At 41.3% G+C, this 62,482-nt stretch overlaps 2 protein-coding genes and 1 long non-coding RNA gene across 6 annotated transcripts; all 3 read right to left on the bottom strand.

The window, feature by feature from the left end:
• Positions 1-21,643: 21,643 nt before the first annotated feature.
• Positions 21,644-33,169, bottom strand: LOC103712631 (uncharacterized). The gene is made up of 6 exons (XM_008799202.6): positions 32,813-33,169; positions 31,783-32,671; positions 31,398-31,585; positions 23,860-23,896; positions 23,646-23,713; positions 21,644-22,672 (listed from the first exon to the last, which is right to left on the bottom strand). The coding sequence occupies exons 1-6, from the start codon at positions 32,914-32,916 to the stop codon at positions 22,207-22,209; spliced, it is 1,752 nt and encodes a 583-aa protein (XP_008797424.3). The 5' UTR covers positions 32,917-33,169; the 3' UTR covers positions 21,644-22,206.
• Positions 33,170-35,870: 2,701 nt separating this feature from the next.
• On the bottom strand, positions 35,871-40,285 carry LOC103712632 (chitin-inducible gibberellin-responsive protein 1-like). 2 transcript variants are annotated; one of them, XM_008799204.6, is made up of 3 exons: positions 39,954-40,071; positions 37,623-37,963; positions 35,871-37,484 (listed from the first exon to the last, which is right to left on the bottom strand). In XM_008799204.6, exons 2-3 carry the CDS (start codon positions 37,926-37,928, stop codon positions 36,204-36,206), a joined length of 1,587 nt encoding a protein of 528 aa, XP_008797426.3. In that variant the 5' UTR covers positions 37,929-37,963; positions 39,954-40,071; the 3' UTR covers positions 35,871-36,203. The 2 variants fall into 2 exon arrangements, with proteins under 2 accessions (XP_008797426.3, XP_008797425.3); XM_008799203.6 differs by having other exon boundaries at positions 35,871-37,963; positions 39,954-40,285.
• Positions 40,286-54,118: 13,833 nt separating this feature from the next.
• Positions 54,119-54,614, bottom strand: LOC149752887 (uncharacterized). Of its 3 annotated transcripts, none has more exons than XR_016396468.1 (2): positions 54,481-54,614; positions 54,119-54,449 (listed from the first exon to the last, which is right to left on the bottom strand). It is a non-coding gene; the product is annotated as an uncharacterized LOC149752887 (long non-coding RNA). The 3 variants fall into 3 exon arrangements; XR_016396467.1 differs by having other exon boundaries at positions 54,119-54,407; XR_016396469.1 differs by having other exon boundaries at positions 54,119-54,407; positions 54,450-54,570.
• Positions 54,615-62,482: the final 7,868 nt, after the last annotated feature.

The raw sequence follows: 62,482 nt of genomic DNA, 5'->3' as shown, positions 1-62,482 counted from the left end.
CCATCACTCTCCTCCACCTAGCCACATGAACATCCCTGATATTCGCTCCAGCTCAGCTGGACCTTCCACATCCATGCCACCACCTCCTCCAGTCAGTGGGCCCTCCTTCCTATCAGAGGATCAGATGCACACCTTAGCATCTGCCATTTGCCAGCAGATAAGGGAGGAGATGAGATCCATGATCTCCACAGAGTTGGCCCCCATCAGAGCTTCACATGAAGGGCTTCTACAAGAGATGAAGGATATTAGAAGTCAAATTGAAGCTACAACACAAGAAATAATTGGTATGGGTGCCACCCAAACCATCAGATCATTAGAGCTCAAGGACAGCTTGAAGAGCATTTCCAAGAGTCTTAAAGAGCTAACAAAGCCAGATGGCAATGTGAGCACCTTAGTTGCCCAACTCAGAGGAAGAATTGAAATGGCAACTATAGAGTTTGAGGCACTTGTGGCAGGTTTCCACAAGTCACAGGGAGATCAATTTAAGACCCTCATCGATTCTATCAATGCATTCATAGATGCAGCTTGTAAGGCTTATGCACAAAGTACAATTAGTAGGCCCCATAAGCAACGTCGCCGATGATGGATATCTTGTAGGATCTTCTTTTTGTAAATCCTAGGCTATTTTGAAACACCTTTTGTATTAGAAATCAATACTTGTAATGATTTCTTCTTTTGACTATGTACTGACTTCAAAGGTTTATGATGACATATGAATGAATACAATCTCTTTTGAACACTTTGTGTACATTGCCAATTCTGCGTATGTGTTTCTGTGATTGTGTATGTGATTGTATGATATGCCATAAAAATCTTACCACATACCTTGAGTGTTCAAATTTGATACAAAGAAACAATGCACATAAAACAGGGGGAGCACATCTTGTGATAACTATGTTAAACTAAAAGATAAGTCTGAAATGAATTCCAAAACAAAGGGGGAGTGATATGAATACATTAATAGAAATGACTTGGACAGGGGGAGCACAACTTGAATATCCTTGAGTAAAATGAATGCTGAATTCCACTATAAATTGAGTCTTAAGCACCTAAGGATAATTTGTCCCCTTCATGTTGCTGACAAAAAGGGGGAGTAGATAGTATATGGAATGCAAAATTTATAATAGATATTGAATATGGAGATATTGAAAGGGGGAGTATGAAAGGGGGAGTAGACATGGATATTGAATATGGAATGCAAAATTTTTAATCTTACTCCAAAGTTGAATTAGGAAAGATAAAATTGAAGAATATTGATTTTAAGATAATTGCCCTTCTGGAAAAGAAAGGGGGAGTCAAAAAGAATCTAGCTTTCAATTATCTTCAGCATCAATATTTCATTTTAACTTGATTCAAACTCAGTTCATATGCCAAAATCATTTAAGAACTATAAAGATCAATCTTATGCACAAGGAAAGAACTGAATTGAGTGATGCACATTATATCTAGGCCAAAATATTATACTTGTACATCCGATCAAATACTGTGTATATGTTTAAATTTCAAATTTTGCATATACTCAGTGTTTTGTCATCATCAAAAAGGGGGAGATTGTTGACCCCCTAATGGATTTTGATGAATACAAAACACTAGAGCATAATTCCATTATATCTTAACAATTTAATTAAGGAATTCATGTGTTTTATCTAGAATATTGTTGAGAAATGTCTAGGCAAGTTCCCATAATTTTTATGAATTCATTGAAGAACATTTTGAGTTAATGAAAAAGTTCAGGGACAGCCGAGACGTCTCCTAATAGTTTCAGAGACTTCTCTGGCACAAACAGGAAGAACTGGCACACTTGGAGACGTCCCCGGCACCTGCCGAGTCGTCCCCGCGTTAGCGGAGTCGACTCTCTCAGTAGCGGAGTCGACTCTCTCAGTGGCGGCAGAAAGGCAGTTTTCAAGAGATATGCGCGAGACGTCCCCACTGTACGCCGAGTCGTCCCCGCAGGTAAAAAGGAGAGTTCCCGAGTCGTCCCCAAGATAGCCGAGATGGCTCTCTCAGGGTTTTCCAGAGAATGTTTTTTTTTTCGGTGATAAGGCAGCGGAGTCGACCCTGAGACAGCGGAGCCGTCCCCATGCATAAAGTGCAGACGAGCCGAGACGTCCCCTGAAAGAGCGGAGTCGACTCTCTCAGGGAATTCCAGAGGACATGTCTTTCGGAGATAAAGAAGCGGAGTCGTCCCCAAGGCAGTGGAGTCGTCCCCACTCAAAAAGTGCAGACAAGCCGAGACGTCCCCGTAAAGTGCCGAGTCGACCCCAGACAACATAAAAAGTAAAATCCTGTAGGCGAGACGTCCCTCGTTGTAGCGGAGACGTCCCCGGAGCGCCTGGGACGCGACTGACAGCTTTTCAGGTTTGGTTTGAATTTCAAATCCTTCTCTTTTTGTTTCTAACGGCTATATTTGCTTTTTGGGCTATAAAAAGGGACCTCTTAAGTGGTTCTCAACAACTCTTCACCAACCAAAAAGCTAGATCATTCAAGAGAGAAGTTAGAAAGAAAAGCTCAAGGGAGTGAGTGCATTCAAGGAAGAAAATCAAGTATTCTCAAGTCTCCCAAGCGATTTCAAGCTCAACCACTCTCGTGCGCTCGGGATTCGAAGCTCACACTCAACCCTACGCGCTCCACCTCGGAAGAATCAACATCTCCCACGCTTCCAACGGCAAAAGGATTCTTCCGGGTTACATTATTCATAATTGTTATATTTGCTTCTTAGAGCTTTTATTTCCTTTTGTAAACTCTTTTATTGTGGTGCTTGTTCCAGTCAAGGGACTTGGAACAAGGGAAAGGCGTCCCAAGCCTAAGAGAAATTGGAGGTTTTAGGGTTTGTTGTGAGCCCGGTGTAAAACAACGAGTTGGGTAGTGAACTCGCAAAACTACCGTACTGTAATCTTGGATTATAGTGGAAATTCCCAAAGGCACTTTGGGGAGTGGATGTAGGAGCGGTGAAGGCTCCGAACCACTATAAAACCGTGTGTTTGTGGTTGTCTCTTCTTATCTCTTTATCCTTATTTTAGTTCATATATTTGTGTGTTTTATTTTTAATTAGGCAAAAAGTTTTTAAAACACCCAATTCACCCCCCTCTTGGGTGACCATCTCTGGGCAACAGGTACCAAAACTTCTTGTATCCTTGGCACCTATCTTCCTAGGCACCATGTAGTGTATGCTGTGGGAGAGCAAGTGGAACATATAAATCAAAATACCTAAACTAGCAGACGAAGATGTGGGTTTGGATCCACTCCATAGGTCATATTAAGGGTGGCAATCTAAAGGTTAAGTTCATGGATCAAGGCCTATAGGACTTGATCAAACCCGACCTAACTAGCCAGTACATCATGAATGCCTAACCCAAACCTAACCCACAGCCAACAGGCTAACTCTTTGACTTGGTCTGATCTCATTTTGGATGGTTAGACTAATTATTTTCAAAGGTTTTGGACGAAATTATCCTACCTCCATCTAAGTCTAGGCAATTGGACCTCTTGTGGGAACTTTTTTTGCCCATACGACCTTCGAGGAATCCAGTTGTGTTGGTGTGGAAACTTAGCAAAAGTGTAATATTCTCTGTAGAGCTCTCTCTATATTCATCCACAATGGTGGTACCTTTTGTCCATTCTACAAGGCTATCTGGAAAGCGACAGTATCAGAAAAGACAGATGGTTGTGGTTAGCTTTAAAGAACAAATCGCATAATATGTTGGCCAAGAAGGATTGGGCAGTTAGTTTAGGATGCCCTTTATGCAAATCGAGATCAAAGAACAGAACTCATCATTTTACCAAATGCTCTTTCATTAAAAGCATTTAGTGCTCTCTCAAAATCTATCTCAATTTGAAAGGTTGGCCTCCAAGTCTTGAAATCCTTTGCACTTCATGGAAAACCAAGAAAATTCACTCCTACATCAGAAGAGCATGGGATCAACATGTAATCGCTCTTTATTGGCAGATTTGGGGCGAAAAAAACTCCTACGTATTTCTTAGAAGGAGATCTTCAGTTCATACAGTGTTATGTAGAATTTTACACACCTTCAAGCTTTGGGAGTCCATCTGCCCAGCCGAGTAGCTCGATGATCACAATAAAATCTTGTCCACCATATCTCCCTTATTACTAACCCCACAATATACCCCTTTTGTGCTCCTTCTCTGTGGTCTCCCTTTCTTTTGATTTTGTACCTAATCTTTTCCATCAATAAATGTGGCAAAAGTACTTTACTTCCTTTGTTTCTTATCAAAATTTTAAAAAAATTAAAAAAAATAAAATAACAATATAAATCATAAATTTCTAAATAAATACATCACATATGTATACATCTCTAACTCAATAAGTTAAGGGGTCCTAACCTAAAGTTCGAGACCTGACCCATTGGCAGTTTATGATTGGTTAAACTGTATCCCGCAAACCCAATGTGCCAAGTAAGGCAACTTGGGTCCACATTGGATAAAAGAGGTTGGTCAAAAATTGCCACCCCTAGGTCGGCCAACCTAGCATCAACCATTGTCAATTGACACATAGTTACCTTGATAATAGGTTGTATCCTCTTTCACTTTCAGAAGGAAAGAGAATAAATAAAAAAACTATTGAAGTATTTCTTAAAATCAATTTTCCTCCGCACATCATACAATTGAACTTTTAGGGTTGTATTACGTTACCAAGCTGTCTGTCTTCCCTCCATGAAACAAAATAGGGTTGTAGAAACTTTCTTCCAGAGGAAGACGATTTTTTGTTTGCTCCTTCATTACTCATGGTAGTTGGTACTATAAATAGTGTAGACCGTACACGGTATTCATGTCTTGCCGCCCCCATCCTTTCTCATGTCTAAATGTGAGAATTAGGGCCCCCTGCGGTTTGAACGAATGGAACATCAATGGTGGGCGACAATAATTGATAATTGATGGAGGCATCTAAAACTTGGAGAATGAATTAAACATTGTTAAATAGCTTGTGATTCATCAAATTGCAATAATGTCCATTAGTGCATATGAAAAGTTTCTTGTATTGCTGGCCTAGCAACTCACCATTTCTACTCTAATTGAAGCTAAGGCTGTTGGCTGGCCATTAGTCTATACTATATATTAAGATAAGCATGCTGTATATTAAGATAAGCATCAATGGACACGCCCAAATGAAGAATACAAGAATGAAGAGGAAATAACACACCACCTCTGTGAGAGAAAAAACAACCGATAAACATAGTAATAAAGCGTTTATTTGGATGGCGTCGCTCCTTGCCACTGGGACAGAGATGAGCCTTCGACTTCAAGTGGAGCCAACCCTCAGATAGATGGGATAGGCATACATTAGAAAGATGAGGATTAGTCCTTTCAGAAGGAGGAGAAGAGTATGGTAATAGAGATGCCTTACCAATCACAGTATAAGGAGGATATAATCAGAGCCGGCTCGAGCCTTAGGCGACTGAGGCGGTTGCCTAAGGCCCCCGGTTCAAGGAAGGCCCCTCTTTGCTGCCTTGCGCCTGCTTCATGCCTTCAAATCTGAAAGCTAGCCAGCTAGGAGCCTAGGAGTAGGATTGTAGCCTGTAGGAGGAATGGAGCCATGGAGGATGTTTGTCTGCCTGCCGCCTGGCTACGCCGCTAGGCCCGCTACAGTGGGTTCTCGTCGACAAACAGCAACTCAGCGAGAAGAGCTATGGCTATAGGTGACACCGTGACTGGTGAGCTACGAGCCTACGATAAGGACAACCAACGGCAACAGACATTTTCTGATTTCCTCCCTCCTCTTCTCTGAGTTCTCTCCCTCCTCTTCTCTCCCAGTGCTTTTTTTTTTCTGAACCTTCTCGGCCAGGCCCCAGACTCCAGTTCTTCTCCAGTTTCTCAACGACTCGACTGTCGACGGCTTCTTCAGTTCTTGGGCTGCCAGCCGCCCCTGCTCCGGAGTCCGGACCTCCTCTATCCTCTCTAGCTCTCCTTGGCTCCTCCGACCTCCGGCCTCCGCAGCTCCGCTCTAATCCTCCTCGGCTCCTCGGCTCCTCGGCTCCTCCGGCCTCCGCTCCTCGCCGACTCGCCGACGTCGCCGTCCTCGGCTCCTCCATCCTCTGCTTCTCGCCGTCCTCGGCTCCTCCGCTCCTCGCAGTCGCCAACTCGCCGTCCTCGGCTCCTCCGTCCTCTGCTTCTCGCCGTCCTCGGCTCCTCCGTCCACGGTCCACCGACACCACCTGAGTCCTGAGGCACCGTCACCACCGTGGCACCATCCTCCGGCTCCAACTTCCGGGAGGCAAGAACTTAAGGTTCGTTTGCCAAATGCCAAAGTCCCCAAGTCCATCGTCCATACTCCACGGCCTTAGAGTTAGAGTTTAGACATGTTAAATAGCTTTGGGGAGACATCAGACATGTTAGCATGGTTATTCCTGAATTAGATGGTGCTCTGTAGACTGTAGTTATCTTTCATTATTTTTCATCAAATGTACTTCATCAAAAAAGAAAACCATGATTAATGTACTTCATCAAATGGTATATACTGATTAGTGGTTACTGATTACTGAACAAAGGGATTTTTGGTCCAATTATAGGTTCGTGCAGTTCGGCCTCTTCTCGATACAATTAAGTTCGGCACTATTTGTCGGGACCTAAGTTTGTTTTTCTTGACACAATCAAATTTTATCATTTTTAACTTTTTTATATTTTGATTTGTTTGTGGTGTTTTTTTTAATTGCTTTGTTTGATAATATTATTATCAAATGAATAGGTGAATTAATTTAGAAGTGAAAATAGTATTTTAATGGATCTTGAGTATAAAAATTTGATTAGTAATTTTGCATCTCAAAAAGCTAGACGAATTATTTTTAAATAAAATTTTAAAGTATTTTATAATTATTAAAAAAATTTCATTATTTGAAAAAAAAAGGTCCCTCCTAGTGAGTTCGCCTTAGGCCCCCAAATATTTTGGGCTACCCCTGGATATAATCCCATCTGTTAGTAGGAACTAGTAATGCTACAGGGCCCAAATGTTCAGCCACAGACTTTCAGCACTGGCTGCTGCATGGAATTAGGAGTCATGGGGTAGAAAATCTTCTGTTCAGAGGGTTGGATCTTGCAGCATTTCTGCTCAGAAGGAGCACCACACAGTTGATGCTGTGCGGGAAAATTTAAAGATGAACAGTGCTTGTGTAACGCGTGCGTTGACTGCTATTTTGAAAGTGCTCCTAATGCTCCCTATGTCTAAACTTCAACAGGTTGTGGACCAAGATGAGATGCATGTAGATGTGAAATTTTAATTGTCATTTATTAAGTGTGTCATGAATTTAATGATCTGCCTCGTTCAATGATTCGGTTCAATATATTTGAAGAAAAAAATTAGAAATTTTGTATAAAGTTTGTGGTGGAAGCAGAAATTTTGTTTCGTTTTAGAAAAGTATAATAGAGATGATATATTGGGACTAGAATTTTGTTGAGAGACGATGATATTTCTTATACTCTAATTTTTTTTTTAATTATAATGGAATCTCTACTCTATTTTCACCTATGGATATAGGTTAGAACTATGTGAATATATGCGTAATGTATTTTTTCTTTCTTTTTATCTTTTTGGACATCTTTAGTTTTCTTTGTTTTCATCTAGATCGTTCCAACATTAGTTTCGTATAATTGTTTTTTCTTTTTTTGAAAAAAAAATGTAACATGTTTTCTTTTCTTAAAGGGAATATATTTTTTTTTTCATAGAGAAGTAACATGCCCATGCCAATGCCTCTAGTGCAGCGTTTTAATAATGCTGTAAGTGGTATTCCCAAATAACCGGCCTCTTGTGGAGCTCCCTGTCAACTTTCATCATTACAGAAATAACCCCCATTATTTGTCATTTCAGAATAGCTTCGTTTCTTTGGAAATAAAAAAATAGCCATTATTACATCCAACCTTATTTGTTGTTCTAGTAAAAAAGTGTCCACTGGATCAAAATAATTTTTTAGCTGATATAGAAACTTCAATTTTAACTTAATTTGCCACAGAGTTGAACAGTGAAAATAACAATTATTATTTTTCTTATATATTGATTAAGTTGATAGTGAAATAACAACTTATATAATTAAATCACTTGTCCAGAAGCATCTCTCGGATTGGATTTCAACGAGAAAATGATCTGGACTGAACCCAAATTTGCACCAACAGCTCTAGTTGAGGTCAAATAATTCAAGTTCATAGCATCTGCCTTGAAAAATAGGTCATAAGATCCTTAGAAGCACATACAGACCCTTAACAAGCAAATCCCTAAGAACTGCCGATTGGACTTGTTTTACCCATTTTCACCTCTAGTCAATGCTTGCAATTTATTTTTTTTTAAGAAAAAGTGATGCGACAAGCACCATCATGTAACTAAGAAAATGAGATGCTGCAAGGCTTAGAAGGCCAAAGAGAAGGAATAAAAAGAATATATAAAAAAAAAAGAAAGAGGAAGAAAGGGGAAACGGAGGAAATGGGAAGGAACAATGAAGTACAGAAAAGGGCTTGCCCCAGCCACAACCTAGCAATCTGGCCCAAATTTGACCTTATGGAAAGGCCCAAACCTAAAATCCCCGCTACCCATTGCCAGGTCCAAGCTTTCGTTTCCTTTTTTTTTTTTTTTTTTTGGCGAAACGGTGATTCATATAGTTTTAGTACGAATACATCCAAAAAATTAAAGAACAACAAGTCACGGAGCGCTCTAGACAACTCCCTCTCCCCAACCTACAGAGTTCTTTTGAAGTGATCGGCCACATACGAGGCCACTCAATCTGCAGCCTCATTAGTCTCTCTATAAATATGTTTGGCCTGAAACGCCGTGCTGCCATTAACCATAGTCCTGATATCTTGAAGCAAGGGATAGCACCCACCCATGCCGCCCGATGCCCCTGCTTTTGTTGCTTCTTCTCCGGCAACGTCTCATGTGGACCGTCTCATGGACTCAGGAAAGAGAGCTTTTATTTTCCAAATTATAGGAATATGGTCATCATCCATAGAACAATCCCGCCTCATTCTTTGGTTGAAGACTTCACTCACTATAATCCTCTACTTAAATCCTGGACTCCAGCAGCATAAGATATCATCTCCCCTGTCCGACCAATGGAGTTCGCTCAATTTGAACGGCAATCGGGGGCGGGAAGCATTGATGGACTAAATCGTTATTCCACCCACCCTCTCTTGCTATGAAGTTAACACTTGGCTTGGATTCAGGCAAATCAATATTACAACATGAGGGCATCTGATAGAATGTCCTACAAGAGAACCAAGGTTCAGTTTCATAATTAATTTAATTGCCTTGACCAATAGACCAAATAAAACCATCACAAATCAATTTTGAAGCCGTGCAAATCTCCTTCCAAACTATTGACGCACCCTTGGGCATTACATTAGATCTCCAATCTCCTTTAAAATAGTATTATGTGAGGACTCATGTGGATATGTGTTTAATCCCATATTGGCTATGCATTGGATAGATCTTGGATACGTGTGCAAAGCCAAAAAATCCAAATAATATCTTCTAACTAGCTTTTTTGGATGAAGACATACAGCATATTTCTATTAGAACTAACTATGGGCTAATCTCAGTGCTTATGATTATATTCAAAAAGATTTGAACCTTTAGCCTGACGAAGATTTTAGAGCTTAAATCGGAGAAGTATGTGAGGACCCATATAAGTATATATTTAATTCTATATCGACTATATACTTAGTAGATTTTGGATACTTATATAGGACGAAAAAGCAAACAGGTTCCATCAATTATACCCTCCAGCTAGCTTTTTTTTTTTTTTTTTTTTTTTTTTTTTTATAAACTTGGGCCAAAGGCAAACAGGTTCCATGACTATTCTTCCAGCTATCTTACTTAACAAAGCCTCCCACCATTTCTCCGTACGTGGTATTCCTAAACACTACAGGCCCTTGGGTTTACAACTATCCTCCAAGGCCAGCGTATGTAAGGTCCTATTGGCATCATGATTGTTCTCGGCCAGCTGAAGGAGAAGAGTTGGTCCAACGTTATTACAAGACCAAGGCTTGCGCTGTTAATTAGTTGGTTCTTCGTTTCTGAGCCTTTGAGACTGAAAGGAGCTGGCTCCTTGTCATGCCTACACACATCATGAAAGAGCAAAGACTTGGTTCTCTTGCTCCATGCTAGTCCAACATAAAGGACAGTTGGAGTTCTCTTTAAAGAGCATGTCACTCTTTGATTATTGGTAAGCGTAAGTGGAGTGACCAAAATGATGACTATGATTAACCTGGATATCTTAAGGTAATGAGACTGTTTTGTTGGGTTTTGTGCACTTGGAACCTCTCATTTGAATGGTCAAAAATCATTCATGCTTCAATATGAAGGGCAAACAGCCATTATGATAAAACCTCTCATTACTTTGGCCTAAAATCAAAAAGAAAGAAGAAAAGTAAAAAAGAAAATTACTACAAGTTATTTATTGTTACACTGGACAATACCGAGACATGGTAATCAATTAGAGGCGCTTGAATGCCTCGTTATGGCCATACAAAATTGCCTTGTTACCGGTTCCTAATTCTTACTAGTTTATAAGCTTCTTTTGTCAAATATTCTTGAGTCATGTCAAAATGTGGTACCAAAAGAGGCAGGCAAACAACATAAGTCATTGCATTGCATTATGTAATGTTGGATACTTTCTTCTCATTTAATTCTTTCTGCATAATATTAACCAAGCCTTTTTCATTTGATCTAGTACCGAAGAGATTGCTAGAATCCTATACCTTCACAGATAGTTTAAGAACATGGAGACAACATCACACACCACCACATGAAACAATGGAGTATCCAAATTATATATGCATGGTTATTCCCACCGGAGATCGGTGTTATCTTATATCATTGAGGGATGCCAATTAACAGATCCAAGTCCTCTTGGCCTTCCAGAGATGTGCCAGTAGGCTAAATTTGTTTTGTATAAGCTTAAATTTTCCTGTCCAGACCTCGCATGTTGTATTAACCAAGCTGTTCGAATTTGGCCTGACCGAACTGTGCTTGATGCCTAGGTGGAACACTGGGAATGTTGAGCTACCAACACTGCCATGACTTTGGAGAAGCCACCGCCGTTTCTCTCAAAAAAGAGGACAAGTTCGCATGGTGGTGCAATTGGTGTGCTGCATGACATGCAGCATGAGAAATGAACACACTACATGAATGAATATATCGGAGTTCGAAGCTACTTGTCATGCCTTTGTCGCTTGGTAGTAGCTAAGGCAACATTGCACCTTGACCATATTCAAAATTCTCAATAGGTCCTGTTAAAACAAGGGGGGAGGAAGAAATTTATGTATATTGTATTTCCCCGTTACAACAACGATATGTACGTCAATATATAGCCTAGCAATGCGGCCAATAAGAAAAGTATATCGGGACTAATAAGGTAATTTTAATCATATTTGGACTAATAGAGTAACAGACCCCAAGCAATGACTCAACCCGAAAATAATTTAAATTAGGATTTAATCTAAGATTGGCCTGTTGGCATTCCCTGTATCTTTGTTTGAGCTAACCTTGGAGCAAACTTAAAAAGGGTGTGCCCCTTGAGGTTGTCATAGGCTCAATTGCCTGTACTCCGGCCCAAACTTTGCCCATTTACCTAGCAACACACAAGTGTATGCTATTAGTCCCAAGTTTTGGCCCAGCCTATTTAAATGTTAGAATTAAAAGTTACAAACAGGGGGTCGCTTGGATTGTAGGAGACTTTTCATGGCATCCGCCACTGGCTAAGATATCATAGAAACGGTGTTGAAGAACATATGGGGGAAACGTAATAGTTTTGAGCCATTCCCATGCGATCCCTCTTAAGAGGGACTAGGTATAAGAATTTTTTATTTTTTTCCCTGAGGAACATGAGTGGAACAGTCGTTTGCATCAGGAGCTGCTAATAACCAAGTTTGCTTGATCTAGAGCTGAAATGGCCGAAAAATGGGCCTAAGTTTGTGGATCAGCTCAATTAAAACCTATCGTTCTATATAAATAGGCCTAAGCTTTTTAATCTAGGGTGCAAATGAGTCAAACAGCTCACGAGCTCTTTGACCGCGACTCGGACCCAAACTCGACCTGACTTGACTACTACCAAGCTCGAGTTGTTTGAATTGTTTTTTGAGTTAAGCTCGAGTAGCAAAATACTCGACTCAAAGCTTGCGGGCTTAGTCGAGTATATTTATTTTTAATAGCATTATATTTTATTCATAATATATTATTAATTTAATAGTCTAAAATATATTATTACATTATATTTTATTTTAACTATATTTTTTTAATTAAGATCAAGGTTTGAATTCAACTTGAGTAGCAAAATACTCGACTCAAAGCTTGCAAGCTTAGTCGAGTATATTTATTTTTAATAGCATTATATTTTATTCATAATATATTATTAATTTAATAGTTTAAAATATATTATTATGTTATATTTTATTTTAACTATATTTTTTTAAATTAAGATCAAGGTTTGAATTCAACTTGAGTAGCAAAATACTCGACTCAAAGCTTGCAAGCTTAGTCGAGTATATTTATTTTTAATAGCATTATATTTTATTCAAAATATATTATTAATTTAATAGTTTAAACTATAATATTATGTTATATTTTATTTTCACTATTTTTTTTAATTAAGATCAAGGTTTGAATTCAAGCTCGAGTACAGCTTAGTTTATATTTGAGTTAAACCAAGTCAATCTCAAGTATTGTTTTTTTTTTTTTTTTTGATTAAGTTGAATTCGAGCTTGGATTTAAGACTCAATCAATCTTGAGTCGAGTTTTGAGCCTGAGCACTTTAAGTTGAGTTGATTTCAAGCCTCTAGCTATTCAACTTAGCTATATATGCTCAATTGCACCCCTAGTTTAGCCATCACACATACACATATAGGAACATGTGCACTCAAATTATATTTCCTCACCGGTTACCAGGCGGCATCAGGTAGAGTGGTATCTGATCTTGGCCCTCATCTTGGGCCTACTGGTTCGGTTAAGTGACGCAGGCTCAATTAAGGTTTGTAGCCATAAAGAAAGCTCTCTCCTTTCTTTCTTCTCGGCAGTGTCTAGTGTTTGAAGCACATTCTTTTTAGGAAAAGAGGTAACATAAGTTATTGCTTCATCTTTCTTTTCAAAAAATAAAGTAAGATATGTCCACCGACTCTATCAAGGTGCCGATCTAATTTCCACTTGCAATCCATCTTCTTCCAAACAAATTTTATTAAGGAAGTGGGCAGAGAAGGTTGGTGTGAAAACCTCCAAACTGTAAAGCATCTTGCACGTCTTCTCTTTCCGTCTTACATTATTGGCTTGACTTACCCCCCATCAGCTAACAAAAAGGTTCATGAGAGGGCCATCAAGCTCCTCCACTCTTTGTTGCATCTATAATTAAAGAGGCTGCCAATAAAGAGGGAAGGTTCATGAAGAGTGTTGCATTCCTAGAAAGAAGGTTAGCAGATGCTGGCGTTGCATCCATGACCTCTAAAAGTTTCTTATGTGATTGTGTGAAGCTATATATGCTTTGAGATGAATGGAACTGCCCTCAGGTTGATGGGATAGACACAGCATTAGTTTCCAAGCACTTGATCAATCACTTTTCTGAGTCATGACAATGTTAATGGAACATTTAGCACATGTAGATGCTCTTATGATGGCATCCTCATCAGCTATCTAGCCAATTAGGCTTATGATCAGAAGTAAAGCAGAGAGAATGCATGGAGCTTTAAAAGTTCTTGACTTGAGTGGCGTTCATTCAGTAAGAGAAGTCTCCTAAAAGTCGCAACCTTGAGCACATGCCCTTGCCGTGAGAAAATGGACGAACATCATATATATTATCATTGGGTAAAAAGATTGTTTCAGAATTTCACATCCAACTACTATGCCACCACTTTGCCAAAGATGGCTCCTGGCCATAATATAATGGGCAACTTGTGTTTACGTGATAATGACCACAACGACCTTTACAATTCCTGTACAAAACTAAGTTGTGTAAGACCAGCAATGCCACTTACACAAAGCCTTTTTTTTTTTTTTTTTATTCCAGTGAACAAATATATCTTCGCAGGCAGGCACCAGTGTCCTACCAGGAGCTTGCTCATGGCTTCATCTTATGCATGTATGCTTGATGCTTCCCCGTTCTATATATGGATGAGAAAAATATATATTGGAGGTGCTAGTAGAAGAAATTGCACGATAAGGGCAAAATCTATGTAGATCTTAGGAAGTGCTTACTGCACAAAGATCGATGCTCTGGGCAAGTAAGCAGCTATGATGAGTAGTCTAAGGTAGAAGCATCCCTTAACTATGTATTAGAAAATAAGCAAAAGAGACATCACCTTTTTAGAACGATGGTGGCAATGCTCCCTCATATCATGAAAATGATGGAAGAACTACTCATGTTAAACACTTTCAGTCATTAAACCAGAGAGATTGGAGCTTCATGTTGGAAAGAATAGATAAGAAGCTAGCTGGTTGGAAGAGGAAGACACTCACACTAGCAGGAAGATTAACTCTTATAAACTCAGTGCTTCATGCTACCCCAATTTTCTCTGGGGTAGTCAAGGAAACCAATCCAAGATTAAACATCTGGCCAACTGGGAATTTGTGTGCCGCCCAAAAAACTTGGAGTTAACTTTGATTTCTGGAGAACTTTGTTTCTTTTCAAGGCAAGGTTTCCACAATTTCCACTCCACTATCAACACATCTGGACCTTATGGAGAACAGGACTCAAAAGGAGATGTAAACATGAAGGTTCACCGGAGTTTAGCGCAATTTCAGATCTCAAGAGTCACCATTAATTGTAGCTAATGGTAGACCTACGTTTTGCATAAGGTTTTGTCATGGCTTCTGACTTGGTCTCCCAGGTCCCCCATTCCTTGTCTTTTTCATTGGATGGTAAGCGATCGTGGGACCCACGGTCATTAACCTCAGCCCGTACTATACTACAAAGCTGTGAAGCTCTTTCACGTAGTCATGTCATCTTAATTTAATAAAATTTTGGGGGAAGTGCTCCTTCCCTCAAAAAAAAAAAAAACGGAACGTCCCGAGACCAAAGGAGGAGGCCCCTCTCTCGGCTCACCAGTCGCAACTCACATATTTCATGTTCTAAATCAAAAAAGAAAAAGAAAAGAAAAACTGGGGAACGTCACAACAAATGTAATCATGCGTAGCCTCTTTGTGACAGCCTCATTGTGCTACAATTTTATGAGAACCCATGCACATATATATTTAGTACTATATTTATTATTTGCTGAAGAGATCTTAAATACTTATACACGACTAAGAAGCTCAAATAATACTTTCTGTTTAGCTATTTTGGGTAAGGTCCTGTGTTGTTACAAATGATATCAAAACAAACTCAGTTCATAGTCTACCTGGACTAGGAGACACTGCACCACGGTTAATGGAGGTTAACTACGGATTTATAGTGATACATGTGATTAGATTTAAATAGATTTAAACTCTTAGCCTGACGAGAACGTCAGGACTTAAACAGAAAAAGTATGTGAGGATCCGTACGGGCGTGTGTTTAGTCCCACATCAGTTATTCGCTAAGGAGATCTTGTGTACTTATATAGGACTAAGGAGCCTAAATAATACCTTCTAGCTAGCTATTTCGAGTGAGATCCTGAGTTGTTACAAGTTTTAGGACTTGATTGGTTCCAGTGGCTTGGTTAAATGTGATCTCTTATGGTTTGATGGATTAAAATTCTAGAAACACGCAGACACCACTTTATAGACTTAGAAGCAAAGATTTTGTACATGTGGCTGACCATCTTATTGGAGATTATGATCAGCTCCTTTTCCCTGGAACCTTCTCCATTTCTGTCCGCCACTTGTACCCTCCCACTAACCCAAACTATTACCAAAATCCACTGGTAGTGGCATTGCAATGTCTCTGATGGCTACCCAGACCTTGTCCAGAATTTCCTAGAAAATTGGAAGATCAACTGGGTCACATTACTACTTGTCCTCAAACCCATCTTTAAACATGATATGAGCTTACCGGATTCTCGGATAAGCATCTAAGAGCCATCTAGTCAACTAGAAGCAATAATATAAGCTAGCATCTGCGGATGTGCTAAATTCTTCTTAAGGTTTCTTATGGTCAACTATGTCCCTAACCAAGCTTCCATAGCTTACAAGGTTTGTGCTATTTAATAATGTTTTGATTATAGTTAGTGGCACTAATTCTTTTTAAGATGATACACTGAAGTGTTCCTACCTGTCAACTGTCATAGGATGAGATCGAGGCAAAAACCATGGAGCTTGTGACACTCGTAGCCATTTGATGAGGCTTGATGAATAAAAGCAATACTCAGCTAGCGTACCCAAGGGAAAGGGTCACTTACATAACCCTCATTTTCAGGGAGTGACAGTTTTTAATTAATATTAAAGCTCCAATAATTTAGATGAAATGATGAAGGCAATTACACCGGAAGCTATGGCCAATCAATGAAAAGTTTGTTTGGCCATGTTACTTGGTTTAATTAATTGAGTGCGATGAACGTGGGCTGCTCTTAATAAAGACAGGATAAATAATAGGCCACAAAGTTTGTCTGATTATGGTGAAAGGCATAGCAAATCCATACTGATATCCATGAGGTCCTTTTCGATATCAGATGCAATTGTTTTTTACTTTGAATGTCATCTTCTAATCTCCAACTGTGTGGTGCGAGCACAATCACACACTGCAATCCATGAACCTAAGAATCTCCATGGCCACTGCTAGGTTTGACTATTTGCACAGTTAAACTCACGATTCAGTACTGCTTCCATGTTCGTATATAGGTTGATGTGCCTGGGAGCCGGCCACAGCTCATATAAAAAGCTGGCCAACCAAAGCTCTCCACGAAGCCTCTTAACTGACACTAGGGTTTGCCACATGGTAAGCTTAGAAGTACACAAACGAATCTTCAAATATCCAAAGTTCCACGGTTGGCAACACCTTAGCCATGATCCTTGGCGGTTTCCAACACCACACCAGCAAAACATGTGGGAGGTGATACGTGTGTGAAACGCTCGTGCCTAATTGTCAAAACATGCGGTGGCCTGCTAATCACAACCGACCCATGTGTCCGAATTTTTTAGCACCGGACACTGGCCCTTGTCTATACAATCCACTCTCTAGGGGACCTTCCAGGTAAGTACTTTTGTGCCCTAACAGACCATCATATTGATTATCCCGAAAATCTTTTTTGTTTCCTAAACATCATCCTGCCTTAGGTATTAGAAGATTCTCTGTCGGATACTCTCCAGCAAAAAACTTCTTTGTGTTTGTTGTTTTAGATTAGAGCTCGATCACAAACTAGGACCCCAGATGTAACCATCAATCCTAAGGCAGGCCTCGAATAGACTGCAACTTTTTACAACTCGAATACCTCACTGTCGAGTCCTCCAACATCTTCCTCCGCTCGGTGCCTAGGCCAAGCCAGTCCTCAGTAGCAACATAGGTGGACTTCTTTCAAAAAATTGTTTATTGGTGGACCTACAATCTGCCAAATGCTTAGCCATAGGAGTAGTTAAAATGTCTGAACATGAAAATTCCTACTACAAAAATCCTTAGAAGATACCGGTTTTGATAAATAAGCTTTATATAACCCATCATATGTGTTATCATTTTTTTTTCTCAAAGAGATGCATAACCTAGTTGGCTGTTGATCGATTAGGTAAAACTTGATTCGTAATTTTCATATGCAACTATCTTACAAAATTCGCCAATCATGCATATTTTGAGGCCTACAAGAGGACGTCTCTCCCCGGTGATAGGAGCATAGAGGTTATCGATGTGGCCTTTGGCAAAGGACGTCTCTGACTTCCTGTTGTCGATCTAGAGGTTCATGACCTCTAGAAGGCAGCCGAGCACCTCGATGGCCATGGCGATGTTGAGCTCCACATCTCCTCACTGTGCATCGATTGCTTTGCCCATTGTTCTGGTGGTGCGCATAGGCCAGAGTCACCAAAGATGGTGAACCGATGGCAAGGATCATCCTGAGGGCCTCAGAGACCAGTTCATGGAAGGACAAACTTTCTCATAGCAAATCAACAGCATGACTTCTAGAGGAGCACACATGGACATGGAGCTCGTAAGGAGGATCAAGAGCTCTCACGTTTCTTATAAGATTACGTAGAAGGTCTTATTTAGATTTTTTGTATAAATATCCAAGATCTACTCAATCATATCCGATGTAGAACTAATTAAATGTTTGTATAGATCCATTAGTTATTACAGATGGTATTGGATTACTTGAGCTGATCACGTGTTAATTATGGTGCCTGTAATTGGATTTATGATACTTGTTACTAAATTTGAATAAATTTAGAACCTTAGCCTGAATGCTAGGGCTTAAAATGTCAGTAGCATATGAGAATCCATGCATACATGTGGTTAGTCCTATATCTGCTATACAGTGAGTAGTTCTTAAATGCTTATATCGGACCAAAAAATTCAAATAATACTATCCACCTAACCTATTTGGGTGAGCTCCATGGTTGTTATATTTTCAAGTTGTTATCACTCAAAAAAAACAAACTCATATATACGTTGTTATCCTAGAGTTCAAGCACTTTCATCCGAGGAGGTATGGAGATCGTCGGTGGATCCGCCCTATCCCGAGGGCCGGTTTGGTGCGGCTTGGCTAGTGCAGCCTGCATTTGCCTTCTAAGTATGCGGTATATCCCAATCTGCTCATGAGCAACCCCATTAAAATATGCACATCATCCCAAGGTCTCCGGGATAATTTAGGAACAACAGCATAAACATGGGCATATCGTACGCTGACTTAACAATAATGGACGGCGGGGTAACAGTGATTCAAACTAAAAAGAACTAATTAAGATGTAATTTTCTCAATAGTGTATTATTTAAATGCAATTAATCCTACAGAGTGGATGCCGGCGAAGGTAGGCACGTCTTTAAATTTCCGAAATACCCTGGCCAGGCGCATTACGAGCGAGGGCATTTTGGTCAAACACATGGTCAACGAGGAGTCGAGGGATTCTCCATATAAGAGAGCACTCGGGAAACAAAATTCCGAGCTTCGTTCCGGGAGGCGGTGTCTTGCTCTACCCGGCCAGGGCCAACAATGGCAAATCTGTAAATATGCAGTAAACTCCTGTCACTGCGAGAAAACAAGAAAAAGGAGAGTGATGAGGCTTCTGGAGTTCGTCCCCTGTGGCCGTCCCGCGGCTCTGCCGGAGGACTCTCCGCCGAGCCCGAGGCTGACGGAGGAGGCGCCGCCGCCGAGCCCACGGCTGACGGAGGAGGCAGCGGCACCGCCGCTTTCCCCGACGACTTGCGCTTATGCTGAGAAGCCCCGGCGGAGACCCTCACACGGGTCGGCGTCGCCGTGGAGGCCGTCGCTCGTCGCTATCTCCGAGGACGGCACGACGGTGGCGACGGCGGGGGTCGCCGCGAAGGGTGCGGGTCGGGGCGGTGGAACGCGGATGTCGAGGGCCAAATCGACGGGGAGGGTTTTTGCTCGCAAGGAACGAGACGACTTCCGGTATATATCTCTCTCTCTTTCTCTCTGTAACCGGATAAGGAAGCCGGCGAGTAGAACAGCGGGCCGCGCGCCCGTGTGCTAGTAGTGCCCGCCACGTGGCCGCACGGCATGGTCGTGGCGTACGAGATCGGATGACGTGGAGCTACCAGGGCCGATGCCGCCTCGTCGGTGTTCCGGCCAGGGTAAGCCAAAAGCGTACCATAGAAATTCCATGTGGACATCCGAAGGGAGGAGGAGATCTCCTTTCCCTTCGTGGCCCGCTTTGAGATTCCCATTTCACACTATTTTTTGGCTTTCGGAGATATCGATAGAATGAATCAAGTTCTTTTGTTTTTTTGTTCCTTGTTTTTTTCGCGTGGCGATTCTCCAAGCCGAGAGTGGGTTGCATTGGGCATCCATCTGTTCAACGGAGTCATCTCTCTCTCTCTCGGTCTCTTTTATTAAATTTTTAAACCGGTGGAGGTTGCGACCAACCAGATGGTCACACCCACAGAGAGGAAAGAACTGGTCGAAACAACTTGCTTACTTTTGCCGTGCCAGCGTCTTTATTGTACAAAACAGCACACAGCCTTATATCAGTCGGGAAAACCAAATGGATGAGAGGGAGAGAGGGTGCGTTGGGTGGTATGGATGTGGCTTTATGTGGTATTTCTATCCACACCAAATGCTGTTTTCTAGCCTCTTAACCTTGCCAATTTCTCCTTAGGCATTTTTAGCTATGCACCAAGCCAATTATTTTGTTTTCTATGTGCCAACCACCAAGAAGAGTACATCTTAAATAAGGTCCGCGAAAAGAAGACAAGATGATTAATATGGTACATATGGTACAGGATATAATTTCTTCTAATTTAACGTAGCCTGTTAGACTTATAATCTGCCGATTTTATAACACTCCTCTGACTTTAGCATGCATGAGCAGTAGGTGACTTCATAATTGCAATACCGATGGCTGATTCCAGAGTCCATGCTGAAATTTATATTCAACGTGAAGTGCTAGCGGCACTGGCGTATTTTATTCTTTATTCATTCACTTCTCACCAGGGCATGAGTAGGCCTACTTCTAGGCTGAGAATAGTCAAAATTTTTATAGGTTTGGCCTGAGAATCCTGGTTAGACGATAAACTCTGGCTTGCACGCTAATCCATATGCATGATTACGTCCAAGTGGGGCTTCCACTTCGATTTGTTGGCAATCGAGTCCAAAGGGTAGCTTTGGACCCGATGCGTTGCATGTTTTTGACCCGGCCATGCCCAATAATTTGATGTGTGAGGGTAGACCTCGTCTTCCAGTGCTTCTTGTGAGCTGTAATTCGGCTGGCCACCCTCCATCTTTTATTGACAAGACGTTTGGCCTGTTCCTCTAGAGTTCGCCGGATTGGTCTAAAAATTCTCTTTCAAGTGAATAGAAGAACTTAGATAAAAATTTTTGGTTTTGCAGGCACTATGGAGTTCCCACGGTCATGCCTTCGTTTTCTCCCGCTGCCTTCTTGTTCTGAAGCTCTCCGTTTGAAGAACTAGAAGCAAAATGTCTTGTGCTTTCTTGACGTAAATGGAAAATTGTGACTTATGTGTTGTTTCTTAATAATGCAAATTTGTAGTGCTTCTGTGCATAATTCAATTGTTTTATAAGTCTACTTTTTGCTTATTTGCTTGCTGTGCAATATTGAAAGTTAGCTGCTTGGAATTCCCTGAGGGCATAAAGCCACAATATATAATAAATGGTTGCAAGCCCTTCAGTTCGGAAGACATGTCACTAAGGTCTTGGAGACTGTTGTCAGTTTAAGATTTAATTGTTTTCCATCTCTTCTATAGAATTCTAAATCTGCCAAAATATATATAATTTCTGTTAATGGATTAACAGAACTGCCTTCGGCCCTCATATTACCAGAAAATGCTGGTATGAATAACAGGCTTGAAGAAGCGGAAATCATATGTTTAAGGTCAAAATAATGGCTTAAAGCTTTCCCCTTTTCCACATCTTTAAGGAAACAAACCCCTGCCATGTTTTGAACGAATGCATTACCCTACTCTATAAATGCCATAGCAGCCTCAGAGGAAATAATCAGCTGATCAAAAGAGGTAAAGGAAAAACGCAACTTGCAGGCTTCGATTCCAAGTTGCAAACACCAATATAGAAGAAAGAGACATCAAAAAAACAAAAAAAAATATATCAACGTATGAAAATATGTCGAGAATTATCCCCAATAAAGAAATGTTTATGTAAAGCAGCTTGCAAGTCCTGGGCCCAAGAAGAAACTAGGACCCCCAGTTAGGAAGGAGGAAACCAAGAAGTAAAGAAACAACAATTCTAAGCATATCAGGTGACATGTTTTTTGGACCATCATCGTCAATGTAAACGGCTGAAATACCTCGTACACATTCTGGGCCAAATCTTTTAGGATTTTGATTAATGTCAGCAATGCACAATAATCTTCAAATTTCTCAGTTCAGCATCAGTTTCTATAAGACACAACTCTGTCATCAAAAAGATCAAAGCAACAGATTGAAAGATTTCTTCATTATCCATCTCCCTTGGTGAGAATGATGATGTAAAAACAGATTCTCTGGGGTCAAATAAAATCTGCAGCTTGGATCTTGCCTCTCAGAAGGCAACCCACCTAACCTCCCAGGGTTAATGAAAGAGAGAAGAACAAACAAGACCCATAATATCTGAAGATAGAATACCAGCAGCAGGTTGCCAGTGTTTTGCAGTAGGAATGAATTCCCGTGGACCACCCATTCTCTGATTCAAAAGAGATCAATAGCCATTCAACTGTCTTTGGGGGGGCCCGGAGTAATCTGTCAAACGGGAAAAGGGCACCTGAGTCCGGCTGGGAAGGTTCCTCTGGCCAGTGAAGCGGTTCTCAGGCCTGCAATCAGACACTGGCTTTGTGAAAGCTTGAGCAAGCTCCAACGCAGAGGCTGCTTTCCCAAAACGAGGCCCTGCGACATCAGGCTCCGGTTCCTCAACAGGCTTGCGCCAGCTGCCAGGATCTGGGCGTGGTTGTTCCAGTGGCTTTTCAATCTCTCTAGTTGTCCTCCAGCTGTTGTTCCTCCATGAACTCCTCTGCACATCCACTTTCTCGACATCAGGCCGATGGTCTTTTCTCTCAAGATCCCTTCCGGCCCTTTGTACAAGGGTAAAGGTCTCAGACCTTCCACCAGGCCGGGTGGTAGGACCGGGCTCCAGCTTTGGGTCAGTCTTCAGAAGGTCATTTTTAACCCTAAAAGACACCAGTAGACAAAGTCAGTTAGGATGCATTTAAACAATGTGATAAGATAAAAACTTCACGAAGGTGGCTAACTTGATACACTCCTAATTTAGCAACAACATTTAACTTTCGGACTATAACATGTTAGGAAAATACAAAAAGAACAGAAAAGTAGGCATTTTTCAGGTAACCAAAAACATTAACATTCTTTAAGGATAGAATACGCAAAGCAATTATTTCAATTTCAATCATAGAAAGTCCCCCAATGAAAGGAAAGAAAGCTAATAACAGATAGAGAATATTGACAGAATTTAACAAACTTATTTAAGCATACAAACATGAACCCGCATCTCAAACATGGCCATACTAGTTAAAGAAATAATAGACTTAAAAATAGACTATTTACATTAAAAATTCTAAAACTACAATTTTCTAAATGTCATTTACCATTCCTACTCCAAATTTAGAGTAAATAGGTATTTCCCTCTCCGGCAAAGTAGGTTGTACAATATAAATTGCACTTATATGCATCTAGGAATGCAGGTTAATTACTGATTTACAACCCATCAGTGCAGCAACATTTAATTGGAATTATCTCATATTAACTTTCTAGACAAGGTTCACCGTACCAGTCCACGCCATTTTATATAACATACTGATACCCAACCAACACTTGGTGCAAAGGTATATCGAGTCTACATACACCGAACCAACCCTCATACCAGACTAACGACATTATACCAGCATGGTACCAGTACGAGATCTGGTACCGAGACGATTAACCTTGTTCTAAACTCTAGAACAATAACTACAAAGACTATTACAGATTATAAAAGTACATAGCAAGTAAGATGCTTTTGTCAACGATTCCATAAAAGCACTTCCTGTGTTCTTTGAGCTAATAAGGCATAGGTTATTCAAACCAATTGGAAAAAAAAAAATCGCATGTCATAACCAGCATTTAGCCATTGAAAACACTCAATACCTGTTAGCTGGTACAGTCATGTCAAGATCATTAGCAGCAAAAGCATTGACCCCGCGCTCCTTCAAAACCTGCAATAGATTCACCACCACAAATATATTCAGAAAAAAAAGCAAACATTAAAAACAAGGCATTTAGTGGGTGTGTGTCAATGCTGGGACAAAGAAGAAGCTCTCTTTTCACCATTTTAAATATGTTGGGGAGGGCAGAAACTTACAATTTCTCGCGGGCGAGCACCACCAAACACAGTTTGCCTACAGCAAGAAATAGACTACAAAATCGTTAAGCAGATGAATAACATTCCACATTTTCAAACAGTCATCATAAGTCATTTGGTTCACACTCCATAAGCCATTGAGCATTCTACATGGAATAACATGTGCTTGTGTGTGGGGGATGGGGGGAGGGGGGGAGAGAAATTTATGGCCTATTCTTCTAAGTTCTTCTTTTTTGATGGACCTATTCTTGGTAGGTTCAAAGTTGCAATAGGACATCTATCACAAGTTTTAATATGTCACAACTTGCAGCATATTAGAGCACATTGATTACAAAAGATTGTTAGCGGAAAACCTTTGAGTTGAATGGCTATAGGGACATGAAAATTTTTCATTTTCTGTATATAGCAGAGTCACTAAAATTTAGGATTTCAGCACATATGCACACAAATGCGTGCAAAAATAATCAGCATACACTCTTTTGGGAACTTCAGAGCACATGGATCAACTTACATATACATGCATGTGCAAACGCAGATACCAGCATAGTTACTGGTAATGAACACAAACAAAGACACAGCAGAAGTGAGAAGACATTAGAATGAATGCATGAATGAATAGATATGAACAAATGAATAAATGCATTTGGAACAGCAGATAATTGCCATGTTATTAACCCCTAATACATTAAAATAAAGTTAGCCGATCTTCAAGTGACAGATCAATTTTATAATTAAAAGAAACTGAAGATAACATCTGAAAGACCGGGACCTGCATATGAAACAAGAAGAAAGCATCATACATCCAAATTCATGTTTTATCACTTGGTATGTCCTTAGACCTGGCTTTGAAAGGTTACTTCCAAATTGAATCAAATAAAAGGAGGGGAAATTCAGATTAGCTATTTCCAGCATCTCCTTATTGTTTGAATTTGAAACCACCATAATCCACTTCAAGGATTGAGTGCTTTTCCTCTCCCATTCAAGAACTTAATGTGGTCAAGCCAGTGATACCAAGATCAGATAAATTAAGTGATCAATATTCCAACAAATGAATGATTCTCAAGTTCTTCAATCTCAAGTTAGTCAATCAATGGAAATAAGCAGGTTGAAGCATCAACCTCCATTCTCAATGGTCAATACCGCTTCCACCTAGTCCACAATGAATCCACACAAAAGATTTAAGGACTCGGCATGGGAACATAGACTCTAACTGCCTAAACAGACGCGCTACAAATCAGACAAAAAAGATGTATTAGAAACTTCCAACATACACAGAGATGGATAACTTATTTATACGATATATTCTTGAAAACTTGCAAAGTTAAGGCCCTTGCAAATTGACATGACTACATCATAATCTCAATTAACATATTATCATTGGTGCTTTGAAAGAATTTTATTTTCCATCACGGACTTGTTCCTTGTCAAACTTAGAATTTTAAGTGACAACCTCTTCTTCAAATGAGACACATTTATAAAAGATCTCTCTCATATCAATTAAAGAATCTTTGGGAGAATATATTGTCCTTCTAATATATGAAAACACACCGAGACACATGTAATGGTAAAAACCAGTAAGGGCGCATATCAAATTTTAGTTTATCAAAATTTATACTGCAGCACATCAAAGATCTTCAAATCCTCAACCATCTCATTCTTCCTACTCCAATTCTTTGATAAATATGTTACCCTTCAATTCCAATCCATAATATACATGACTACAAACTTCAGCGTGAACATGACTTACCTTGTATCTTACAAAACATTGTTAGAATGTAAGAGGACCTGGAAATCCTGTGAGAAAAATGGTTAAAAACTTCTTGGCTTCTAATGTTGTTGTGCTGGGGGGATCCAGGAATCAAAATTTGACAATCCTTCATCCTTTATTCTGAGATCAAATTCCGGAAGTGGGGGGGGGGGGGGGGGGGGATCAACTCTTGGTTCAGTTGCAATTCAGTTGGTTCTGCTGGGGGTTGTTTGACATTGAAAAGAAGGGGATTCCGAGGTTCTCTGCTACCATGCAGTGGTTTGATAGAATGCTTAATCTTAGTTGGATTTTCACAGCATATGGACCTGCTGCTCATGGCCTCAAGAAATTATTCTGGAGAGAATTAAGGCAAATAAGATCCACCTCTTGTGGGCCCTGGATTGTGGCTGGTGACTTTAATGCTATATACAAGATGCAGGAAAGAAATGGACTAACACAAGCCAAAAAGATCTCAAAAGCCTTCCTCTCCTTTATCAGATTGAATCAGATGCTGGACCTTCCACTTAAGGGACACGATTTCACCTCGTGTAAGCATAGAGAGTCCCCGATCATGGAAAAGTTAGATTCTAGATCTCCACTAAATGGGATGACATATGTCCGCATACCTTTGAGGTCGCCCTTCCTAATCCCTGCTCTGATCATGTTCTCACCAAGCTATCTTTTGCAGTCCTGTTCAAAACCAAAAGTCTCTATTTTACAGAAGTTGGTTAACACATTATGAGATTTCAGATGTGGTCTCTCGGGCTTGGAACTCTTCTGGCTTCTTTGAGCATGCAGCTGTTAACCTAGTTCTTAAATTCAAGGCCAATGCTGTCTATTAAAGAGGGCATGGGATTGTCTTCTGACACCGACAAACTGGAGCATGTAGAGAGAAAGAACAACCGAGCGTTCAAATTCAAGGCCAATGCTGTCAACGAAGTGAGAAAGCAATGCCTTTTCTTGCTTCCAAGATGGATGTCATGCCATGAAGGAGGCTATCAAATACCTGTACAAGAGTCATGTCCATGATAAATATCAAAGGCCTGGTCTGGATCCCAAAGAGTTAAGACTTCAACCGAAACACTGCATTAACTTCGAGCCCCTATAACTTGTTGGATAAATAGGATCACCCAATTAACTTAGTTCTCCTTCTGGGGCACCAGGTTGCCTCACAAAAACTCTACATACTAAAACAGCTGTATAAATATGTAGATATTTAAACAACTCAATAAAAGAAAGATGAAAATTCTCCCATTTTATATTAAAAAAAATACAACAGCCCATATCCAAAGGAAATTTGATTCGATCACCTCTACTGATTGGAATGGAGCTGAGATCGTTGGTAAAAATGAAATTAAGAAGGTCCTCATAGAATTCTTCAAAAATATTTTCTATGTGCTCATGGTCCCTCCCCTTGACTCGGACTGAAATTGCGTCTATCCCCAGCCCCAATTGGTTCTCAGCAAGCTTGAATAGCCTCTCTCATTGGAGGAAATAAAACAAGCAGTTTTCAGCTTCAAAGATGACAAAAACCCAGGTCCAGATGGCTTCTCCATATGCTTTTTCCAGCATTTTTGAGATCTAATCAAGGATGACAGTTTCCACCTCTTCCAGCAAAGTTTTGATCATAACATTGATCTTGCAAGAATCAACTACACTATCCTCACCTTAGTTCCTAAAAAGGAGGCGGCAAAAACTCCATCTAACTTCAGGCCAATCAGTCTTATTCATAGCTACGCAAAACTAATATCAAAAGTACTTGCTTACCGGCTTCAACCCTTCTTGAAGGAGCTAATGGACGCTACTCGATCAGCCTACATCAAAGGAAGGTCAATTATGGACAATATTCTTTGTGCTAATGAAATCCTTCATCATACTAGGAGAGCAGAACGGGGTTATCTGCAAGCTAGACTTCTCAAAAGCCTTTGACAAAGTTGCTCCCAGTTATCTTCTTAGATTGCTTTAGCATAAAAATTTTCCACCAAGATGGAATTGTTGGTTGGAGAACCTCCTTTGGAACAAGGTTGCAATCAATGTAGATGGTGAGACAGGGGATTGGATCTTTTGCAGAAGGTGACTACGGCAAGATGACCCTCTCTCATTTCCTATTTATTCTATCAGTTGACCCTCTTTGCAGAATGCTTAATGCCGCAGCCTCAGCTAAGATTTTTGAAGGTTTGGGGAATTCTTGAATTTGTGGCGGGACAAAAATTCTTCAGTATGTAGATGATACATTAGTCTTTGCTTGGGCAAGAAAAGATTATATGGGTGTGTTGAAGACCATCCTCTACTGTTTTAAGCAAATCTCGGTGCTATCTATCGATTATCAAAAGAGTTCAATTTTTACTATTGCTCATAGCTCATCCCTCGGGGGTGGACTGTGCTTGCTGGCTTAACTGTCCATTGTGCCTCTCCTACTCAAATACCTTGCTCTACCACTGAGCAGAGGAGAACCTTCGAAAGAAGATTGGATGATTTGGTGTAGAGGATTGAGAACAGGCTCGCATCTTGGAAGAGTAAATATCTTTCTTCTAGGGAGCATCTCACCTTAATCAACTTGGTGCTCAATTTTATCCCTCTGTACTTCATGTCCCTGTTTAAGGTACCTGCTTAGGTCATCTAGAAGATCGATTGCTACAGAAGATCTTTCCTTTGGAGAGGCTCCTCTTCCTTAGGTTCTCTTGTAAAATTAACTAGAAAACTGTTTGTCAAAAAGGACTTGGTGTTAAGGGCATTGGCCACATGAACCCTTCACTACTTGCTAAATGGGGCTGGAGATTCCTTTCAAATGACCCAAGCTTATGGAGAAGGTAGATACCATTTGCATATCATAAGAAGGTTAGACTTTCTATGTGTTGGAAGCCTTTTCAGAAGATGCTCTAGCCTTTGGCATGACATTGTTACTGACCATCCGGCGTTTTGGAAGAGAACTAAATTCCAGATTGAAAATGGTCAAGGCACCCGTTTTGGAAAGAGAGCTAGATTTGCAACACACCATTACAAACTATCTTCTTCTTGTACAAAAACAGCTGCAGGAAGAATGGCACAGTTGCACACACTCTCAACTCAAGGTCAGGTATCTGGAGGATCAGGTTACCAATCTGCCCCACATTTGAGGTACACACATAATTTTGTTAGCTATCCTCTTTATTGCCTTTGGTTACATTGAATTCGGATGATGATCAATTGCTGTGGAAAATGAATGTTAAAGGAGTCTTCTCCACTGCATCTCTTTACCAATTCTTACTTACCAGAGAAATCAAATGCAGTTTCGCTTCATCTCTGTAGAGTTTACACGTGCCTCAAAAAATTAAATGGTTTCTTTGGCTTAGCTAGAAGAAAAGATCAATAACAAGAGTTTGCTTCAAAGGAAGCCAGGACAAAGCCTTGGGGGCTATGTACTCTGTCAACATGCATCTGAAACAGATGATTGTCTTTTTCGTAGCTGAGATTTCTTTGCTACTATTTGGAAGGCCATATGTCATTTGCTCCGTGTGCTGCATCCACAATCCTCCTTTGAAAATCTTTGCCTCATTTGAAGACAAAAAAAAAAAAAAAAATCTAAACCTATTCAACCTGTTATTCTTATGCTACTTGCAGCTTTCGCCTGAGTTTGCTGGAGAGAAAGAAATGCGAGAATTTTATAAACAATTGATCTCTGTAGCTTCTGATGACCTCCAATGCTTCAATGATTGGTCAGCTCTTTGTAATCCTAATCAGATGCCTGCCTTTGGAGAGGTTTGGTCAAAAATGAACAACTTGCCGAATATGCTGTCTTAAATTGGCATGATCAAAGCTTCAGCCATGGCCAAAGAAAAACTTGTCTTCACAGTCCTCCATCTGTAAACCTTTTCTTCAGTTTGCTGATTTTTTCTATGTTGTAAATATTTACACTTTTGCTAATACAGGCCGGCTGAAGTTTTTTCCACCTCCCTTTCAATCAAAAAGAGTACCTAAAAATTACAAGTACAAGCAATATGTGCTAGGTGAGCTATGGAGGATGATCTAGCAGCCACTGTGAATCACACCCCTTGGTACATGATACTTGGGGCATGATGACTTGTACTGGCTGTTGAATCTATTGGGACCCATGTGGGCATCATTGATACATGTGAATGCAGGCATCTTCAAGAATCAAAAAGAAAAAAGATTCATCATTAAGATCCTTATGCTTCTATCTTTCCAAAATGCCTAGCAACAAAGGCAAATAGGTTTAGCGAGTTTTTTCCAAACACTTACAAATCTCAAAGAATATATTAACAGCCCAATCTTTAAGCTTCAGGTGATATTCAAAATGATGCAGCCATGAGGCTTTGTCAAGAGGTAAAGGGAAGCCTTGCTGCCTCAAGTTGTAAACAGCTAAACCACATTATTTCTTCTACCCTTGTATATCTTTAAACAAAAAAAGAAAAGAAAAAAGAACTGTCCAACATTAATTACCTGAGCAACTAAATATAAACCAAACATTTTACAAAGATTGAGCTAACTATTAGGATATCAAATCTAAATCCATTAAGAATTCATTTGAACAAGTCTCATATCAGCCACACAGCCACATATGACATTATGTTTTAGTATTCGGAAAAGCTTATCGACATCATCAAGTTGCAGCTTTATGCAATTACTTTTATCTTTTAAGACACCCAAAGCATCTCTCCCATATTTATAAAATGTGTGACATGTTCTTACTCCATGGTTTTCTTCCTAAAATAGGGGGCAATAAATCATAAATTGAATTGACATCCCCTAGACAATTTAATCCATATTCCAAAGTTAATAACAGGAAATAATTAAACTATAACTCTTCAAATTGAATATGTTTGAGGACTTATCCAAGTAGATCCCAAGGAGACTTCCTTATGAAACAATGATATCTACTTAAGTCATAAACCCTCACAAAGAAAGCAGCCCGCATATCCATTTTCTAAGCAAAGCTTTACTCATAGTTCTCAGTTTTAGGATTCTCCTCCAAACTCCTCAGGTGCATAATCTTTCCTTGTTCTGAGATATTTCCATACTGAAATACTGCATCGAAGTCTCCACAATTGATGAAAGCATCTAGAAAGGAGACATCTAGTAGCAAAATGCTATGGAGCAAAGCCATCAGTCAGTAGCAACTTACCGCATAAAGAGAAGATTACCTATCCAACCTTCAAGTCTCATCTTAACTTTAGCCCAACAGTTCAGCTTAGCAAGTATAAAGGGAAGCCCCAAATAGGTGATGGAAGAATTCCGCAATATAGCATATCGGTTGAAAACCTATATAATTCTGTTCAAGGCTGATTCACAATGGAAATTCAATGTATTTTGCATTCAGAATAGATGAACTTAAGAGTACTAGAATAATATTTTAATGCAACTTCAATCATCGCTGGCTTAATAATAGATCAACATATCTTCAGCCTTCAACAAATTGAATGTTAGTCGCTCTTTCTTCCATTTATCCTTCCTGTCTATGGATCCTTAGCCACCAGCATGAAGCCGACTTAATCATCAATTTGAGAATTTTGGAGGACATAAGAAGCAGATTAATGAAAATCAATTTCTATGTTTTACTTCCATTATATTCAAGATGCCATCAGCTTTTCATGTGTGTCATAAGATAGACATTGACCAATTAAGCCTACTAGCAGAATTGGCCCAAGTTTTTACCTCATCTCCAATGCTAAGATCATTGTGCATCAAATAGCAAAGAAATCTCAGTAACCAGAGCAGACACCATCCATGACTGCAAAAACTAGTAAGCAAAGAGAACAACTTAAGCAGACACGAGTAAAGCAAGATTTTTAACCTTGTTCGTTCAGCACTTTCATCTGACTGCTCAACAGGCAGGAAGCGGGGTTTCGGATTCAATCTTGGACGTTCAACTGCTTTACTCCCATCATCAGCCCCAGCAGAGGCCGCTTTCAGTGGATTTGTAGTTGGATGCATTTCATGAACGCTTTCAATCTGCACTGAGCTCACAGGTGGCTGATATCCCTGCATGATTGACCAGATAATAAGCAACACCCGTAATCAAACAAGACTATATTTAAACTACTTGAAAAAGAACCAATCTATTGAATGATTTGAGGAAGTGGGTAACTCAAATTTTAATGAGATCCAATCCGAAAGGGCACCAGGAGTAGGTAACTTTACCAAGTTACTATTATTAAAGAATTCAAACAACAGAATACCTGATTGTCAGCAATTCCCAGTGTCTCAGAGGAAGGCTCCGAAGGCTTCGTCCTGGGGAGTAGCTTCAGCTTCGGACGCTCCGATACTTCCACCAATCCTTGCTGATGCAACTGCGACCCACTGAATCTCCCCTCGCGGGACGTTGAACGAGCCCCTTCATCGTATAAGTTAGCTGCATTCCTCTCCACCTCTGGATAAACTGGAGATCTCACCCGCTCCTGGTCCCTCGCCCCATCAGTACAATATCCCATTAAAGCTCTTTCCTTGGCTTCAGGGTATTCCGTGGACCTCATCCTCTCTTTCTCGTAGTCCCGATCTCCAACACCAACGATTCGGACGCTCTCACCAAACCTCCGGTCGAAAACTTCCGTCTCCTGCAATCTGATGGCCTCACCCTCAGGCGGCTTCGACTGCCACCGTCCCGAAGACATCTTCTCGACCGCACTTGCCTGCGCGAGTCTCGAGGCGGGCCACATCGTGGTGGTGGAATGGGTGGGCAGCGGCTCGCTCACAGGTTCCTTCCTCGCAGCCCAAGCATTCGGAGGGGGACCAACGTTGCTGCCGGAAGACGGGGGGAACCCAGAGACAGGGGCGGCGGCATCCGGGCTCGAGATCGGGCGCTTCTGGTCCGCTGTGGCGGTGGGCCGGATGGGGTCGACGGCTGCGGGGCGGCGGGGGGCGGAGGAGGCGTCGAAGGGCTTGCGTTCGTCCTCGTCGAAGTGGCGGCCGATGTTAGCGGGATGGGAAAGAAACACGGGCGGCCGCTCGTCGAAGGCTCGGGTGCCACCGCCGGCGGATCCGGGTCGGGAGCGTTGGTGGTCGGACTTCCCGGCGGCGCCGACCGCGGCAGGGCCCCAGGGGGCAAGCCGATCCGGAGGCCTCACGGAGCTGCAAGAAAAGAAGATAAGAAAAGGATCAGAGAATTAGGTTTTGGGGAATTGGGAATGCAGGGTTGGGAAGTAAGAGGGTGTTCCCGAGAAGGGCTCGAGGTGGGGAGGGGAATTATGAGGAGGAGGAAGAGAAGAGTACACGCCGGGGGCGGACGGCAGTGGGAGGTTGGAAGGGATGGATCCGCCATGGAAGTCTTTGAGCGTCATCGTCGTCGATCCGCTGAAAGATTTCTTCTTGGACATTTTCTTTCTTTTTTGTTTGCCTTCTTTTCCCCTCTCTCCTTGTTTTTTGTTTTCGTTAATCTTTTTTCCCTTCTTTCTTCCTCTTCTTCTCGCCTCTTGGCAGGAGGAGGAGGTGAGGAAGGGGACTCGGAGGCGGCGGGGATGAGTTCTCGAGCTTTGTGATGGAGATGGCTCTGAGACGCGCCGAGAAAAGAAAAATTAGCGGGTTACAAGCGTTGCAATTTATCGTCCAAACCATCGATCCGATCGAACTATCTATTTTAAACAGATTTAGGTTTGATATAAATAAATTTAGATCAATCAAACTATCTAAATTTATTTATTAACTAGCTTGAATTCAGATTTAAACTTTCGGCTATTTAATTTATTTTTTATTTATTTAATAATTATCTAATCTATTTAAAATTTATCTAATTTGTTTGAAATCTATTTAATCCGATTTTCTTAATCTCTTTAAATCTATTTAACCCGTTAAAAATCTAGCTAATCAGTTTAATCTGTTTAATTGTTTGATAAATGGGTTGCATAAGTTAGGGTGTATTAACTATAGATTAGTTTTATGGTAGAAAAAATAAATAAATTTAATGCCATGTAAAGATTTTTATATAAGTATCCGAGACATAGTATTATTTCAGTGTATTTTATCCTTTATAAAATATTTCTGAAATAGTTGAGTTGAAAAAGAACTGTGAGAGAAATGAATTTATTGTATGAATTTTTTTCCGCTTGAATGAATCTCATTAAATTATGCTGTCATGGACATGGCAAATGCGTGTGGTTTCTTACAACACGTTACCTATAGGCCGCCATTCTCATGTTGCAACACTTTCTTCTCTTCTAAACTATTGATATCTTGTTATTTGTTTTATCATAGCTTTCACCATTGAAAAGGGATATGAAAACTTGTTCTTATGATGACTGGAAGAAAGCATATGATAAACTAATAAACTGCGATGAGAGGTAATTTGATGACTCTAAGAAATTAAGAATGAAAGGTGTAGATAAGCAACGATTTGTTGAAGTTGTAAATGCATAAAGGATACTCTGAATTGTCATGGAAATGTGCACTGGACAAATCATAAATATCAGGATTATTTGCAGTGCAACAGTCGAATTTCCCATCATGGTGGCCCTAAATCAGGGTTTGGCACTTAAATTTCTGTCACTTTATTTGCTATAGGTATTCTATAAGTTTACCGTACTTTTTTGCGATTTGCACATGATTTAGTGTTAATCTATTAGATAAGGTTAAATGGTAAATAGAAACTCCACATAAAAAGCCTTAAAGGATGAGGACCTAAAAGCACTAAAATGAAGAGAGAAAGAGAGAAATGAAGATGATGCTCGATCATTGATAGGCTCATGGTGTTACGTGAAATTTTTAACATAATGACCATACCCACAATGTCGAGCTGATGTGTGCTAAAATTAGGAATGTAGGAATTTATATCAGGGGAAGGTGGGAAAGTTGCACCAGTTCAGGACGATGTGACAACCGAGTATTGAGAAGGCCATGGCAAGTAAGAGGTGCTTGAATTTGTAAAGGATGGTCTAAGTACAACCTATTGTAATGTTATTGGTGGTAGTGAGAGCTAAATAGCTCATAGCAGACAAAACTCGCAAATTAAGTTCATCAAGCTATCTCCGAAGGGTTGGAACAAGAGTTGATGGTTAAGATTGAACTCATCATCTTGTTTAATAGTGTTGGTGGAAAAATGGACTACCCCACAAATGCAATTATAGCACCCAAATCCGTCCGCCCTCGAGCTCATCAAGTGATCGGGCTCTTCCGCCCTCGAGCTCATCCAAGTGCTCGGGCTCTTCCGCTCTCGAGCTCATCTAAGTGATCGAGCTTATAGGCCGAGCCGAGCACAGAAGGCCGAGACCAGAAGGCCGAGACCAGAGAGCCGAGACCAGAAGGCCGAGACCAGAAGGCCGAGACCAGAGAGCGCCGACCAAAAAGGCAACCCCGCCGAGCCCATGCCTTAGCCAAATATCCAATCTCCGCCTAACCCTCCAAAGGATCTGACAACTAAATACATGACTCCACTTCAATCTGCCACCATCCCCAAGCCATCAAGGCATAAGATCTCTGCAGGTATTCGGCACGACCTGCCATTAATGCATGAGACTCCCTCAAGTCTCCGATGCACCCAGTCATTTAATGAGCACGGCCCAAGACGATCTCCGGATCACTGAACCATCAGAGCGTATGGCTCTCCCTGACCGCCGGTTCATTCGGTAATAAATGCACTTACCATCCACGGACCCCAGGCCCACCACAGCCGGCGGTTCAACCACTCCAACAGGTCCGATCGACCGTGACAACTCCCTGATTCCGGTCCGATTCGGTCTCGTTCTCCACTACACCATTAATGGGCCAAATCGTGCCCAATTATTACAAAAGAGGACAAACCTCCTGTCACCTCCCAGGTAACAAAAATCCTTCTATAAAAGGAAACCTGGGGGGAAAAGGAGGGGGGGCCCCCGGACAGAACCCTCCTGGACCAGGTGAAAAGAAGCAAACAGCACAGACACAATAGAGGATATCACCCTCTTCATCTTCTTCATCTTATCCAAATATTCCTGCTGTCTTCTCCATATACTCTCTTCCTTGCTCTCTCCACATATCTACCCCCTCTGACTTAAGCATCGGAGGGCCGGCGCCGGGGAGCCCGGCCACCGGCTTTTTGCAGGACTTACACCCCTCCAGGAGGACGTCACCAGTCGGCGCGCCGCCGACCACCATCCCTGCAGCGAAGCTCCTCCTTCCCCGGCTTCGCGGTAGCCCCCGGGTCTAATTTCCAGCAACAAATAGTTTACCTAAATTACATCTTTGTTCAGTGTTAAATGACTCTCAACTACATCATTGACATGATGTGCTTAATTTTTTTTTTTTTTTAGATTATACATGAGAACAATTTTAAAAATAAATAAATAAATCAGTAATCTAGTGAACAAAGCAAAGGATGCCAATTGGCTGGGCTGAGTTGGTAGCCTCACTTTAATCATCAACCAGGCTTGTCCAGATCCTAGTTCAAAAAAATTAAATAAATAAAAACAAGAACAGAGAACAGAAAAAAACTAAAGTCATCCTTCTAAGAAGACTGTCCTGGCCTATGCAAGGACTACAACATCAGATGCAGCATTCCAATGTACATACATACAACGAAATAAATGACCCAGCAATACGTAGATACAACACTTTAGGATCACACAAAACTTGATGGGAATATCCGTTATTTGCTGACCTGTTTTCCTAAGCTCATCTGCCTAAAGTTCTGCAATCAGTGCCATGCAGAGGCTGAGATCAGGTTTCTATCCTTCCAACCCAATAACATTGCTCCATCTTTCTCCACCAATGTATACTTATCAGAGTAACATCCAAGCAGACTCTTTATCACCGAATTCACATAAGAGCTAAGTGGGAGAGGCTTGAATCCTGCCATGGTCAGCCTGGATCTCCACTTCCCGAGCAGCTCATGTCTCTCCACCCTCTCCTTCCCTTCGCATGCGATGATATTAACTATGTCCTTTGCCAGGCAGTGCTGCTCCACATTTATCCTCTGTTTGCTATCCCTTGGCAGCGTCACATCAATTGATTCGAACATTGCGTAGTAGTAATCCAATGTCTCCAAGAATCTCATCAAGAATGGGGTTGTGTTGGTGTTGGACTCCTGCTCCACCAAAGTAGTCACTTTTGGTGACAACCCCTTCACCATCCTCAGCAACCCATCCCTGGGGTTGTTCACATCAACGCTTTCATCGGGGGTGTGGTGGAGCTGAAGGGTAAAATTCACGGCAAGCGCTTCACCTGGTCGAATGTCTAGCATTTCTCTTGTGACATCTGGCCCAAAGACGGGAAGGCCATTGAACTCCAAAGGAATGTTGAACTTCTTGGACATATCAGATAGCATCTTCCCCACAAGCTGCAAACCATCTCCTCGGGCATATTCTGACTCTGCATCATCGATCCCCGTGATCCGAACATGTGGAGGACCCCCAGGCCTAGCAGCTAATGCTTGTATTAGGGTGACCCACTGAGTCCCTTGAGCAATTTGAAAGTCTATAATGTGGATTCTGTCCTCATGCCTCAGCGCTTCAGCAATTGCTCCATTGGCTGCCATGTAGCCAAATTTGAAGTAAGGGCAGATGTCATATAAGATCCGCATGTAAGAAAGAAGTTCCTTGCTTGCTGGTTTCTGGCACCTCAGGGCACGGTAGATGTTGGTGCCAGAAGACTCCTTCCTCGCCACCAGGCCTTCTAGCATGTAAGCACCCAGACGCTGGATAGGTTCTCCAATGATGGAGACAGAAGCACGGGCTTCTTGGACTAGCATTTCAAATTCATTTATCTTGTCCTCGGACAAAGCTTCAGCACATCTGATCAACATCTGTTTCACATCACTCTCTGGAAATTCCTTCATCTCTCTCAGACGTTTCTCAGGATGGACTTCATGGCTTGCTTTTGGAAATCTGCCAGAAGTGTACTGGGGCTGGATGACAGCAGGTGGTTCCATGCGAGACTCATGGCTCCAAGTCCTTGATCGCTGCTTTGTGAGCTGAGGCTGTTTGTTTTCGTCAGACTCCACATTAGTACTAGTAGTTGCCTCATCAGTATCAGGGGCCATTAGAACAGACTCAATTTTTTGTAGAGCGCGCCTCATGCATTGATTGGAAACTGCATAAGATGAATTAGATGGTACCTGGATACTCTCTGCAGGATGAATGTGGGTTTGCTCGGATGAGCTGTTGATTTCTAGTGGCGAGTACTGAGAAGGGCTAACCCCTGAGATGGTCTCTGTGGAGCTATACTGCTCCTGGCTGTTGCTTAGTATAGACAAAGTATCGCAATCGAACTGGCTGGAAAGAGGAGAGTTGGGTGAGTTGCCTAAACCAAGTTTAATGGAACCCGATGCCCGTTCACTGTATGCTAGAGTTCTTGGAGAAGGGAATTTGCGGGACGCATCTGCACCAGTCAATTCACATCTGAAAAGCTGATGCGAGTCCATGCTAGAAGGATGGGCATCAGTTATTCATGAGATTTCTGCATGGAAGAATGAGAACACAGTCACAGTCATGGAAGAATAAGAATGACACACATCTTAAATTTCAAGTGCGTATATTGTAAACAGCACATGGAGATGCTATGAATCAAATCAAGGGTCTAATCTACCATGCCAAACTTGGAAAATTAAGAACAACAAACAAACATATTAGCAGAACTGCAAAATCCACTTCTCCTATCAATTGATGACTCAGAAGTCAATTTAAAATGTTTAATATGCTTCATCATTAATTTCATAATTAGAACACAATGTCTATCATTCCATCTAGCATAATGTAAAGATTTCATTATTTTCTTAAGTTTAATTTCTTCCAAGCTGTGCATAACCTAATAATAAGATGCAAGTACATTATAATACTCTGATATAAGAAAATAAGGTCTTTCTCCTTATGAACACACAAGTAGTCTCTGTTCTTAACGTAAGCAACTCATTCCATGTCAATAAAGGGTCTCCTCTCTCCAGCTGTCTGACTGAATGGTATGCACTCCTTCCATCCATTTCTCAATTTCTCTTTACATCTTTTTTCTTCCCCATTCTCTCAGAATTTTTCTCCTGTAAGTTTCATCTTTTTCGACCATTGAAACCAAAACATCTGCCATTCCCCTCTTTTTCTTCTGTCCTTTCATTGTTGCTCATGATTTTTTTTTTTCTTCTTCTTACATCTCAAATCAACAATAATATTATGTCAATTTTGATTAAAAGTAGATTTCGGCATAATGAATTTTAAGTAGCTTATATCTAGGAATATGTATAAGACCAAGGGTCTGTTCAGATGTCTGGCTTGAGAAGGTGGCAGCCACTGGCAACAGCTAATCCCTATTTTTTCAGATTCCTCCCAAAAAATGATTAGTCTTATCCCTGGAAAGTAGGGATTACTTGTCACTTGGCTTACCATCTCTTCAAAGCACCCCATATCCTCTGTGTTTTTAAAACAACAGCTCCCCAGCATGCAAACAGCCCCTAAACATATGTACTATGGGCTATCTCTTAGCCATAAATACATCGTAGCCTTGATCGGAATTTATATTTCTGCTACAATCTCATTGTGTAGGGATTTTGGTTCAGTTTGTAATTAACTCCTAGATTACCTTTGTTTGGGTTCAAAAAGTCCCCTCTGATGCTTAAAGATTCCAACATAACTAGAAATTTTGATATTGCCCCAGTAACTAGAGATCACCCAACCGCACCAACAAAACTTCTCCCACTTTTTCTTACTTCCAAAATAAATGCCATGTAAAAACACATAACAATTAGGGAAACAGAAAATTTTGATGGATTTAAGTACAAGCAGCTAAACAATCAACACAAAACAAGAAGTAATATGCATACATACATACATATATAGGCATTCTTCTTCTAACAGCCAATTTTCTTTCTTGCGGTAACTAGAAATTTGTTTCTAATAAAAAATAACTCGTAAGATGTTGGACTGGAACTCAAAAAAAGTCAAAAAATAGCACACATACTGTTCCCACACATATTTCTTGTATTTTCCCCTTCATCGGCAACCCTTAGAATCAAAAGATTTATAAATTTCATAATCTTTAGCCTAGAAGCCAATAAATATATAGATAAAAAGATAGATAGATAGATAGATAAAACTATTATCTCAAATAACTCGGACAATTTCTAACCACTAAAAAAGTAGATATCTTTCTCCTCCAGATAAATTCCGGAAACGTTTCCGAACCATCAAAACTCCAAAGAAACTCCATCAAGAAGCAATTCTAGTCCAAAACCCTAAGTCCATCTCGCAAACAGAACCATTTCCTTAAGTAGTTATCGAATTCCAGCAAAATAACAAAATCTGCATACAACTTCAAATTTAACCAAACTTCCCCACCCCGCGCCCCCCAAACAACCCCCCCACAACAACAAAACACACAAAAAAAGGAAAAAAAGAGAGGAAATGACCAATCTTAGAATGAAAATTGCTAAAACATCCATCAAAATTGCGTGAAATCTCACCTGTAAGAACCCGATATCGATCCAAACGCTGATTCTCCTCTTGTTTTTTGTGCCGAAGTGACTCTCCTCTTCTTAATCCTCTCTCTACGTATAGATTCCTTCTCTCCTCTGGGAATTAGAGCTCAAGGACTTCCGAGCTGCCGCTTTATAGGCACCCCGGGGAGCGACCGTACGACTAACGGCGTCACTCCCAGGCGCCGAATGGGTCCGCGTTACCGCGTCTAGACGGGCCCTGACATAACGGCACAGTGACGGCCCGACCGCCGACCATCCACCCCGTGCGCACGCGCCACGCGGCCAGCAAACTGCAGCCGTCCGATCGCCCCTCCCCCGCGCTCCCCTTATCCACGTGTGCAATGCAACGGGTTTATCGAGCATCCGCAAGGGAGCTGCCGCGCGTGCTCACGACACGCATGACGCCCGCTAGACGTTGCTTTGACACGCGGGTTGGCGACGCCCCCTCCAGGACTGTAGACTTTGACCTGACGTGGCAACCCCGCGTCGCACTCCTTACCGTCGGATCTCGATCGGACAGTCTGTGATCCCACGTATTAGCACGGTCCGTTTTGACTGTGTAGACCCCGTCTGGGCCGTCCGTTCGGTTGTCCCTGGATGGATAAGCTCGCGACGTCGACGTGGTTCGGGGGTTACACCCAAGAAAACGACAAATGGGAACGCGGAGATGTACCTCTAGGTTTCTGGAAGGACGCAATATGGATGCCTTTTCTATTTGTTTTTTAAATTTTTAACTTTTTTTATACAATAAATTCTCCTTCTCTCCTGGCTGTTTTAATTGTGGGTCACAGGAGGAAATGCCGTTTTATGAATGTTAATTAAGCATGGGACCTAAACTTGGATTGCTATAGTTTTATATTAAAAGCTAAGAAGTTGGTAAGAATGCTCGTTTGCTTGTCGAATAAAAATTAAAAAAAATAGAAAAGGAGTAGAAATTTGTAATAAAAAAATATAAAGGTTTACAGTGGATGGTAGCTGCACTAGAAAAGTGAAGCAGCGTGCATGGAAATGAATCCTTGCAAAATATATGTACTTTATTGGATTCAAATAGTAGGATTTGGTGTTTGATCACTATACGTCCACTTGAAACTTGCACACAGTAACGAGACTTCGCGAGTTGTTGCTTCAAGAGCTGCATGCCAGACTTTGGACTTCATACGAGTTAGTTGAGATTTAGAAAGATCTAGGGGTTCGTATATGTAGTTTCTGAATCCAATTTGATTTATTTTACTCGAGAACCTCCACCTTCTAATTTCATCAAAATCAAATTTGATGGCCGCATAAGGAACAAGGATCAAATTGGTGGAGCAGATTTTATTATTGGTAATTCCAAGTAATTTTTGTTGCAGCAGGAGGCTCTCATCTTCTTAATCCACTGAATTAAGGACCGCATGAAAAGGGCCGGTTATGCTATTATCGTCCTAAAACAGTTATATTCTAGATTAAGGCAGGAGGACTTCGGCAAGGATCTACTTATCCATTATTGTTGGATATTTGAAGATTAAAATCAAGTTTTACATCTTATGTAGCCAAGTATTTACTCAGAGGTTAATAAAGCAGTTGACAGGGTGGCTTCTTTTGTTAATGTCACGCCCCGAACCCCGCACCCGGGTCCGGTACGCGACCGGCCGCATGAGCCCTAGAGCAGTGCCCTAAAGATCATGCAATGCCTAAGATGAACAAAAATCTAATAATTCTACAGTTAATCACTTAATTCAAATAGACAAATCCGACATGTCCAGATAAACAAATTAGTTCAATTACAAGATCTTCAAATGTTCATCGACATCAAAGAAGGATAAACAAACTAACTAGCTAATGACTCTGGTACTCACACTCTGCGCCCATCCCATCCAATTCTATGCATCCTGCAACTCTGATAAAAAAAAAAAGAAGAAGAGAGGGTGAGCTTTACAGCCCAGTAAGAATTCCTACACATCCATATCAACACAATAATAATATGAATTTGAAAAACCACGACAAATCGATGCACATTTCATGAAATCATAAACAGTTTCTAAAAGACTCAAATAATCAATATAATTATATACATCAAACATCAATGAAAGTCCATAATTATACATCAAACATCAATGAAAGTCCAGCCACATAAGAATGATATAGTATATAATAGCTTATAAATCTTCGTTACTGTTTTCAATGCTTTTTCTTTCCATTCTATGTTAACTTGATCCGGATCAATTATCTTTCCGACTTTGGGCTACATCTCGGTCACGTTTCCGGCCCGTGATGGGGCAATCGATAGTATCACATTTTCGGTCTGTGACGGGGCAATCGATGGTATCACATTTCCAGCCTGTGATGGGGCAATCGATAGTATCACATTTCCAGCCAGTGACGGGGCAATCGATAATATCACATTTCCAGCCTGTGATGGGGCAATCAATACTAACGAGATAAGCCCAAAGTCCTACTCATTTAACCAATTCACATACACACATCAATTCTTTTTTCCATCTTATATCCAGCCTAGACTAACCATGGTCACGTTTCCGGCCCGTGACAGGGCAACCAATATAACATGGTTAGTCCATACCACCACATTCATAAATTCAATTATGCAGGTATAAGTTATACACATACATGCATCCATCATACTACCAATCACAAGCCAACACGATCAAAATATAATTAAATATAAAACTATTTTGCTTTGTCTGGATCATAGCATATCAAACATATATAATGCAAAAATATTTTTATCATGTAGGATTGGCGTACAAAGATTCTTATTCTTTGTTGAAAACTCAGACAACTAATCACCCGCCCTCACGGCGATCTATGAACCGGAATGCGCAGGACTCTGCTCAGCGTCCTCTCGTCCAATAGATTGTTCCTCTACAGAACCAAGTCATCATTAAAATTTATCAAAGATATATGATGATCTAGAACCCCTGTTTGATCCTATAAAGGGTCCTCTAGAATCTAGCATCCCCAAACTATCTAGAGTCCTCAAAGCCATGATCTTCCCAGATCCAAGTGTAAAGAGAGCACCCAACTAGAGACAAAAACAAAAAAATATAATAAGAGGAAGGGAATGGGAAGACCCTTTCCCTTTCTCTCTTCTTCCTTCTTCCCGATGGAAAGGGGAAAAGGGCGCTCGGCAGCAGGCGGCCCACAGCCGGCGATGCCCCCTGGTCGTCGGCCTGCAGCGGTGCCACGCCCGGCAACGGCCGGTCGGAACGAGAGAGAAGAAGGCCGAATAGGGCTCGGCTTTCTCCCATCAGTCCGGCGGCTTGCCGGCCGGATTCCAAGGAGTCGGTGGCCCAAAGACAAAGAAGAAGGAGGAGAGGTTGCTCACCTTACCTCCGGCAAGATCGGCGGCGAACAACCCAAGTTTCTCACGGATCCTTTTTTTTCTTTCTTTTTCTTTTGAACGGCACCCGGTTGATGCCCTAGGATGAGGAGAAAGGGATCTTTTATAGATAGAAATTGATGCAAATTAGGTAGGATTTGATCTCCCTTTTCCTCTTTTTTTTTTTTTTCCTTTCTCTTCCGATGGATTCGGGAAGCAATTGAAACAGGGAAAGGAAGACTCTGTTCGGGAGTCTCCCTCCCGTTTCATGTGTCGTCCCGACCCAGGCCTCCCCCCAAAAATGTGGGTCCTCACAGTTAATCATAGTGGATCTAGGTTGTGGGAACCTCATCTACATTACCAAGTTATCCTCTAGATCTTTTGGTGACTGATGCGAGTGGGTGTATCTATTGAAGAGTTATATGAGGCGATAGAACAACAACAACAACAACAAAACTCCCGTGTCACCTACCTTTGCAGCAAAGTGATTTTTTGGAGTGCAAAATCTCATTGAGAAAATTCATAGTTTAAACTTAATTGTTATTTTTCTTTCAATATCTTTATTAACATTCTAATCAATTTTTTAGGAGCCGTATATGTGCACTCATAATAGCATATTTCCTCAGATTGCACATGCAAATGCAACACACTTGTCTACAACTTGCTTAAATGTACAAGGAATCTCTGTGTATAAAGAATCTAGAAAATACAATCATCAATAAAGGACGGGTGGGTGGCTTCTTTGCCTCCCTTATCATCAATAGAGAGAGAGAGTGTGTGTGTACACAAATATATTAATATCTATTATATGGTAAATATCATACATTTGGCCTCTACCTCAAGTGAAAGATAAACCGAGTAGTAAATACTACTCCCCCTTTTATGAAAAGTGATTATATACTTTTTTTAAAGATGGATCGAAAAACTTTATCCTGGATGACTATGAAATCGTTAAGCCTTTTACAAAGGTTGTCATGTATTAATATTGGTAATGTCATAATTTTCATAATCATGTGAATTTAGAAGCAAGCTGAAAGAGTTGGATTTGGAAGTTGATCAAGTGTTGCCAAGCATCAAAAGTACTCGAGGAAAGCACAGTTGGCAACCATTTCTCACTAAGAGAATGGCTAGTTACTGAGGATAAAGCATTAGGTGTATTTATTAGCAAGGAGGATATCTATGGCTTGTTTGTACAATATCTTTATCCTCATCTTATCTGATATTACATATCTTGTGTCTGGAAATGATACCTTATCACCAAACTCCTAGTGGCGTTGAATTTGATGGCTAGTCATGATCTTTGTAATGGCAGTAAGTTTATAGACCAAACATTTTGGAGTTTGAGATGTATGAATGACAAACTAGATATTACTGCAGCAATGGAATTCTACAAGATCACTTAAAATTTTTAGCTTACTTTCAATAGCTATGAGCCTATGACTATAGGAAAAGTTTGGAGGACCAAAGCAAGCTACACAAACCATAATTTGGTATAAAACCTCGACAAAGCAAGTTTAGATGCCCTAATTTCCCATCTATGAATAATGTATGATGAGTTCTTAAAGAAAGAAAAAAAATGGAGAATGTACGATGGATGGATTTAGCACCTTACACCAACAATGGGAAAAGGGGGTGGAAAAGTGTGAGACAGCTCATGGATCACGCCCTGACCCTTATTTTGCTTCTTTTTTTTTTAACAAAAATTACCTTTTTTTAGTGCTTTACCTGATAACAAAAATACCAGGTTGGGAGGTGACCCACAAGCTTCCTTGTTTTTCTTCCTCTTTTCTTTCATATGTGCAAGACAACCATGCTCTGCCATCCCTCCATCACATTTACGGAGATTAGAAATTTCAGGATCAAAATTTATTCGTATTGGTAAGCTTGGTAACCATAGGTGTTGATCGAGAAACCAATTGGAAAGAAAAATGTTAAGCTAGTTGCATTAATATAGTCTCCGCTTCACCACTGGTGCAGATTAATGTGTGTTCTGAGTGGAATTATTATGGTCATTTTTTAGGACAGCGCAAGAAATAAAGCAAAAGATTGTTGATATGCTTTGGAAATCTCAAAATGAGCATGTTGTTTGCTTGTGTAATGCTTGATAGCCATCATTAGAAGATGGATATCTATCAAACAACACAATCTTACATGCCATACATAATGCATCATTGTTGATAACCGTCTAGGTTTTGATGGTGACTATCAGATGCTGCACAACTATAGCATGCATTGTATACGATTCAAGGTCCTACTAAATTACACTCATGGCACCATTAGTCCTAAATTGGGTATACGCTTAACTCAAGACAAGCTATCCTTGATAGCCTACCTGGTCGTCATGCCATACATAATGCATTGTTGTTGATAGCCATCTAGTTTTTGATGGTGACTATCGGATGCCGCACAACTATGGTATGCACTAGGATAGGGCTGTTAACGAGCCGAGCCGAGCCCAAGCCTGGAAGAGCTCGGCTCGGCTCGTTTCACAGTAGCTCGGGCTCGGGCTCGTTAACGAGCTTTGTATTGAGCTCGAGCTCAGGCTTGCTTGGCAAAGCAAAAGCTCGGGCTTGAGCTCGTAAAGCTCGTTTCAATTACGAGCTCCAGAAAGAGCCCGAGCTCGGGCTCGGGCTCGGGCCCGGGCTCGTAATCGGGCTCGGGCTCGGGCTTGTTTTCTTAAAAAAAAGAAAGGGAACTAATTTACATGTTTCGAAATGGCAAATCATATAAATACAAATCAAAATTAAATCAGGCCTTCTACCAAGACCTTGGAAATTTGGAATTTTTCATATGAATAAGATATCAAAGATGTGTTTCGCATAAATTACAACATCTGTCTCTGCATACTGGTAATATGTTTTCTGACTTTTATTCTTTGTTGCCAGTTAAGTGCTCTCTGCTTATATGTTTTCTTATTCTTATATACCAGGTGGATTATATTCACACTGTTTGCCCTTGAAGCTGATGCATACTGGAAACTAGCAGTTAGATGTATGGCATTGATGACCTGCATCATAAGTAAAGCTCAATTACCATCTGAAAAGGCTAATGAAGATATGTATAAGCTGATACAGCAAATTTGAATCTTAAAAAACCTTTGCCTGAGTCATAGATGACATAGACAGAGGAGTCTACACATGTGAAAATAGTTCCTGCTTGATTTGATGTTGCCTTTCCCCTATGGTAAAACAAGCGCAGATAACTTCCAAATATTATGAAAAAAGAAGTAAATGCCCACTCGTACATTAGCAGCAAACCCGTCCATGGCATCACTTGCCTGGGTACAACTGCAAATGCAAGCGCAACTGAGACTATGGCAGCCATCTGACATTTCTTGAAAAATATAAACAACCAATCAAATTACATATTTAGTACATAAGCATGCCATACTGCCATATAATTATACAAAGCCTATTCAAGGCTAAAACAAAACCAAACAAATTTAGACGCCAATTCATTTAAACACTTGAAAGCATAACATTCAGCCCTCCTCCCAAACAAATTTTCATAAAGAAATAATAATAGATAAAATCAAACAGTGAAACAGAACGGTTGAGGAGTTGAGGACTGAGGACTGAGAACTGAGGAGCAAAGACTCGGAGGGGAGAAGAGGAAACTCACCAGCAAGTCGGGGTCGGCCGGTCGCCGGTCGGGGGTCAGCGCTGCAGCAACTCAGCAAGTCGGAGACTCGGAGTCGGGGAAGATCCGGGAGGAGCAAGTCGAGGGATCGACTGATCGAGTCGTCGTCTCGTCGAGGTCCAGCCGTCCAGTCGTCCAGATGATGGAAGGGGTGAGGGGTTCGGAGGAGAAGGAGGGCCGGAGGGGTTCGGCGGCGCGGCGTGCGGGCGAAGGGAGGCGGAGCGCGGCGGGGCTGGGGCTTCAGCTTCAAGCCTTCGAAGGGGAAGGCAGACCGGAAGGGGGCCGGAAGGGGATCGTCGCCAGAAGGGGAAGGCCGGAAGGGGGTCGTCGCCGGAAGGGGAAGGCCGGAAGGGCTGGGAGGGCTGGGAGTCGAGTGGGAGAGGCCGAAATCGGGGGAGGGCTGGGACTTGGGAGTCGACTGTCGAGTGGGAGAGGCGGCCGAGAGGGAGACAGGAGGAGACTAGGGCATCGCATGAGCTGATGAGCATCTGGATCTGGTGAGTGGTGGTGATCACGATCTGGGTCGATGGACGGTGGGGCTGGTCCGGCTGGAGAGTGGGCTGGCCGGGTGGGCCCATGGCCATGGGAGACTAATCAATCAGCATTCAGCAAATAGCTAAAGGCCCAAGCTCGTTTGGGCTCGTGAGCTGCTCGGACTCGAGCTCGGATGTAAACGAGCCTCATATTAGGCTCGGGCTCGGGCTCGTTTGACTAACGAGCCGAGCCCGAGCCGGGCTTTTACCGAGCCGAGCCCGAGCCGAGCCCGAGCAGCTCGGCTCATTAACAGCCCTACACTAAGATACTAAATTACACTCAGGGTACCATTAGTTTTAAATTGGGTACACGCTTAAGTCTTAACCCAGGACAAGCTATCCTTGATAGCCTATCTGGTCGTTAGAACATCCGATACCAAAAAATCGACATGCTAAATTTAGTGGTGCTGTTAACGGGCAAGACGCCAGCCAACTTTCGGCCACGAAACATGGCATACTCCGTTGCACGCCTCGTAGTTTATTCTCCCAACAACCGCTCTTTAGAGCCCCGGAAGAGGACAAGGGCAGGGTCCCCTTGTCACGTGACATGTGGCTTGAAATCGTAGGCGAGGACGGCTTTGCTCGGTGGAGGTTGTCGGCATGGAAATGGCCTCGCGTGGAATATATTATCCATGGTGGAAGCCACTTCAGGCTTTATTCCGTTCTCTAGCGTCCAGTAGGAAGCGAATTTGGCCGTGCTCCCCCTGATGCATGCGTCACCTGGTCATGAGAAATAGGGTCGAATGTCAGGGAATCAGGGAATCGATAAGCTTCCTTTTTTTACTGGTTTTCAAGAAAAGACGCGAGAGTATCATGGGAAGCGCACTAACTATAAAAGGACGAAAACGACCTCTAAATTTTTATCTTAAAATATACATACCTAAAGTTGATAGGTTAATACTCAGCACCATATTTGGCAAATGAGATTAATTTTGGATAGGGATTGCAATTGGGTCTAACGGATAGGAAATAGATTAAATGTTTGTGGATCCTGATAGGAGGAAAAATGGATCGTCTAGCCCACAACTAAAAGACCGCCAAGTTTCGGCCCAGTAAATGTCAACGCCAATCGGCTGAATCTTCACTTCGGCTCAAAGTCAACTCGACTTTGGGACTCCGCCAAAAGCTCCACCAACTTCAGATATTTGCCGACTTTCCTGACCAAGCTCGAGGTGCCTTCAGATATTCGCCGACTCCCCCGACCAAGCTCGAGGTGCCTTCAGACATTCGTCAACCCGCCCCGACCAAGCTCAGGGCTCCTAACTCAGTAGTACGCCCCGACCTTCGAGCTCGGGGCGCTCCACCGAGCACACCTCAGAACCCGGGAAGCCGAGTTACTCTCAGCACCCGTTAAGCCGACCTCGCCAAACGCATGATGCGACCTCTCAATGAGTTCGGCCTCACCAACGACCACACCCATGTGTGCACCTACGCCCACCTACGTGGCCGTACATTACAACATTATCGTGCTACGTCTCCATAGCCGGCCTTCAACAGTCAGACGACACCTTGACTACTCCGGCCATACCCTACCGTAACTGTCAACATCCTACCGTTCTCAAGAACGGGCAGTACTACATACCACCAACCAGCTTAAGCTGCGCGCCATCAGGCTCAGAGCCACGCCCCCTTATGATGAGGGCCGACAGTGCCTCTGCCACCTGAGCCTCTCCACCGAGACTATAAATAGCCCGGTCAGGTAACTTCTAAGGAAGTCCTTTTTTGGCCGGACCAAATTAATCCCACTCTAACTTGATCGTCGGAGGGTCCTCACCAGAAATACCGGTGAGACTTTGTCCAGGTCCACGGCCGTCGCGCGGAAGATGGCTCTTGTCTTCTCCTTCTAACCAACGGCGACTTCCTCGACTCCACCGGCATGGTCACCCTCGGGCCAAATTTGAACCACAACAGGTCCCAATTTCAAAAATCTAATGTTATTATTGACTATTTTATTAAATATATAATCCAAATCGATCTACGACAAATTGAATTAAGTTAAATAGGTTAAAAAAAAATTAGCATCGCCGTCCTTAATTTTGGAAGAACATCACTTGTAAAGAGATAGTTTATTTCATGAGACGACTTTTTTTCGTATATGGTTGAAAGGATAAGCGAAGAAAATAGGTGGATGTAAGGTTGAAAGTGGACTGGTATATATAAAATTACCTATGCAGATCTTACACGACACATAAGTAACTAAGGTTCAAAGTTATGGTTATTAAACCCACATAAAGACTAACTTGATCATGGGCCCCGGTTACTAATTTGGCCAGATTTATATTAAAATATTTGAGACAAAAATTATTTAAAATAAAAATATAACATAAAATATTTATATGTTTTGCATCAAATACCATTATTACTCTTCGATTATAGCACAAATAAAAATAATCATAAATTGTCTATTATTACAGGGCATATAGAAAAAAGTATATATAAATATAGGATTATGTAGAAGTTATAAATATTTTTAAATATCTTTAACAATAAATCTTAGAAAATATCATAAAAAATTAAGTATATTTATTTTTTATTTTTATTAAAAAATAAATTAATTTTTTTATAAAAATAATGATTATAATATAAAATATTATAATATACATAAAATGATTATTAACGACTTGAATATAAGCAAGTAAAATAAACTACCTACATAAAATAAGAATACATGTTGTAGACTTCTAGTCTGATAGTTGAGGGCTTGTCATTTAAACCGATCTCTAGTTTGTAACCAATGACGTTTGATTTTGTCCAACCTATTTTCAGCCCTGATCGAGTGTACTAGTTTTTATAATAATTTAAATTTTGTCATAAAAATAAAATTGCCTTTCTGCTTTTTTGTCTATTAAAAAGTAGGTAGGACAAAATAATAACCCGAGAGGAAAATTTTTCCTACACCATGAGATAATTCTATTCATGAAAATGAAGGAATAAATTTTTATCCTTTCTCTCTCTTGGTGTTTCCATTTATTCGAATAAGACTATTCCGTGGTTATTTTGAAGCATTTGCGGGAATCCCGTCACTTATCCCATCTACCAAGCATAGCCTATATTTAGTCTCAAAAACTCTGAGAGAATGTTGTCATTCTCTATGGCTGCATTTGATGGAGGAAAATTTTGGAAGGATAGCTCTTGTACCGTAAAAAGAATAGGTTATTCCATGAGATAAATCTTTTTTGGATATTTGGTTGGAGGAATAAATGTAGAGAATGAATACATGCATCGACTTTTGTAGCATTTTAGATTTTACCATAATGATCAAACTGCTTTCTCGCTTTTTTGCATATTCAAAGTTGATGAGGGCAAAATAGCATTTGAATGGTATAAGTTTTTCATATTCTGCTAATCCACCAAAATATCCAAATAGAGTTATCACTTCGCTACCTTACTTTTTGTCAACTTATTCGAATAGATCTACCATAATAAGATACTTTCAGGTTTTGATCCCCCACTTGTCCCCCCTACACAACCTAGCCTAAAATGTTTACTTGGTTGTGATATCAACCATATACAGAAGCTCCAATATGACCAAACTTAGGCTAAGTATCAATTGATGCTGCTAAGGTAAGGGTAAAATTAACAAGTCCAATAGAAAAAATTTGAATGTCATTCGTTGGTCCTCGTCAATTTTTATTTAAGAGGAAAGGCTTTATGTTTGGACTGTTTGATGTTTCCTGGCATTGCTTGCATATTGACTGGGGAAAGTATTGAATTCATAGCACTAGAAAACAATATTTAAACTGATATGATTTATAGATACATCTGTTATGTCATCCTATGGCGTCACTTCTAGCAGAAATTTGCTTGTACACTGAATCAAGTCTTCAGTCCTGCTTTTACCTTATTTTCTCTTAGACAAAGAGCAGTTGAATCTGCTAATATTATTATTTTATTAAAAAAATATCATAGAGGTATTCTGAGTATAATAATTGTCTTCGAATTCGGTCGTCATAGCTAGACTTCCATCCGGTTGACTAATAAAAATAAAATATATAATATAATAAAATTAAGAACATGTAAAAAAATAGTTCGACGGCAGAATAATAAAAAATTTAACACTTTTTATTTAATTTTTTAAATATTTTTAAAATAAAAAAAAAATTAAAAGCCAACCACCCAGATGTTGACTGGTTCTATCTGAATAGCTTATTGTGGTCCAAATATTTGTCTTGTACTTTGATTCAACTTTGCCTTATAATATACGAACGAGGAAGAGTAATTATCCCAGGAAATTTCATCGCAACGCTTCCTATTCAATGCAATGCTCCTGGTCTTCACCATAGTTAGCAATGGTGCAAAATTTTATTAATTTCCCCCTGCTTCATTGTTATCATTTGGCGACTTAGAACTATTATTGCTTTCAATCTATTTCTTTTGACCTGTTTCCTGAATTGAATTGATCCGCATACTGTTCTTTGCCTTGTTCTCTATAAATCATTATGAGAAGATGATAGGAAACAAGGGAGTACTTAGAAGCCAAGGAGAAGAGCGAGCTGCGTCTGAAGTCCACTTGGGTCAAAGTCTTCCTCTTGTACTCACTCATTCAAATCCCTTGAAGTCTCCTGTGGTTTCTTTGACCATACTGAAGTTGGCTCCGAGAAATTTCTCCAACGCTTCTTAGATGTCTTGACCTCAATTAATTGATAAGACTACCTGTCTGCTATATTAAAATTATGGAATTTATGAACTAAATATTGACTCTCAGCATGAAGTATTGGACTTCTTGTTAGAGAAAAAAAAGTTCATTTTCTTGCAAGCTACATACATGGATCAGATTCATGGCTCAACCATGAAGTCCATACTTACCTAGTTGAACTTTGTGACAAATATTCATTCTTATTGTTGAATATATATATATATATATATATATATATATATATATATATATATATATTTGTCTGTCTGTTACAATGTATAAGAGCTTTTATATAGACTAAGAGGCTAACGAAGTTTGCTAAAGTCGATTAAGTTTGGCACAATCAATCACAAATCAATCAAGATGAAGTTTAGTAAAACCGATTAAGTTTGGCACAATCAATCATAAATCAATCAAGGTGAAGTTTAGTAAGGCCGACTAAGTTTGACACAATCAATCCATTAATGGATTCTAGCATTCCCCCTTAAACTCAAGGTGGTAAAGTGGACACTAATTTGAGTTTGGAAACAAGAGATTGAAAGATGCCAGGAGGATGAGCTTTGGTGAGGACGTCTGCAAGCTGATCAACCGTGAAAACTAGATCACGAATATACCAAAAAACTAGCGTACTAGATCAAGAGTAGGAGTAGGAGCTGCTGAGGTTTGGAGCGAAACCATGCCTGCCAAGTTTACCTTCACCAAGCTTTTGACAGTATGGTTTGACGCGCTGCTGCTAGAGTGTTGCGGACCCCCCTCAAACACCACCGTCGGATCCCACAACCAAGGAGGAGACAGCGCCCGGATGATGCCAAAGGAGGGTTGTGCAACGGCCAAACTCAAGATCCGGGCCAATTACTATGCTTGGAGGGGTGGCTGGACTTTAGCCAAGCCTCTTCCCACTTGGCCAAGCCTTGGCCATGCCATTTCACACTTGGCAAAGCCTTGGCCAAGTCAAGGATCCCAATGCTTGGCCAAGCATCTCCAAGGTCGGCCAAGACATGGCCAAACATGCCAAAGGCACAGCGCACCCATGCGCGGCCCAAGCCGTGCCCGTCCGAGCCCACCGCGCACAGCCCCGGGCCTTGCCGCGGCCAAAACCTGCTGCAAACTATGCTACGGACGAGGTTCAGGCCAAAGAACCTCGCCAGCTACAGTGTGCCGGACGAGGCTCATGCCAAAGAACCTCGCCTGCTACAGTGCCGCGCGCCAGCCAGCCCGCTGCCCCTGCCGCATGCCAAGGCTTTGCCACAGCCATGCCTTGCCCAGCCTGCTGCAATGCCCTGCCAGCCCTGCACCAGCCTTGCCAAAGGCCATGCTAGCCTAGCCATGCCTGCTGCTAGCCATGACAGCCTTGCCAGCCATGCTGCCAGCCCATGCCACGGTCTAGCCAAAGGCCAATACTGCAGCCACCATGCCAAGGCTGCAGCCTTGAGCCACATGTCACCTAGGCCTTGGCCATGCCTAGGCCCTATGAAACCATGCCTTAGCCATCCAATTTCTGTTGGAAATATACTGTCCCAGAAAATTTTAAATCTATAATACTCTACTTCAATAAATAATAGGCAGAAATAGGCTTAGAGAAAATAAATAGAGAAAGTGGAAAAATGGAACCCGAGATGCTGAGGCGTGGTATGTTGGTCACTTTCCTTGAAGTAGATTTCGCCGCCTTACAGTGCACTAGGCTTAGATGGCGTTCTACTCCTGAGATACAACAGCCTCTCGCACTGTTCCTTCTGCCTCAATGATTTGCACGGATCAAAGAAGCTTTCGAACCCAGAATCAGTATGCAGCAAGCCCGTTGATTGAAAGAAAAACAGCAAATAGGGAGAATAGAAGTTCTCTGTTTTTAATTTTATATATATCCTGTCTAATCCGAAGAGGTCTATTTATAGACTTCTTCGGGACAGACGCGACCCAAAACCGATACAACGGTCAAAACCGGTAAGAAAGTTTGAAAAAACACTGGGAGTATGGCCAGCGGATGCGAGGTTGGTTGCGAAGAGGTGCTAACGAGGAAGCAACGCGGCTCCTCGTGCTATGGGTGCGAGGCACGGCCCACGCACCTCTTGGCTCATCGTACCCGTTGTCCGACCTCGGCTCCTCTGGGCTCATCACACCTGTGGTCCGACCTCGGCCTCGGCTCTTCGCGCTTCAGTTGAGGTGGGTCGGACGAGCACAGGCACACAGAACCTCGGACGAGCAGGGGCAGGGCCCAGCGAGCACAAGCACATGCGCAAAGAACCTTCGCTCGGACAAGCACAGGCACAGCTCGGCTGCAGAGAACCTCGGCTCGGACAAGCTCGGCTGCAGAGAACCTCGGCTCGGACAAGCACATGTCCAGCTCGGCTGCAGAGAACCTCGGCTCGGACAAGCACAGGCACAGAGAACCTCGGCTCGGACAAGCACAGGCCCAACGAGCACAAGAGAACCGAGCTCGGCTCGGACAAGGAGGGAACATCCCAACGAGCACAAGAAAACCAAGCTTTACGTAATAGAAATAAAAAGGAGGGAATGGGAATCGAACCTGTTATCTCATCCCCACCCAAACAACACACCAACCACCAAGCCAAACTCCCTTATTAACATATATGTCTAATATATATATTTTAAGTATGAAAACTTTTAATCATTATTTAATAAAAATCTAACATTTCTCCACCTGATTAAAATGTTTTCAAAACTTTATAAAATAAAAAATAGTCAAACCGGGCTTGTTTATGTCACGACTTCAATAAAGGTAGCTTGCGGCTTTGAACCTTTACCTAGTGAAAGTATATTTTCATCTGAAAGGTATAGTGGTAGCTAAAAAGCTTTGAACCAAATCCTTTGGTTCAGATTTCTATATACTTCACCCATGACAAATGCAAATACTGGGTTCATTATAGGTGGTGCTTTTTCTGGCCTTATGCACCAATATCTCAGTTTCATGAGTGCTCTAGGGGTTAAACCCTTATCCCCATAGACTGCGGCCACACAGTCACACTCATATAGGTGAGTCCTCCAAGGGTGCTCGCAGCATGGCACCTTGCCATAGACTCGGACTCATTCAGAGTTTTAAACTCTTCCGTATACCTCTGCTGTATTTAGCACTCACATCACAGGGAGAGACCAAATGACATAAAGTCATTTTATAATAGTGCTAACTAATCATTTAAACAACTTGTTTTTCCCGTTGAACCTTTCATCTTGGGATCTCCAGTCAGAATAGGTTGGGTTGCCATTGTCAATGATTCCTTATGGGTTTCAGTCCCATCCCCTTTGATGTTTCTATGACTTTGCTTCTAGCCAGTCCTTTAGTTAAAGGATCTGCTAGGTTATCTTTAGATCCAACAAATTCCAAAGTTATGATACCATTTTTAATTAGGTATCTAATAGTCTTATGTCTCACACTAATATGTCTTCTGTTTCTCTTGTTATACTCAGTATTTCTACAAGTATTAATTGCAGCTTCATTATCACATAACAAAGAGATAGCAGGTATAGGCTTTTCCATAATAGGTATTTCAGACATAAGATCCTTCAAGTACAGTGGAAAATCTTGAGTAATGTAAACCATAATACATGGTACCTCTCAAGTATCTAAGTACTCTATCCAGTGCTTCCCAGTGACTAAGACTAGGGCAACTATTAAACCTACTGAGCTTTCCTATAGCATAAGAAATGTCAGGTCTACTTGTATTTGTAACATACATCAGTGTCCCAATAATTTGAGCAAATTTCTCTTGGGCCACTGGATCACCTTTATTGCACTTCAAGTTCAAACCATGCTCATAAGGTGTACTCACTGGTTTACAGTTGTACTTATCAAATTTCTTCAATATTTTCTCAATATATTGTGATTGATCAAAGATTATACCATCAGGTATTCTGGTAATCCTGTTACCAAGAATTACCTCTGCCTGACCTAAATCTTTCATATCAAAATTATTAGATAAGAAAGTTTTGATATCAGTCACCATATTCATTTCAGTACCAAAAATTAAAATATCATCAACATATAAACACAAGATAATACATGAATCATTTTCTAACTTTGAATATAAGCACTTATCTGATTCATTTGCTTTAAAGCCATAAGAAACAATTATTTTATCAAATTTCCTATGCCATTGCTTAGGAGCTTGTTTTAAACCATAGAGGGATTTGACTAACCTACAAACTTTTCTTTCCTGTCCTTGAGCCACATATCCCTCTGGCTGATCCATATAGATCTCTTCCTCTAAATCACCATGAAGGAAGGCAGTCTTGACATCCATTTGATGAATTATCAAATTATGGATTGAAGCCAGTGCAATTAAAGTACGAATTGTGGTTATCCTAGTTACAGGAGAATATGTATCAAAGTAGTCAATACCCTCTTTCTGAGAAAAGCCCTTAGCAACTAATCTTGCTTTATATTTTTCAATAGAACCATCAGGTCTTAATTTCTTCTTAAATATCCATTTACAACCTATAGCCTTACTACCAGGTGGTAAGTCAGTTAAAAACCATGTTTTATTAGTCATAAGTGAATTCATTTCACTATTAATAGCTTCCTTCCAAAACATAGAATCTAATGAGTTCATAGCATCTTTATAAGTTTTAGGATCATCTTCAACCATAAAAGTATAGAAATCAGATCCAAAATCTTTCTTTTTCCTAATTCTTTTTTCTTTACCAAGTTCATTAATATCATTAAGTTCATTTTCATTTTCATTATTAGGAATAATTAGAGAATTAGATGGCGAACTACAAGATGCATCATTAGATCTATCTATTACATGCTTTTCTATTTTATCCTTAAATGGAAAAATGTCTTCAAAGAAAGAAGCATCTTTAGATTCAATTATAGTATTCTTATCTATGCCATTAATATCAGAATTAATGACTAAGAACCTATAAGTAACACTATTAAGAGAATAACCAAGAAACACAGCATCAAAAGTATTAGGTCCTAATTTTCTTTTCTTGATTAAAGGAATATTAACCTTAGCCAAACAACCCCAAACTTTTACAAAGTTTAGGTTAGGTTTTCTTCCTTTCCAAAGTTCATAAGGAGATTTATTAGAACCTTTAAATAGAACCCTATTAAGCAGGAAACATACAGTAAGCATTGCTTCCCCCACCAAACCTCAGGTAAACCTGAGTTGGCAAGCAAAGATCTTACCATATCTTGCAGAGTCCTATTTTTCCTTTCAGCCACTCCATTAGACTGAGATGAATAGGGAGGTGTAACTTCATGTAGAATTCCATTAACTCTACAGAATTCATTCAAGTCATTAGAGGTGTATTCTCCTCCTCTGTCTGACCTGAGAATCTTTATTCTCTTGTCAAGTTGATTTTCTACTAAAGATTTATAAGTCTTAAACATCTCAAATGCTTCATCTTTAGATTTCATTAAATAAACTTGACAATACTTAGAATAATCATCTATGAAGGTAATAAAATACCTTCTACCCCCTTTAGTCAAAGTTCCATTTAGATCGCATACATCTGAATGTATTAATTCTAATAAAGTTGAATTTCTATTTACTAGTTTAAATGGTTTTCTAGGTTGTTTAGATTGAACACAAATTTGACACCTTTCCTTTTCATTTAATGAAACATTAGGCAATAAACCAGAGCTAATCATTCTTTTAATAGTATTATTATTCACATGTCCTAATCTAGCATGCCAAAGAGATGAAGAACATATTGAAAGCACAATTTTATTATTATTATCAGAAGAAAAATCCAAAGATACATTATTTATTACATACAAGCCATCACACTCATAGCCTTTGCCTATAAATGTTCCATTCTTTGTTATAATCACTTTCTTAGATTGAAATAACAAAAAATAACCACTCCTATTTAGAAGAGATCCACTGATCAGATTCCTCCTTCCATCGGGCACATGGTACACATTAAATAGTGTAAGCACATTTCCAGACGTAAGCCTTAGAAGTACTTTTCCAGTTCCAAGCACTCGTGCCGAGGTGGAGTTCCCCATAGTTACTGTTAGGCCACTCCGGACCTGATAAGTAGTAAAAAGGGTATGATCAGTACACATATGAACATTCGCACCTGTATCCACTAACCAATCGGTAGAGCAAATTGCCAAATTTAATTCTGGACTTAAAGTTACATACCGATCATCAGTACTAGTAGGACCAGTACTGGATAGCACCATGTTGGTTTGTGGATTTGCAGGTTGAGAAGGCGCATGTTCATAGTTCTGATACTTCTTCTTCTTCATCCGGCATACTCGAGCCATATGACCGAGTTTCCCACAATTGTAGCAAATCGGCTTCCGATCATTCTTATTGATATGATGTTTTGGCTTCATAGGTTTTCTTTTGTTTCTAGGTCCACCCTTTTCAAATTTGGAGTTCTTGAACTTATGGGTCTTATTTTGGCCTTCTACAAAGTTCACCTTGGTTAGAAGCTCAGGATTCATGAGTTGCTCATTATCTTTCTCAAGGTGTTGTTCTTGGATCCTAATGGCAGACAATAGAGTTTTCATTGTCATATCCTCGGTTTTATGTTTCAGGGATAACCCAAAGTCTTTCCAAGAAGGTGGGAGCTTGTCAATGGTACAAGCAACTTGAAGGCTCTCAGTTATACCCATTTCCCTTAAGCCTAATTCATGATAAATCACTGTTAACTCATGGGCTTGGTCAACTACGGGCTTGGTGTCAACCATCTTATAAGACAGGAATTGACTAGCAGCATACTTGTCCATTCCGGCATCTTGGATACCATATTTCTTATTAAGATCATCCCAAATCTCCTTGGAGGTTTTAAAAGTGCAGTAGACATCAAAAAGGGGATCAGTAAGATAGGACAGAATCCTTCCCCTACACAGGTAGTCTTTCTTCTTAAATTCCTCCAAATTACAAGTTCTAGCTGGTTCATTCTCTTCCTCATTTGGAGGAGAGTCAAAGATTATGGAAAATAACCCAAGTGTGGTTAAGAAGATTTTCATCTTCTGTCTCCAACGCTTAAAGTTATTTCCATTAAATTTTTCAGGAGGAACCGGGTCACTTGCATTGGCCATTGGGGTAACTCTAAGTACTAGCCTATTATATGTAGGAAGAAATCTACTTCAAGAATGTTGGGAATATACTGTCCCAGAAAATTTTAAATCTATAATACTCTACTTCAATAAATAATAGGCAGAAATAGGCTTAGAGAAAATAAATAGAGAAAGTGGAAAAATGGAACCCGAGATGCTGAGGCGTGGTATGTTGGTCACTTTCCTTGAAGTAGATTTCGCCGCCTTACAGTGCACTAGGCTTAGATGGCGTTCTACTCCTGAGATACAACAGCCTCTCGCACTGTTCCTTCTGCCTCAATGATTTGCACGGATCAAAGAAGCTTTCGAACCCAGAATCAGTATGCAGCAAGCCCGTTGATTGAAAGAAAAACAGCAAATAGGGAGAATAGAAGTTCTCTGTTTTTAATTTTATATATATCCTGTCTAATCCGAAGAGGTCTATTTATAGACTTCTTCGGGACAGACGCGACCCAAAACCGATCCAACGGTCAAAACCGGTAAGAAAGTTTGAAAAAACACTGGGAGTATGGCCAGCGGATGCGAGGTTGGTTGCGAAGAGGTGCTAACGAGGAAGCAACGTGGCTCCTCGTGCTATGGGTGCGAGGCACGGCCCATGCACCTCTTGGCTCATCGTACCCGTTGTCCGACCTCGGCTCCTCTGGGCTCATCACACCTGTGGTCCGACCTCGGCCTCGGCTCTTCGCGCTTCAGTTGAGGTGGGTCGGACGAGCACAGGCACACAGAACCTCGGACGAGCAGGGGCAGGGCCCAGCGAGCACAAGCACATGCGCAAAGAACCTTCGCTCGGACAAGCACAGGCACAGCTCGGCTGCAGAGAACCTCGGCTCGGACAAGCTCGGCTGCAGAGAACCTCGGCTTGGACAAGCACAGGCCCAACGAGCACAAGAGAACCGAGCTCGGCTCGGACAAGGAGGGAACATCCCAACGAGCACAAGAAAACCAAGCTTTACGTAATAGAAATAAAAAGGAGGGAATGGGAATCGAACCTGTTATCTCATCCCCACCCAAACAACACACCAACCACCAAGCCAAACTCCCTTATTAACATATATGTATAATATATATATTTTAAGTATGAAAACTTTTAATCATTATTTAATAAAAATCTAACAATTTCGGCATCCATTTGAAGACTTGTAAAGCTATAAATAAGCCATAAAGGGACATCTTTGGAGATCTTTTGTCATCTTGAGAGTCTTGTATTTTCGGCCTTAGGCTTGGGAGGGATTGGGCTAGTGAGAACCCATCATAGTTCCACTAGGTTATGCTTGTAAACTTCATTTTGGGAATAGAATCAACCTTAATCTTTCCTCCACATATACTTGAATTGTTTGGTTGTTTCATTCAAGCCAAGGGTCGGGCCAAGCTGCAGCCAGTAGACCCGCCCCTTGCCTTGATTCTCTTGGTTTCTAAGTGCTCGGCACACAACTGGCGTTACCCATTTGGCCCGCATCCGTACATCTTGAGGCATCCGAAAGGAACATAAGGCAAAGGATTTGGTGTGGCGACTTAGGGCGGAGAGTCGCTCTCCATCAATGGTGCTTTCATTGAGAGATTTCGTCGGAAGAAGTTTCTAGAGAAGCTCCGTCGAAGATCTCTCTCCAAAGAGGTAACGCCTTAAACCCCCAACAAAATTTCAGATTTGGGGTCCGAATTAGATAAGTGCTTATTTTCATTTTTTGCATGCCCTAGAAAGTGAGGTTCATGAGGATCTAAAATCAGAAAGGATCTAAGGGATAGGGAAGAAAAGGAGAGGAAAAATGAGTTCATGAGGATGAGAGAAGAAAGAAGAAAAGAAGAGAGAAGAAGGGAGAAAGAAGTGAGGAGAGATGAAGAAAAAAGAAGAGAAGAAAAGATAAGGAGTTGGGAGTATAGGAGTACTCAAGGAGCAAGTAGCTATGCTAGCCACCATAGGGAGCATGGCTATGGGGAAAGTAGGTGGAGAGAGGGCCAATTGATGATAATAAGAAGGGAGTTAGAGAAGGCCCGGGAGTGTATGAAGCTTCGGGCAAGCCATGATCATATGAGACAACCCAACAAGGAGCTTTCCCATGCTCAAAAGCTTGAGGGCCTATCCGAGGAAAACAAGATGAGACAAGTGGGAAGCAAAGATGAAGCCACCATAGCACTAAAAAGGAGGAGGCCGACCCCCCTTTACATACCTTGTCGAGGGTGGAAGGACCGTCCATCTTTCAAGCTTCAACGGAGGAGGTATTTTGGCCTTACTTAAGAAAGCTTTCTCTTTATTCATATGATAATATTTTGATCCCTTCCCAACCCATAGAGCAACACAAGGAACATGTGGAGGTTGTGATGTCCGTTTTGGATATGCACCACTTCCCCATCAAGCTTGCAATACATACCCTCACCCAACCGAAGTTGAAGAGCTTTGCCCTCATTACTTTGGGAAAGGAAATGGAGGATGATCAATCAAAATTTGAGGCCATGATTAATTGGCCCTTGCCCAAGGTTGAGCCGGCATTAAAAAGATCCTTGGAGTTTATCGGCCAACAACATGATGAAAGCAACCGGCAAGAAGAGAAGATGGAGGGCCTACCTCCGAAGGTTCGAAGGTTGCTTGAAGCTCATCGGGGGGTTTTGAAAGAGGAGAAAGCAAGGAGAAAGATATAGCAAGTGTTCATCCATTGGGGAGGAAGGATGCTTGAGAAGACTATGCCAAGATTCTCCAGCGGTATCCACACCTTATCCTTGAGGACAAGGATAGTTTTCAAGGGAGGGGGAATGTTGCGGACCCCCCTCATACACCACCGTCGGATCCCACAACCAAGAAGGAGCCTGCGCCCGAATGATGCCAAAGGAGGGCTGTGCAACGGCTAAACTCAAGATCCGGGCCAATTACTTTGCTTGGAGGGGTGGCCGGATCTTAGCCAAGCCTCTTCACACTTGGCCAAGCCACTTCACACTTGGCAAAGCCTTGACCAAGTCAAGGATCCCAATGCTTGGCCAAGCATCTCCAAGGTCGGCCAAGCATGTCAAAGGCACGGCGCACCCATGCGCGGCCCAAGCCGCGCCCGTCCGAGCCCACCGCGCGTAGCCCTAGGCTTGGCCACGGCCAAAACCTGCTGCAAACCATGTTGTGGACGAGGTTCAGGCCAAAGAACCTCGCCAGCTACAGTGTGCCGGGCGAGGTTCATGCCAAAGAACCTCGCCTGCTATAGTGCCGCGCGCCAGCATGCCCGTGCGCGCCCGCCCGCGCGCCCGTCTGACCTGCCAGCGCCCCTGGCGAGGTTCAGCCCAGCGAACCTCGCCGCAAGTCGCGCGCCTGCCCGATAGTGGCCTGCGCGCGCCCGACGGCGGCCTACGCACCCACGCGCGCCCGCCCGACAGCGG

The sequence above is a fragment of the Phoenix dactylifera genome, chromosome 9 (assembly GCF_051530095.1).
Source record: "Phoenix dactylifera cultivar Ajwa chromosome 9, Ajwa_hap1_PhDact_Kaust_v1.1, whole genome shotgun sequence".
In the NCBI taxonomy this organism is placed as follows: domain Eukaryota; kingdom Viridiplantae; phylum Streptophyta; class Magnoliopsida; order Arecales; family Arecaceae; genus Phoenix; species Phoenix dactylifera.
The sequence above is the reverse complement of the archived record's forward strand: the minus strand, read 5'-3'. Positions and strand labels throughout refer to the sequence as shown.

Excerpts from the sequence above, each read along its gene's own strand:
- LOC103712632 (XM_008799203.6), bottom strand. The coding sequence starts at position 37,928 with ATGGACTCGCATCAGCTTTTCAGATGTGAATTGACTGGTGCAGATGCG.
- LOC103712631 (XM_008799202.6), bottom strand. The coding sequence starts at position 32,916 with ATGTCCAAGAAGAAATCTTTCAGCGGATCGACGACGATGACGCTCAAA. Across the intron at positions 23,897-31,397 it reads GAAAGTGCTGAACGAACAAG|GCAAACTGTGTTTGGTGGTG; the intron begins GTTAAAAATCTT and ends TTCTTGCTGTAG. Across the intron at positions 22,673-23,645 it reads ATGACTGTACCAGCTAACAG|GGTTAAAAATGACCTTCTGA; the intron begins GTATTGAGTGTT and ends GGTGTCTTTTAG.